This window comes from Tribolium castaneum, chromosome 6, assembly GCF_031307605.1.
Source record: "Tribolium castaneum strain GA2 chromosome 6, icTriCast1.1, whole genome shotgun sequence".
NCBI classification, from domain to species: Eukaryota; Metazoa; Arthropoda; class Insecta; order Coleoptera; family Tenebrionidae; genus Tribolium; species Tribolium castaneum.
Window position 1 is genome coordinate 13991914 of NC_087399.1, and position 72089 is coordinate 14064002.

Below are 72089 nucleotides of genomic sequence, written 5' to 3' on the forward strand. Positions count from 1 at the left end.
GTTATAGAGTTGGATATAAATAATATTTAACAAAAATTTGCTTTAAAATAAAATGTTTGAAAAACTGAAATTAAACTAATTTAATTGTGTCTAACACTTTAGTAGAGGAACACTTTAGTAGAGGAAAAAGAAGAAGACATAAAAGTCACTAAAGGTTTCAAAGTTGTCTTTAATCATCATATTAATAACAATAACATTAATAATAATAATACTAATTGTACTAAATTTGCTTATATGCAAACGCTTAATTAAGGTAACAGTGTTTTGGTTTCTTGCTCATATCTCGAAAACAGTTACTCCTATCAATTTTTATCTTTTTACTAAAATTCAAGCTGATAAAATTTCCTACAAAATAGTTATTTGCATTTTTTATGTAGGACTAACCATAAGCGAGATATAAGATTGAAAATAATTAATATTTAAAAAAGAAGTGCTTTAACGGAAAATGTCTTGTGATTTAAAATACACTTAATTTATTAGGTCCAATACTTTATTAGAAAAAAAAGGGAGTGACATATAAGTCACTGAAGTCTTCAGAGTCGATTTTAAATGCTGCATTTTCGTCTTCGTCTCAAACATTGAATACTGAATTACATTTTAGTTCTGAAACGGTAACAGTTTTTACTTTGGTTTTTTGCTTATATCTCGAAAACAGTTACTCCTATCAATTTTTATCTTTCTTTCAAAATTAAAGCTGATAACATTTCCTACAAAATAGTTATTTGCATTTTTCTTGTAGGACCAACCATAAGCGAGTTATAAAGTTGGATATAAATAATATTTAACAAAAACTTGCTTAAAAATAAAATGTTTGAAATACTGAAATTAAACTAAATTAATTGTGTCAATCACTTTAGTAGAGAAAAAAGAAAAAGACATAAAAGTCACCAAAGTCTTCAAAATCGTTTTTAGTCGTCATATTAATAACAATAACATTAATAATAATAATACTAATAGTACTAAATCTGCTTATATGCAAGCGCTTTATTAAGGTAACAGTTTTTTGGTTTCTTGCTTATATCTCGAAAACAGTTACTCCTATGAATTTTTGTCTTTCTTTCAAAATTAAAGCTGATAAAATATTCTACAAAATAGTTATTTGCATTTTTCTTGTAGGACCAACCATAAGCGAGTTATAGAGTTGGATATAAATAATATATAACAAAAATTTGCTTTAAAATAAAATGTTTGAAAAACTGAAATTAAACTAATTTAACTGTGTCTAACACTTTAGTAGAGGAAAAAGGAAAAGACATAAAAGTCACTAAAGGTTTCGGAGTTGTCTTTAGTTTCATATTAATAACAATAACATTAATAATAATAATACTAATAGTACTAAATTTGCTTATATGCAAACGCTCAATTAAGGTAACAGTGTTTTGGTTTCTTGCTTATATCTCGAAAACAGTTACTCCTATCAATTTTTATCTTTTTACTAAAATTCAAGCTGATAAAATTTCCTACAAAATAGTTATTTGCATTTTTCATGTAGGACTAACCATAAGCGAGATATAAGTTTGAAAATAATTAATATTTAAAAAAAAGTGCTTTAACAGAAAATGTCTTGTGATTTAAAATACACTTAATTTATTAGGTCCAATACTTTATTAGAAGAAAAAGGGGGTGACATATAAGTCACTGAAGTCTTCAGAGTCGATTGTAAATGCTGCATTTTCGTCTTCGTCTCAAACATTGAAAACTGAATTACATTTTTGTTCTGAAACGGTAACAGTTTTCACTTTGGTTTTTTGCTTATATCTCGAAAACAATTACTCCTATCAGTTTTTATTTTTTTTTTCAAAATAAAGCTGATAAAATTTCCTACAAAATAGTTATTTGCATTTTTCTTGTAGGACCAACCATAAGCGAGTTATAAAGTTGGATATAAATAATATTTAACAAAAACTTGCTTAAAAATTAAATGTTTGAAATACTGAAATTAAACTAAATTAATTGTGTCTAACACTTTAGTAGAGAAAAAAGAAAAAGACATAAAAGTCACCAAAGTCTTCAGAATCGTTTTTAGTCGTCATATTAATAACAATAACATTAATAATAATAATACTAATAGTACTAAATTTGCTTACATGCAAACGCTTAATTCAGGTAACAATTTTTTGGTTTCTTGCTTATATCTCGAAAAAATTTTAGTAAAAAGATAAAAATTGATAGGAGTAACTGTTTTCGAGATATAAGCAAGAAACCAAAACACTGTTACCTTAATTAAGCGTTTGCATATAAGCAAATTTAGTACTATTAGTATTATTATTATTAATGTTATTGTTATTAATATGACAACTAAAGACAACTCTGAAACCTTTAGTGACTTTTATGTCTTTTCCTTTTTCCTCTACTAAAGTGTTAGACACAATTAAATTAGTTTAATTTCAGTTTTTCAAACATTTTATTTTAAAGCAAATTTTTGTTAAATATTATTTATATCCAACTCTATAACTCGTTTATGGTTGGTCCTACAAGAAAAATGCAAATAACTATTTTGTAGGAAATTTTATCAGCTTTAATTTTGAAAAAAAGACAAAAATTCATAGGAGTAACTGTTTTCGAGATATAAGCAAGAAACCAAAAAACTGTTACCTTAATAAAGCGCTTGCATATAAGCAGATTTAGTACTATTAGTATTATTATTATTAATGTTATTGTTATTAATATGACGACTAAAAACGATTCTGAAGACTTTGGTGACTTTTATGTCTTTTTCTTTTTTCTCTACTAAAGTGTTAGACACAATTAATTTAGTTTAATTTCAGTATTTCAAACATTTTATTTTTAAGCAAGTTTTTGTTAAATATTATTTATATCCAACTTTATAACTCGCTTATGGTTGGTCCTACAAGAAAAATGCAAATAACTATTTTGTAGGAAATGTTATCAGCTTTAATTTTGAAAGAAAGATAAAAATTGATAGGAGTAACTGTTTTCGAGATATAAGCAAAAAACCAAAGTAAAAACTGTTACCGTTTTAGAACAAAAATGTAATTCAGTTTTCAATGTTTGAGACGAAGACGAAAATGCAGCATTTAAAATCGACTCTGAAGACTTCAGTGACTTATATGTCACCCCCCTTTTTTCTAATAAAGTATTGGACCTAATAAATTAAGTGTATTTTAAATCACAAGACATTTTCTGTTAAAGGACTTCTTTTTTAAATATTAATTATTTTCAATCTTATATCTCGCTTATGGTTAGTCCTACATAAAAAATGTAAATAACTATTTTGTAGGAAATATTATCAGCTTGAATTTTAGTAAAAAGATAAAAATTGATAGGAGTAACTGTTTTCGAGATATAAGCAAGAAACCAAAAAACTGTTACCTTAATAAAGCGCTTGCATATAAGCAGATTTAGTACTATTAGTATTATTATTATTAATGTTATTGTTATTAATATGACGACTAAAAACGATTCTGAAGACTTTGGTGACTTTTATGTCTTTTTCTTTTTTCTCTACTAAAGTGTTAGACTCAATTAATTTAGTTTAATTTCGGTTTTTCAAACATTTTATTTAAAGCAAATTTTTGTTAAATATTATTTATATCCAACTCTATAACTCGCTTATGGTTGGTCCTACAAGAAAAATGTAAATAACTATTTTGTAGGAAGCTTTATCAGCTTTAATTTTAAAAGAAAGATAAAAATTGATAGGAGTAACTGTTTTCGAGATATAAGCAAAAAACCAATAAGAAAACTGTAACAGTTACTGAACAAAAATGTAATTCAGTTTTCAATGTTTGAGACGAAGACGAAAATGCAGCATTTACAAACGACTCTAAAGACTTCAGTGACCTTTCTGTCACCTCTTTTTTCTTCTAATAAAGTATTGGACCCAATAAATTAAGTGTATTTTAAATCACAAGACATTTTCTGTTGAAGCACTTTTTTTTAAATTTTAATTATTTTCAAACTTATATCTCGCTTATGGTTAGTCATACATAAAAAATGCAATTAACTATTTTGTAGGAAATTTTATCAGCTTTAATTTTAGTAAAAAGATAAAAATTGATAGGAGTAACTGTTTTCGAGATATAAGCAAGAAACCAAAAAATTGTTACCTGAATTAAGCGTTTGCATGTAAGCAAATTTAGTACTATTAGTATTATTATTATTAATGTTATTGTTATTAATATGACGACTAAAAACGATTCTGAAGACTTTGGTGACTTTTATGTCTTTTTCTTTTTTCTCTACTAAAGTGCTAGACACAATTAATTTAGTTTAATTTCAGTATTTCAAACATTTAATTTTTAAGCAAGTTTTTGTTAAATATTATTTATATCCAACTTTATAACTCGCTTATGGTTGGCCCTACAAGAAAAATGCAAATAACTATTTTGTAAGAAATTTTATCAGCTTTATTTTGAAAAAAAAATAAAAACTGATAGGAGTAATTGTTTTCGAGATATAAGCAAAAAACCAAATTGAAAACTGTTACCGTTTCAGAACAAAAATGTAATTCAGTTTTCAATGTTTGAGACGAAGACGAAAATGCAGCATTTACAATCGACTCTGAAGACTTCAGTGACTTATATGTCACCCCCTTTTTCTTCTAATAAAGTATTGGACCTAATAAATTAAGTGTATTTTAAATCACAAGACATTTTCTGTTAAAGCACTTTTTTTTAAATATTAATTATTTTCAAACTTATATCTCGCTTATGGTTAGTCCTACATGAAAAATGCAAATAACTATTTTGTAGGAAATTTTATCAGCTTGAATTTTAGTAAAAAGATAAAAATTGATAGGAGTAACTGTTTTCGAGATATAAGCAAGAAACCAAAACACTGTTACCTTAATTGAGCGTTTGCATATAAGCAAATTTAGTACTATTAGTATTATTATTATTAATGTTATTGTTATTAATATGACAACTAAAGACAACTCCGAAACCTTTAGTGACTTTTATGTCTTCTTCTTTTTCCTCTACTAAAGTGTTAGACACAATTAAATTAGTTTAATTTCAGTTTTTCAAACATTTTATTTTAAAGCAAATTTTTGTTAAATATTATTTATATCCAACTCTATAACTCGCTTATGGTTGGTCCTACAAGAAAAATGCTAATAACTATTTTGTAGAATATTTTATCAGCTTTAATTTTGAAAAAAAGACAAAAATTCATAGGAGTAACTGTTTTCGAGATATAAGCAAGAAACCAAAAAACTGTTACCTTAATAAAGCGCTTGCATATAAGCAGATTTAGTACTATTAGTATTATTATTATTAATGTTATTGTTATTAATATGACGACTAAAAACGATTTTGAATACTTTGGTGACTTTTATGTCTTTTTCTTTTTTCTCTACTAAAGTGTTAGACACAATTAATTTAGTTTAATTTCAGTATTTCAAACATTTTATTTTTAAGCAAGTTTTTGTTAAATATTATTTATATCCAACTTTATAGCTCGCTTATGGTTGGTCCTACAAGAAAAATGCAAATAACTATTTTGTAGAAAATGTTATCAGCTTTAATTTTGAAAGAAAGATAAAAATTGATAGGAGTAACTGTTTTCGAGATATAAGCAAAAAACTAAAGTAAAAACTGTTACCGTTTCAGAACAAAAATGTAATTCAGTATTCAATGTTTGAGACGAAGACGAAAATGCAGCATTCAAAATCGACTCTGAAGACTTCAGTGACTTATATATCACTCCCTTTTTTTTCTAATAAAGTATTGGACCTAATAAATTAAGTGTATTTTAAATCACAAGACATTTTCTGTTAAAGCACTTCTTTTTTAAATATTAATTATTTTCAATCTTATATCTCGCTTATGGTTAGTCCTACATAAAAAATGCAAATAACTATTTTGTAGGAAATTTTATCAGCTTGAATTTTAGTAAAAAGATAAAAATTGATAGGAGTAACTGTTTTCGAGATATGAGCAAGAAACCAAAACACTGTTACCTTAATTAAGCGTTTGCATATAAGCAAATTTAGTACTATTAGTATTATTATTATTAATGTTATTGTTAATAATATGACGATTAAAGACAACTTTGAAACCTTTATTGACTTTTATGTCTTCTTCTTTTTCCTCTACTAAAGTGTTAGACACAATTAAATTAGTTTAATTTCAGTTTTTCAAACATTTTATTTTAAAGCAAATTTTTGTTAAATATTATTTATATCCAACTCTATAACTCGCTTATGGTTGGTCCTACAAGAAAAATGCAAATAACTATTTTGTAGAAAATTTTATCAGCTTTAATTTTGAAAAAATGATAAAAATTGATAGGAGTAACTGTTTTCGAGATATAAGCAACAAACCAGTAAAAAAACTGTGACTGTTACTGAACAAAAATGTAATTCGGTTTTCAATGTTTGAGACGAAGACGAAACTGCAGCATTTAAAAACGACTCTGAAGACTTCAGTGACTTTTATGTCACTTCCTTTTTCTTCTAATAAAGTATTGGACCCAATAAATTAAGTGTATTTTAAATCACAAGACATTTTCTGTTAAAGCACTTTTTTTTTAAATATTAATTATTTTCAATCATATATCTCGCTTATGGTTAGTCCTACATGAAAAATGCAAATAACTATTTTGTAGGAAATTTTATCAGCTTGAATTTTAGTAAAAAGATAAAAATTGATAGGAGTAACTGTTTTCGAGATATAAGCAAGAAACCAAAACACTGTTACCTTAATTAAGCGTTTGCATATAAGCAAATTTAGTACTATTAGTATTATTATTATTAATATTATTGTTATTAATATGACAACTAAAGACAACTCTGAAACCTTTAGTGACTTTTATGTTTTTTCCTTTTTTCTCTACTAAAGTGTTAGACACAGTTAAATTAGTTTAATTTCAGTTTTTCAAACATTTTATTTTAAAGCAAATTTTTGTTAAATATTATTTATATCCAACTCTATAACTCGCTTATGGTTGGTCCTACAAGAAAAATGCAAATAACTATTTTGTAGAATATTTTATCAGCTTTAATTTTGAAAGAAAGGCAAAAATTCATAGGAGTAGCTGTTTTCGAGATATAAGCAAGAAACCAAAAAACTGTTACCTTAATAAAGCGCTTGCATATAAGCAGATTTAGTACTATTAGTATTATTATTATTAATGTTATTGTTATTAATATGGCGACTAAAAACGATTCTGAAGACTTTGGTGACTTTTATGTCTTTTTCTTTTTTCTCTACTAAAGTGTTAGACACAATTAATTTAGTTTAATTTCAGTATTTCAAACATTTTATTTTTAAGCAAGTTTTTGTTAAATATTATTTATATCCAACTTTATAACTCGCTTATGGTTGGTCCTACAAGAAAAATGCAAATAACTATTTTGTAGGAAATGTTATCAGCTTTAATTTTGAAAGAAAGATAAAAATTGATAGGAGTAACTGTTTTCGAGATATAAGCAAAAAACCAAAGTAAAAACTGTTACCGTTTCAGAATAAAAATGTAATTCAGTTTTCAATGTTTGAGACGAAGACGAAAATGCAGCATTTAAAATCGACTCTGAAGACTTCAGTGACTTATATGTCACCCCCTTTTTTTTTTAATAAAATATTGGACCTAATAAATTAAGTGTATTTTAAATCACAAGACATTTTCTGTTAAAGCACTTCTTTTTTAAATATTAATTATTTTCAATCTTATATCTCGCTTATGGTTAGTCCTACATAAAAAATGCAAATAACTATTTTGTAGGAAATTTTATCAGCTTGAATTTTAGTAAAAAGATAAAAATTGATAGGAGTAACTGTTTTCGAGATATGAGCAAGAAACCAAAACACTGTTACCTTAATTAAGCGTTTGCATATAAGCAAATTTAGTACTATTAGTATTATTATTATTAATGTTATTGTTATTAATATGACGATTAAAGACAACTTTGAAACCTTTAGTGACTTTTATGTCTTCTTCTTTTTCCTCTACTAAAGTGTTAGACACAATTAAATTAGTTTAATTTCAGTTTTTCAAACATTTTATTTTAAAGCAAATTTTTGTTAAATATTATTTATATCCAACTCTATAACTCGCTTATGGTTGGTCCTACAAGAAAAATGCAAATAACTATTTTGTAGGAAATTTTATCAGCTTTAATTTTGATAGAAAGATAAAAATTGATAGGAGTAACTGTTTTCGAGATATAAGCAAAAAACCAATAAGAAAACTGTGACTGTTACTGAACAAAAATGTAATTCAGTTTTCAATGTTTGAGACGAAGACGAAACTGCAGCATTTAAAAACGACTCTGAAGACTTCAGTGACTTTTATGTCACTTCCTTTTTCTTCTAATAAAGTATTGGACCTAATAAATTAAGTGTATTTTAAATCACAAGACATTTTCTGTTAAAGCACTTTTTTTTAAATATTAATTATTTTCAATCATATATCTCGCTTATGGTTAGTCCGACATGAAAAATGCAAATAACTATTTTGTAGGAAATTTTATCAGCTTGAATTTTAGTAAAAAGATAAAAATTGATAGGAGTAACTGTTTTCGAGATATAAGCAAGAAACCAAAACACTGTTACCTTAATTAAGCGTTTGCATATAAGCAAATTTAGTACTATTAAGTATTTAGTACTTTAAGACTTTAGTGACTTTTATGTCTCTCCTTTTTCCTCTACTAAAGTGTTAGACACAATTAATTTAGTTTAATTTCGGTTTTTCAAACATTTTATTTTAAAGCAAATTTTTGTTAAATATTAAAAACTATAAAATGACTTAGATTGCCTAAAAACACAGATCACACATGATCTTTTGCATAAAAATGAGAAAACGCTCATGTAACACACAAAATAAGCTCCATTTTTCCTTTTTAAAAGTATTATTATTATTATTACTTTTGTTACTATTACTATTATTATTATTATTATTATTATTATTGTTATTATTATTATTATTATTATTATTATTATTATTATTATTATTATTATTATTATTATTATTATTATTATTATTATTATTATTATTATTATTATTATTATTATTATTAAAAACTTATATTAAACAGACAGAAAACGTCGTATTCTGACACAACTTAAAACACAGATCACACATGATCTTTTGCATAGAAATGAGAAAACGCTCATATAACACAAAATAGGCTTCATTTTGGCTTAGAAAACTAAGCTTACTTTTACTACTACTATTATTTTTATTTTTATTAATATTATTATTATTACTATTATTTTTATCATTATTATTACTATTATTATTATTATTATTATTATTATTATTATTATTATTAATATTATTATTATTAAAGACCGATTATAACTTTTGTATAGTAAATGTTTTTATACCAGTTTTAAAATGAGTTATTAATTTTAGACAATTTCTTGCCTAAAAACACAGATCACAGATGATCTCTTGCATAGAAATGAGAAAACGCTCAGATAACACAAAATAAGCATCATTTTTGCTTAGAAAAACTAAGCTTTAATTTAGAAAGAAATTTATTATTATAAGTATTATTATCATTATTATTATTATTATTATTATTATTATTATTGTTTCTTTTATTACTATTATTATTATTATTATTATTATTATTATTATTATTATTATTATTATTATTATTATTATTATTATTATTATTATTATTATTATTATTATTATTATTATTATTATTATTATTAACTTTTGTATAGTAAATGTTTTTATACCAGTTTTAAAATGAGTTATTAATTTTATTCAATTTCTTGCCTAAAAACACAGATCACAGATGATCTCTTGCATAGAAATGAGAAAACGCTCATATAACACACAAAATAAGCATCATTTTTGCTTAGAAAAACTAAGCTTTAATTTAGAAAGAAATTCATTATTATAAGTATTATTATCATTATTATTATTATTATTATTATTATTATTATTATTATTATTATTATTATTATTATTACTATTATTATTATTATTATTATTATTATTACTATTATTATTATTATTATTATTATTATTATTATTATTATTATTATTAACTTTTGTATAGTAAATGTTTTTATACCAGTTTTAAAATGAGTTATTAATTTTAGACAATTTCTTGCCTAAAAATACAGATCACAGATGATTTCTTGCATAGAAATGAGAAAGCGCTCATATAACACACAAAATAAGCTTCATTTTTGCTTAGAAAAACTAAGCTTTAATTTAGAAAGAAATTTATTATTATAAGTATTATTATCATTATTATTATTATTATTATTATTATTATTATTGTTTCTTTTATTACTATTATTATTATTATTATTATTATTATTATTATTATTATTATTACTATTATTATTATTATTATTATTACTATTATTATTATTATTATTATTATTATTATTATTAACTTTTGTATAGTAAATGTTTTAATACCAGTTTTAAAATGAGTTATTAATTTTAGACAATTTCTTGCCTAAAAATACCGATCACAGATGATTTCTTGCATAGAAATGAGAAAGCGCTCATATAACACACAAAATAAGGTTCATTTTTGCTTAGAAAACTAAGCTTACTTTTATTTCTATTATTATTTTTATTATTATTATTATTATTATTATTATTATTATTATTATTATTATTATTATTATTATTATTATTATTATTATTATTATTATTATTAACTTTTGTATAGTAAATGTTTTTATACCAGTTTTAAAATGAGTTATTAATTTTAGAAAATTTCTTGCCTAAAAATACAGATCACAGATGATTTCTTGCATAGAAATGAGAAAGCGCTCATATAACACACAAAATAAGGTTCATTTTTGCTTAGAAAACTAAGCTTACTTTTATTTCTATTATTATTTTTATTATTATTATTATTATTATTATTATTATTATTATTATTATTATTATTATTATTATTATTATTATTATTATTATTATTATTATTATTATTATTATTATTATTATTATTATTATTATTATTATTATTATTATTATTATTATTATTATTATTATTATTATTATTATTATTATTATTATTAACTTTTGTATAGTAAATGTTTTTATACCAGTTTTAAAATGAGTTATTAATTTTAGACAATTTCTTGCCTAAAAATACAGATCACAGATGATTTCTTGCATAGAAATGAGAAAGCGCTCATATAACACACAAAATAAGCATCATTTTTGCTTAGAAAAACTAAGCTTTAATTTAGAAAGAAATTCATTATTATAAGTATTATTATCATTATTACTATTATTATTATTATTATTACTATTATTATTATTATTATTATTATTATTATTATTATTATTATTATTATTATTATTATTATTATTATTATTATTATTATTTTTATTATTATTATTATTATTATTATTATTATTATTATTATTAACTTTTGTATAGTAAATGTTTTTATACCAGTTTTAAAATGAGTTATTAATTTTATTCAATTTCTTGCCTAAAAACACAGCTCACAGATGATCTCTTGCATAGAAATGAGAAAACGCTCATATAACACACAAAATAAGCATCATTTTTGCTTAGAAAAACTAAGCTTTAATTTAGAAAGAAATTCATTATTATAAGTATTATTATCATTATTATTATTATTATTATTATTATTATTATTATTATTATTATTATTATTATTATTATTATTATTATTATTATTATTATTATTATTAACTTTTGTATAGTAAATGTTTTTATACCAGTTTTAAAATGAGTTATTAATTTTAGACAATTTCTTGCCTAAAAATACAGATCACAGATGATTTCTTGCATAGAAATGAGAAAGCGCTCATATAACACACAAAATAAGCTTCATTTTTGCATTGTTATTATTATTATTATTATTATTGTTATTATTATTATTATTATTAAAAACTTATATTAAACTGACAGAAAACGTCGTATTCTGACACAAAAAAACGAATTACGTTATAGACTTGACGAGAACGGCGTATCTCGGACTCTTATAGGGTCAAAAATTATCAGTTTGGATTAAAACAAATTATTTTTGTTGACTCTCAGTCTGAACTGTTCATCAGTTCAAACAAAAACGGCTTACTTTAGACGATCTTTTGCTTTGAACAAGAAAACTTACATCGAACAGACTAAAAACGTATTAATCTGGCATAAAAGAGCAATTTATGTATCACTTTGGATAAAGGCAGCTAATCCTATTCGTTTCATTGCTTAAAATAGACAAAATTGTTAATAAATCTAACAAAAACGCTGTATTCTAGCACAAAATACTAATTACATTATAGTTTCGACGAGAATAGCTTATTTGGAATGATTCTATGCTTCCAAACGAGTAAATTTTTAATAAACAGATGCCAAACATCATGTTTTGTCCTATAAAGACATTTTATATTGCAGTTTGTATTAAAACAAAATATTTTCGTTGATTCTTTGTTAGAAGCAGCAAACCTAACATTAAAGAATCTGAAAACTTTGTATTCGGACACAAACCACCGAATTTTGTTTCAGTTTAGACAAAAACGGTTGATTTTTGACAATATTTTGCTTTGAACAAGAAAGCTTATATCAAACTGACTAAAAACGTCTTATTTTAGCACAAAACAAAAGATTTGCGTTATAGTCTTAAAGCTGATTCATGCCACAGTTTGGATAAAAACCCATTATTTTTGTTAATTCATTGTTTCAAACAAGAAACCTTACATCAAAGAAACTGAAAACCCCTTATTTAGGCACAGAAATTCGAATTACGTTTCAGTCTGGACAAAAACTGCTTATTTTAGACGATCCTTTGTTTTGAACACGAAAACTTACATTAAAAAGATTAAAAACGTCTTATTCTGGCTGAAAACTGCAAATTATATATTACTCTAGATAAAAGCAATTTATCCTGATTACTCCTTTACTTAGAATAGAGTAAACTTGTATAAAACTTAATGAAAACTTTAAATTTCGTCTCAAAGAAATAATTTACGTTATAGTTTTGACCAGCACTGTTTATTTCAAACGAAATTATGATTCGAAACTAATGAACTTTTATGGGGCAGATGCAAAACCACATATTACCATATAAAGCGTTGTTTTAAAGCAAAGTATTACCTTTTGCAACAAGAAATTTCACGTCAAAGAAACTGAAAACTTCGTATCCATACATAAATATCTAATTACGTATTAGTTTAGGCAAATACAGCTTATTTTAAACGATTCCTTGCTATAAACAAGAAAAATTTACTCGAGTAAAACTTTTATAGGACAGATGCAAAATACCATATTACCACATAAATCGTTATTTTAAAGCAAAGTATTAGCTTTTGCACTTGTTCAATTAAAGTTTGCTTACTTCGAAATATGTAGTCGTCCGAAATAATTTTTTTTTGTCAAAACTATAACGTAATTTGTTCTTTTGAGCTTGAATATAGAGTTTTCATTACGTTTTATAGTAGTTTACTCTACTCTAAGCATAGAATCAAACAGAGTAATCCGCTTTTGTTAAAACTGATACATAATTTGCTCTTATTTTCGAGAATAAGACATTTACAATATGTTTGATAAAATTTTTCTTGTTTATAGCAAGGAATCGTCTAAAATAAGCTGTATTTACCTAAATACGTAATTCGATATTTGTGCATGGATACGATGTTTTCAGTTTCTTTGACGTGAAATTTCTTGTTGCAAAAGGTAATAATTTGCTTTAAAACAACGCTTTATATTGTAATATGTGGTTTTGCATCTGCCCCATAAAAGTTCATTAGTTTCGAATCATAAAATCGTTTGAAATAAACAGTGCTGGTCAAAACTATAACGTAAATTATTTCTTTGAGACGAAATTTAAAGTTTTTATTAAGTTTTATACAAGTTTACTCTATTCTAAGTAAAGGAGTAATCAGGATAAATTGCTTTTATCTAGAGTAATATATAATTTGCAGTTTTCAGCCAGAATAAGACGTTTTTAATCTTTTTAATGTAAGTTTTTGTATTCAAAACAAAGGATCGTCTAAAGTAAGCAGTTTTTGTTCAGACTGAAACGTAATTCGAATTTCTGTGCCTGAATAAGGGGTTTTCAGTTACTTTGATGTAAGGTTTCATGTTTGTAACAATGAATTAACGAAAATAATTGGTTTTTATCCAAACTGTGGCATGAATCGTTTTTAAAAGGCGAAATAAGATGTTTTTCCTCTGTACAGTGAAAGTTTACTCGTTTCAAAGCATAGAACCGTTTGAAATTAACAGCTCTCGTTAAGACTATAACGCAAATCTTTTGTTTTGTGCTAAAATAAGACGTTTTTAGTCAGTTTGATATGTTTTCTTGTTCAAAGCAAAATATTGTCGAAAATCAACCGTTTTTGTCTAAACTGATACAAAATTCGGTGGTTTGTGTCCGAATACAAAGTTTTCAGATTCTTTAATGTTAGGTTTGCTGCTTCTAACAAAGAATCAACGAAAATATTTTGTTTTAATACAAACTGCAATATAAAATGTCTTTATAGGACAAAACATGATGTTTGGCATCTGTTTAATAAAAATTTACTCGTTTGGAAGCATAGAATCATTCCAAATAAGCTATTCTCGTCGAAACTATAATGTAATTAGTATTTTGTGCTAGAATACAGCGTTTTTGTTAGATTTATTAACAATTTTGTCTATTTTAAGCAATAAAACGAATAGGATTAGCTGCCTATATCCGAAGTGATACATAAATTGCTCTTTTATGCCAGATTAATACGTTTTTAATCTGTTCTATGTAAGTTTTCTTGTTCAAAGCAAAAGATCGTCTAAAATAAGCCGTTTTTGTTTGAACTGATAAACAATTCAGACTGAGACTTAACAAAAATAATTTGTTTTAATCCAAACTGATACTTTTTGACCCTATAAGAGTCCTATAAGAGTCCGAGATACGCCGATCTCGTCAAGTCTATAACGTAATTCGATTTTTTGTGTCAGAATACGACGTTTTCTGTCTGTTTAATATAAGTTTTTAATAATAATAATAATAATAATAATAATAATAATAATAATAATAATAATAATAGTAATAATAATAATGAAAATAATAATAGTAATAAAAGTAAGCTTAGTTTTCTAAGCAAAAATGAAGCTTATTTTGTGTGTTATATGAGCGTTTTCTCATTTCTATGCAAGAAATCATCTGTGATCTGTGTTTTTAGGCAACTAATTGTCTAAAATTAATATCTCATTTTAAAACTGGTATAAAAACATTTACTATACAAAAGTTATAATCAGTTTTTAATAATAATAAAATTAATAATAATAATAATAATAATAATAATAGCAATAATAATAATAATAATAATAATAATAATAATAATAATAATAATAATAATAATAGTAATAGTAACATAAGTAATAATAATAATAATACTTTTAATAAGGAAAAATGGAGCTTATTTTGTGTGTTACATGAGCGTTTTTTCATTTCTATGCAAAAGATCATGTGTGATCTGTGTTTTTAGGCAATCTAACCCATTTTATAGTTTTTAATATTTAACAAAAATTTGCTTTAAAATAAAATGTTTGAAAAACTGAAATTAAACTAAATTAATTGTGTCTAACACTTTAGTAGAGGAAAAAGGAGGAGACATAAAAGTCACTAAAGTCTTAGAGTTGTCTTTAGTCGCCATATTAATAACAATAACATTTATAATAACAATACTAGTAGTACTAAATTTGCTTATATGCAAGCGCTTACTTAAGGTAACAGTTTTTTTGTTTTTTGCTTATATCTCGAAAACAGTTACTCCTAACAATTTCTACTTTTTCACCAAAATTAAAGGTGATAAAATTTCCTACAAAATAGTTATTTGCATTTTTCATGTAGAACTAACCATAAGCGAGATATAAGTTTGAAAATAATTAATAATTTAAAAAAAGTGTTTTAACAGAAAATGTCTTGAGATTTAAAATACACTTAATTTATTGGGACCAATACTTTATTAGAAGAAAAAGGAGGTAACATAAAAGTCACTGAAGTCTTCAGAGTCGTTTTTAAATGCTGCATTTTTGTCTTCGTCTCAAACATTGAAAACTGAATTACATTTTTGTTCAGTAACAGTTACAGTTTTCTTATTGGTTTTTTGCTTATATCTCGAAAACAGTTACTCCTATCAATTTTTATCTTTCTTTCAAAATTAAAGCTGATAAAATTTCCTACAAAATAGTTATTTGCATTTTTCTTCTAGGACCAACCATAAGCGAGTTATAGAGTTGGATATAAATAATATTTAACAAAAATTTGCTTTAAAATAAAATGTTTGAAAAACTGAAATTAAACTAAATTAATTGTGTCTAACACTTTAGTAGAGAAAAAAGAAAAAGACATAAAAGTCACCAAAGTCTTCAGAATCGTTTTTAGTCGTCATATTAATAACAATAACATTAATAATAATAATACTAATAGTACTAAATCTGCTTATATGCAAGCGCTTTATTAAGGTAACAGTTTTTTGGTTTCTTGCTTATATCTCGAAAACAGTTACTCCTATGAATTTTTGTCTTTCTTTCAAAATTAAAGCTGATAAAATATTCTACAAAATAGTTATTTGCATTTTTCTTGTAGGACTAACCATAAGCGAGATATATGATTGAAAATAATTAATATTTAAAAAAGAAGTTCTTTAACAGAAAATGTATTGTGATTTAAAATACACTTAATTTATTGGGTCCAATACTTTATTAGAAGAAAAAGGAAGTGACATAAAAGTCACTGAAGTCTTCAGAGTCGTTTTTAAATGCTGCAGTTTCGTCTTCGTCTCAAACATTGAAAACTGAATTACATTTTTGTTCAGTAACAGTCACAGTTTTCTTATTGGTTTTTTGCTTATATCTCGAAAACAGTTACTCCTATCAATTTTTATCTTTCTGTCAAAATTAAAGCTGATAAAATTTCCTACAAAATAGTTATTTGCATTTTTCTTGTAGGACCAACCATAAGCGAGTTATAGAGTTGGATATAAATAATATTTAACAAAAATTTGCTTTAAAATAAAATGTTTGAAAAACTGAAATTAAACTAATTTAATTGTGTCTAACACTTTAATAGAGGAAAAAGAAGAAGACATAAAAGTCACTAAAGGTTTTAAAGTTGTCTTTAATCGTCATATTAATAACAATAACATTAATAATAATAATACTAATAGTACTAAATTTGCTTATATGCAAACGCTTAATTAAGGTAACAGTGTTTTGGTTTCTTGCTCATATCTCGAAAACAGTTACTCCTATCAATTTTTATCTTTTTACTAAAATTCAAGCTGATAAAATTTCCTACAAAATAGTTATTTGCATTTTTTATGTAGGACTAACCATAAGCGAGATATAAGATTGAAAATAATTAATATTTAAAAAAGAAGTGCTTTAACAGAAAATGTCTTGTGATTTAAAATACACTTAATTTATTAGGTCCAATACTTTATTAAAAAAAAAAGGGGGTGACATATAAGTCACTGAAGTCTTCAGAGTCGATTTTAAATACTGCATTTTCGTCTTCGTCTCAAACATTGAAAACTGAATTACATTTTTGTTCTGAAACGGTAACAGTTTTTACATTGGTTTTTTGCTTATATCTCAAAAACAGTTACTCCTATCAATTTTTATCTCTCTTTCAAAATTAAAGCTGATAACATTTCCTACAAAATAGTTATTTGCATTTTTCTTGTAGGACCAACCATAAGCGAGTTATAAAGTTGGATATAACTAATATTTAACAAAAACTTGCTTAAAAATAAAATGTTTGAAATACTGAAATTAAACTAAATTAATTGTGTCTAACACTTTAGTAGAGAAAAAAGAAAAAAACATAAAAGTCACCAAAGTCTTCATAATCGTTTTTAGTCGTCATATTAATAACAATAACATTAATAATAATAATACTAATAGTACTAAATCTGCTTATATGCAAGCGCTTTATTAAGGTAACAGTTTTTTGGTTTCTTGCTTATATTAATAATAATACTAATAGTACTAAATTTGCTTATATGCAAACGCTTAATTAAGGTAACAGTGTTTTGGTTTCTTGCTCATATCTCGAAAACAGTTACTCCTATCAACTTTTATCTTTTTACTAAAATTCAAGCTGATAAAATTTCCTACAAAATAATTATTTGCATTTTTTATGTAGGACTAACCATAAGCGAGATATAAGATTGAAAATAATTAATATTTAAAAAAGAAGTGCTTTAACAGAAAATGTCTTGTGATTTAAAATACACTTAATTTATTAGGTCCAATACTTTATTAGAAAAAAAGGGGGTGACATATAAGTCACTGAAGTCTTCAGAGTCGATTTTAATGCTGCATTTTCGTCTTCGTCTCAAACATTGAAAACTGAATTACATTTTTGTTCTGAAACGGTAACAGTTTTTACATTGGTTTTTTGCTTATATCTCGAAAACAGTTACTCCTATCAATTTTTATCTTTCTTTCAAAATTAAAGCTGATAACATTTCCTACAAAATAGTTATTTGCATTTTTCTTGTAGGACCAACCATAAGCGAGTTATAAAGTTGGATATAAATAATATTTAACAAAAACTTGCTTAAAAATAAAATGTTTGAAATACTGAAATTAAACTAAATTAATTGTGTCTTACACTTTAGTAGAGAAAAAAGAAAAAGACATAAAAGTCACCAGTCTTCAGAATCGTTTTTAGTCGTCATATTAATAACAATAACATTAATAATAATAATACTAATAGTACTAAATCTGCTTATATGCAAGCGCTTTATTAAGGTAACAGTTTTTTGGTTTCTTGCTTATATTAATAATAATACTAATAGTACTAAATTTGCTTATATGCAAACGCTTAATTAAGGTAACAGTGTTTTGGTTTCTTGCTCATATCTCGAAAACAGTTACTCCTATCAACTTTTATCTTTTTACTAAAATTCAAGCTGATAAAATTTCCTACAAAATAATTATTTGCATTTTTTATGTAGGACTAACCATAAGCGAGATATAAGATTGAAAATAATTAATATTTAAAAAAGAAGTGCTTTAACAGAAAATGTCTTGTGATTTAAAATACACTTAATTTATTAGGTCCAATACTTTATTAGAAAAAAAGGGGGTGACATATAAGTCACTGAAGTCTTCAGAGTCGATTTTAAATGCTGCATTTTCGTCTTCGTCTCAAACATTGAAAACTGAATTACATTTTTGTTCTGAAACGGTAACAGTTTTTACATTGGTTTTTTGCTTATATCTCGAAAACAGTTACTCCTATCAATTTTTATCTTTCTTTCAAAATTAAAGCTGATAACATTTCCTACAAAATAGTTATTTGCATTTTTCTTGTAGGACCAACCATAAGCGAGTTATAAAGTTGGATATAAATAATATTTAACAAAAACTTGCTTAAAAATAAAATGTTTGAAATACTGAAATTAAACTAAATTAATTGTGTCTTACACTTTAGTAGAGAAAAAAGAAAAAGACATAAAAGTCACCAGTCTTCAGAATCGTTTTTAGTCGTCATATTAATAACAATAACATTAATAATAATAATACTAATAGTACTAAATCTGCTTATATGCAAGCGCTTTATTAAGGTAACAGTTTTTTGGTTTCTTGCTTATATCTCGAAAACAGTTACTCCTATGAATTTTTGTCTTTTTTTCAAAATTAAAGCTGATAAAATTTCCTACAAAATAGTTATTTGCATTTTTCTTGTAGGACCAACCATAAGCGAGTTATAGAGTTGGATATAAATAATTTTTAACAAAAATTTGCTTTAAAATAAAATGTTTGAAAAACTGAAATTAAACTAATTTAATTGTGTCTAACACTTTAGTAGAGGAAAAAGGAAAAGACATAAAAGTCACTAAAGGTTTCAGAGTTGTCTTTAGTTGTCATATTAATAACAATAACATTAATAATAATAATACTAATAGTACTAAATTTGCTTATATGCAAACGCTTAATTAAGGTAACAGTGTTTTGGTTTCTTGCTTATATCTCGAAAACAGTTACTCCTATCAATTTTTATCTTTTTACTAAAATTCAAGCTGATAAAATTTCCTACAAAATAGTTATTTGCATTTTTCATGTAGGACTAACCATAAGCGAGATATATGATTGAAAATAATTAATATTTAAAAAAAAAGTGCTTTAACAGAAAATGTCTTGTGATTTAAAATACACTTAATTTATTGGGTCCAATACTTTATTAGAAGAAAAAGGAAGTGACATAAAAGTCACTGAAGTCTTCAGAGTCGTTTTTAAATGCTGCAGTTTCGTCTTCGTCTCAAACATTGAAAACCGAATTACATTTTTGTTCAGTAACAGTCACAGTTTTCTTATTGGTTTTTTGCTTATATCTCGAAAACAGTTACTCTTATCAATTTTTATCTTTCTTTCAAAATTAAAGCTGATAAAATTTCCTACAAAATAGTTATTTGCATTTTTCTTGTAGGACCAACCATAAGCGAGTTATAGAGTTGGATATAAATAATAATTAACAAAAATTTGCTTTAAAATAAAATGTTTGAAAAACTGAAATTAAACTAATTTAATTGTGTCTAACACTTTAATAGAGGAAAAAGAAGAAGACATAAAAGTCACTAAAGGTTTTAAAGTTGTCTTTAATCGTCATATTAATAACAATAACATTAATAATAATAATACTAATAGTACTAAATTTGCTTATATGCAAACGCTTAATTAAGGTAACAGTGTTTTGGTTTCTTGCTCATATCTCGAAAACAGTTACTCCTATCAATTTTTATCTTTTTACTAAAATTCAAGCTGATAAAATTTCCTACAAAATAGTTATTTGCATTTTTTATGTAGGACTAACCATAAGCGAGATATAAGATTGAAAATAATTAATATTTAAAAAAGAAGTGCTTTAACAGAAAATGTCTTGTGATTTAAAATACCCTTAATTTATTAGGTCCAATACTTTATTAAAAAAAAAAGGGGGTGACATATAAGTCACTGAAGTCTTCAGAGTCGATTTTAAATGCTGCCTTTTCGTCTTCGTCTCAAACATTGAAAACTGAATTACATTTTTGTTCTGAAACGGTAACAGTTTTTACATTGGTTTTTTGCTTATATCTCAAAAACAGTTACTCCTATCAATTTTTATCTCTCTTTCAAAATTAAAGCTGATAACATTTCCTACAAAATAGTTATTTGCATTTTTCTTGTAGGACCAACCATAAGCGAGTTATAAAGTTGGATATAACTAATATTTAACAAAAACTTGCTTAAAAATAAAATGTTTGAAATACTGAAATTAAACTAAATTAATTGTGTCTAACACTTTAGTAGAGAAAAAAGAAAAAAACATAAAAGTCACCAAAGTCTTCATAATCGTTTTTAGTCGTCATATTAATAACAATAACATTAATAATAATAATACTAATAGTACTAAATCTGCTTATATGCAAGCGCTTTATTAAGGTAACAGTTTTTTGGTTTCTTGCTTATATTAATAATAATACTAATAGTACTAAATTTGCTTATATGCAAACGCTTAATTAAGGTAACAGTGTTTTGGTTTCTTGCTCATATCTCGAAAACAGTTACTCCTATCAACTTTTATCTTTTTACTAAAATTCAAGCTGATAAAATTTCCTACAAAATAATTATTTACATTTTTTATGTAGGACTAACCATAAGCGAGATATAAGATTGAAAATAATTAATATTTAAAAAAGAAGTGCTTTAACAGAAAATGTCTTGTGATTTAAAATACACTTAATTTATTAGGTCCAATACTTTATTAGAAAAAAAGGGGGTGACATATAAGTCACTGAAGTCTTCAGAGTCGATTTTAAATGCTGCATTTTCGTCTTCGTCTCAAACATTGAAAACTGAATTACATTTTTGTTCTGAAACGGTAACAGTTTTTACATTGGTTTTTTGCTTATATCTCGAAAACAGTTACTCCTATCAATTTTTATCTTTCTTTCAAAATTAAAGCTGATAACATTTCCTACAAAATAGTTATTTGCATTTTTCTTGTGGGACCAACAATAAGCGAGTTATAAAGTTGGATATAAATAATATTTAACAAAAACTTGCTTAAAAATAAAATGTTTGAAATACTGAAATTAAACTAAATTAATTGTGTCTAACACTTTAGTAGAGAAAAAAGATAAAGACATAAAAGTCACCACAGTCTTCAGAATCGTTTTTAGTCGTCATATTAATAACAATAACATTAATAATAATAATACTAATAGTACTAAATCTGCTTATATGCAAGCGCTTTATTAAGGTAACAGTTTTTTGGTTTCTTGCTTATATCTCGAAAACAGTTACTCCTATGAATTTTTGTCTTTTTCTCAAAATTAAAGCTGATAAAATTTCCTACAAAATAGTTATTTGCATTTTTCTTGTAGGACCAACCATAAGCGAGTTATAGAGTTGGATATAAATAATTTTTAACAAAAATTTGCTTTAAAATAAAATGTTTGAAAAACTGAAATTAAACTAATTTAATTGTGTCTAACACTTTAGTAGAGGAAAAAGGAAAAGACATAAAAGTCACTAAAGGTTTCAGAGTTGTCTTTAGCTGTCATATTAATAACAATAACATTAATAATAATAATACTAATAGTACTAAATTTGCTTATATGCAAACGCTTAATTAAGGTAACAGTGTTTTGGTTTCTTGCTTATATCTCGAAAACAGTTACTCCTATCAATTTTTATCTTTTTACTAAAATTCAAGCTGATAAAATTTCCTATAAAATAGTTATTTGCATTTTTCATGTAGGACTAACCATAAGCGAGATATATGATTGAAAATAATTAATATTTAAAAAAAAAGTGCTTTAACAGAAAATGTCTTGTGATTTAAAATACACTTAATTTATTGGGTCCAATACTTTATTAGAAGAAAAAGGAAGTGACATAAAAGTCACTGAAGTCTTCAGAGTCGTTTTTAAATGCTGCAGTTTCGTCTTCGTCTCAAACATTGAAAACTGAATTACATTTTTGTTCAGTAACAGTCACAGTTTTCTTATTGGTTTTTTGCTTATATCTCGAAAACAGTTACTTCTATCAATTTTTATCTTTCTGTCAAAATTAAAGCTGATAAAATTTCCTACAAAATAGATATTTGCATTTTTCTTGTAGGATCAACCATAAGCGAGTTATAGAGTTGGATATAAATAATATTTAACAAAAATTTGCTTTAAAATAAAATGTTTGAAAAACTGAAATTAAACTAATTTAATTGTGTCTAACACTTTAGTAGAGGAAAAAGAAGAAGACATAAAAGTCACTAAAGGTTTCAAAGTTGTCTTTAATCGTCATATTAATAACAATAACATTAATAATAATAATACTAATAGTACTAAATTTGCTTCTATGCAAACGCTTAATTAAGGTAACAGTGTTTTGGTTTCTTGCTCATATCTCGAAAACAGTTACTCCTATCAATTTTTATCTTTCTTTCAAAATTAAAGCTGATAACATTTCCTACAAAATAGTTATTTGCATTTTTCTTGTGGGACCAACCATAAGCGAGTTATAAAGTTGGATATAAATAATATTTAACAAAAACTTGCTTAAAAATAAAATGTTTGAAATACTGAAATTAAACTGAATTAATTGTGTCTAACACTTTAGTAGAGAAAAAAGAAAAAGACATAAAAGTCACCAAAGTCTTCAGAATCGTTTTTAGTCGTCATATTAATAACAATAACATTAATAATAATAATACTAATAGTACTAAATCTGCTTATATGCAAGCGCTTTATTAAGGTAACAGTTTTTTGGTTTCTTGCTTATATCTCGAAAACAGTTACTCCTATGAATTTTTGTCTTTTTTTCAAAATTAAAGCTGATAAAATTTCCTACAAAATAGTTATTTGCATTTTTCTTGTAGGACCAACCATAAGCGAGTTATAGAGTTGGATATAAATAATTTTTAACAAAAATTTGCTTTAAAATAAAATGTTTGAAAAACTGAAATTAAACTAATTTAATTGTGTCTAACACTTTAGTAGAGGAAAAAGGAAAAGACATAAAAGTCACTAAAGGTTTCAGAGTTGTCTTTAGTTGTCATATTAATAACAATAACATTAATAATAATAATACTAATAGTACTAAATTTGCTTATATGCAAACGCTTAATTAAGGTAACAGTGTTTTGGTTTCTTGCTTATATCTCGAAAACAGTTACTCCTATCAATTTTTATCTTTTTACTAAAATTCAAGCTGATAAAATTTCCTATAAAATAGTTATTTGCATTTTTCATGTAGGACTAACCATAAGCGAGATATATGATTGAAAATAATTAATATTTAAAAAAAAAGTGCTTTAACAGAAAATGTCTTGTGATTTAAAATACACTTAATTTATTGGGTCCAATACTTTATTAGAAGAAAAAGGAAGTGACATAAAAGTCACTGAAGTCTTCAGAGTCGTTTTTAAATGCTGCAGTTTCGTCTTCGTCTCAAACATTGAAAACTGAATTACATTTTTGTTCAGTAACAGTCACAGTTTTCTTATTGGTTTTTTGCTTATATCTCGAAAACAGTTACTCCTATCAATTTTTATCTTTCTGTCAAAATTAAAGCTGATAAAATTTCCTACAAAATAGTTATTTGCATTTTTCTTGTAGGACCAACCATAAGCGAGTTATAGAGTTGGATATAAATAATATTTAACAAAAATTTGCTTTAAAATAAAATGTTTGAAAAACTGAAATTAAACTAATTTAATTGTGTCTAACACTTTAGTAGAGGAAAAAGAAGAAGACATAAAAGTCACTAAAGGTTTCAAAGTTGTCTTTAATCGTCATATTAATAACAATAACATTAATAATAATAATACTAATAGTACTAAATTTGCTTATATGCAAACGCTTAATTAAGGTAACAGTGTTTTGGTTTCTTGCTCATATCTCGAAAACAGTTACTCCTATCAATTTTTATCTTTCTTTCAAAATTAAAGCTGATAACATTTCCTACAAAATAGTTATTTGCATTTTTCTTGTAGGACCAACCATAAGCGAGTTATAAAGTTGGATATAAATAATATTTAACAAAAACTTGCTTAAAAACAAAATGTTTGAAATACTGAAATTAAACTAAATTAATTGTGTCTAACACTTTAGTAGAGAAAAAAGAAAAAGACATAAAAGTCACCAAAGTCTTCAGAACCGTTTTTAGTCGTCATATTAATAACAATAACATTAATAATAATAATACTAATAGTACTAAATCTGCTTATATGCAAGCGCTTTATTAAGGTAACAGTTTTTTGGTTTCTTGCTTATATCTCGAAAACAGTTACTCCTATGAATTTTTGTCTTTCTTTCAAAATTAAAGCTGATAAAATATTCTACAAAATAGTTATTTGCATTTTTCTTGTAGGACCAACCATAAGCGAGTTATAGAGTTGGATATAAATAATTTTTAACAAAAATTTGCTTTAAAATAAAATGTTTGAAAAACTGAAATTAAACTAATTTAATTGTGTCTAACACTTTAGTAGAGGAAAAAGGAAAAGACATAAAAGTCACTAAAGGTTTCAGAGTTGTCTTTAGTTGTCATATTAATAACAATAACATTAATAATAATAATACTAATAGTACTAAATTTGCTTATATGCAAACGCTTAATTAAGGTAACAGTGTTTTGGTTTCTTGCTTATATCTCGAAAACAGTTACTCCTATCAATTTTTATCTTTTTACTAAAATTCAAGCTGATAAAATTTCCTATAAAATAGTTATTTGCATTTTTCATGTAGGACTAACCATAAGCGAGATATATGATTGAAAATAATTAATATTTAAAAAAAAAGTGCTTTAACAGAAAATGTCTTGTGATTTAAAATACACTTAATTTATTGGGTCCAATACTTTATTAGAAGAAAAAGGAAGTGACATAAAAGTCACTGAAGTCTTCAGAGTCGTTTTTAAATGCTGCAGTTTCGTCTTCGTCTCAAACATTGAAAACTGAATTACATTTTTGTTCAGTAACAGTCACAGTTTTCTTATTGGTTTTTTGCTTATATCTCGAAAACAGTTACTCCTATCAATTTTTATCTTTCTGTCAAAATTAAAGCTGATAAAATTTCCTACAAAATAGTTATTTGCATTTTTCTTGTAGGACCAACCATAAGCGAGTTATAGAGTTGGATATAAATAATATTTAACAAAAATTTGCTTTAAAATAAAATGTTTGAAAAACTGAAATTAAACTAATTTAATTGTGTCTAACACTTTAGTAGAGGAAAAAGAAGAAGACATAAAAGTCACTAAAGGTTTCAAAGTTGTCTTTAATCGTCATATTAATAACAATAACATTAATAATAATAATACTAATAGTACTAAATTTGCTTATATGCAAACGCTTAATTAAGGTAACAGTGTTTTGGTTTCTTGCTCATATCTCGAAAACAGTTACTCCTATCAATTTTTATCTTTCTTTCAAAATTAAAGCTGATAACATTTCCTACAAAATAGTTATTTGCATTTTTCTTGTAGGACCAACCATAAGCGAGTTATAAAGTTGGATATAAATAATATTTAACAAAAACTTGCTTAAAAACAAAATGTTTGAAATACTGAAATTAAACTAAATTAATTGTGTCTAACACTTTAGTAGAGAAAAAAGAAAAAGACATAAAAGTCACCAAAGTCTTCAGAACCGTTTTTAGTCGTCATATTAATAACAATAACATTAATAATAATAATACTAATAGTACTAAATCTGCTTATATGCAAGCGCTTTATTAAGGTAACAGTTTTTTGGTTTCTTGCTTATATCTCGAAAACAGTTACTCCTATGAATTTTTGTCTTTCTTTCAAAATTAAAGCTGATAAAATATTCTACAAAATAGTTATTTGCATTTTTCTTGTAGGACCAAACATAAGCGAGTTATAGAGTTGGATATAAATAATATTTAACAAAAATTTGCTTTAAAATAAAATGTTTGAAAAACTGAAATTAAACTAATTTAACTGTGTCTAACACTTTAGTAGAGAAAAATGGAAAAGACATAAAAGTCACTAAAGGTTTCAGAGTTGTCTTTAGTTGTCATATTAATAACAATAACATTAATAATAATAATACTAATAGTACTAAATTTGCTTATATGCAAACGCTTAATTAAGGTAACAGTGTTTTGGTTTCTTGCTTATATCTCGAAAACAGTTACTCCTATCAATTTTTATCTTTTTACTAAAATTCAAGCTGATAAAATTTCCTACAAAATAGTTATTTGCATTTTTTATGTAGGACTAACCATAAGCGAGATATAAGATTGAAAATAATTAATATTTAAAAAAGAAGTGCTTTAACAGAAAATGTCTTGTGATTTAAAATACACTTAATTTATTAGGTCCAATACTTTATTAGAAGAAAAAGGAAGTGACATAAAAGTCACTGAAGTCTTCAGAGTCGTTTTTAAATGCTGCAGTTTCGACTTCGTCTCAAACATTGAAAACCGAATTACATTTTTGTTCAGTAACAGTCACAGTTTTCTTATTGGTTTTTTGCTTATATCTCGAAAACAGTTACTCCTATCAATTTTTATCTCTTTTTCAAAATTAAAGCTGATAAAATTTCCTACAAAATAGTTATTTGCATTTTTCTTGTAGGACCAACCATAAGCGAGTTATAGAGTTGGATATAAATAATATTTAACAAAAATTTGCTTTAAAATAAAATGTTTGAAAAACTGAAATTAAACTAACTTAATTGTGTCTAACACTTTAGTAGAGGAAAAAGAAGACGACATAAAAGTCACTAAAGGTTTCAAAGTTGTCTTTAATCGTCATATTAATAACAATAACATTAATAATAATAATACTAATAGAACTAAATTTGCTTATATGCAAACGCTTAATTAAGGTAACAGTGTTTTGGTTTCTTGCTCATATCTCGAAAACAGTTACTCCTATCAATTTTTATCTTTTTACTAAAATTCAAGCTGATAAAATTTCCTACAAAATAGTTATTTGCATTTTTTATGTAGGACTAACCATAAGCGAGATATAAGATTGAAAATAATTAATATTTAAAAAAGAAGTGCTTTAACAGAAAATGTCTTGTGATTTAAAATACACTTAATTTATTAGGTCCAATACTTTATTAGAAAAAAAGGGGGTGACATATAAGTCACTGAAGTCTTCAGAGTCGATTTTAAATGCTGCATTTTCGTCTTCGTCTCAAACATTGAAAAGTAAATTACATTTTTGTTCTGAAACGGTAACAGTTTTTACTTTGGTTTTTTGCTTATATCTCGAAAACAGTTACTCCTATCAATTTTTATCTTTCTTTCAAAATTAAAGCTGATAATATTTCCTACAAAATAGTTATTTGCATTTTTCTTGTAGGACCAACCATAAGCGAGTTATAAAGTTGGATATAAATAATATTTAACAAAAACTTGCTTAAAAATAAAATGTTTGAAATACTGAAATTAAACTAAATTAATTGTGTCTAACACTTTAGTAGAGAAAAAAGAAAAAGACATAAAAGTCACCAAAGTCTTCAGAATCGTTTTTAGTCGTCATATTAATAACAATAACATTAATAATAATAATACTAACAGTACTAAATCTGCTTATACGCAAGCGCTTTATTAAGGTAACAGTTTTTTGGTTTCTTGCTTATATCTCGAAAACAGTTACTCCTATGAATTTTTGTCTTTCTTTCAAAATTAAAGCTGATAAAATATTCTACAAAATAGTTATTTGCATTTTTCTTGTAGGACCAACCATAAGCGAGTTATAGAGTTGGATATAAATAATATATACCAAAAATTTGCTTTAAAATAAAATGTTTGATAAACTGAAATTAAACTAATTTAACTGTGTCTAACACTTTAGTAGAGGAAAAAGGAAAAGACATAAAAGTCACTAAAGGTTTCAGAGTTGTCTTTAGTTGTCATATTAATAACAATAACATTAATAATAATAATACTAATAGTACTAAATTTGCTTATATGCAAACGCTTAATTAAGGTAACAGTGTTTTGGTTTCTTGCTTATATCTCGAAAACAGTTACTCCTATCAATTTTTATCTTTTTACTAAAATTCAAGCTGATAAAATTTCCTACAAAATAGTTATTTGCATTTTTCATGTAGGACTAACCATAAGCGAGATATAAGTTTGAAAATAATTAATATTTAAAAAAAAAGTGCTTTAACAGAAAATGTCTTGTGATTTAAAATACACTTAATTTATTAGGTCCAATACTTTATTAGAAGAAAAAGGGGGTGACATATAAGTCACTGAAGTCTTCAGAGTCGATTGTAAATGCTGCATTTTCGTCTTCGTCTCAAACATTGAAAACTGAATTACATTTTTGTTCTGAAACGGTAACAGTTTTCACTTTGGTTTTTTGCTTATATCTCGAAAACTATTACTCCTATCAGTTTTTATCTTTTTTTCAAAATAAAGCTGATAAAATTTCCTACAAAATAGTTATTTGCATTTTTCTTGTAGGACCAACCATCAGCGAGTTATAAAGTTGGATATAAATAATATTTAACAAAAACTTGCTTAAAAATTAAATGTTTGAAATACTGAAATTAAACTAAATTAATTGTGTCTAACACTTTAGTAGAGAAAAAAGAAATAGACATAAAAGTTACCAAAGTCTTCAGAATCGTTTTTAGTCGTCATATTAATAACAATTATTATTATTATTATAATATTATTAGTATTATTATTATTAATGTTATTGTTATTAATATGACGACTAAAAACGATTCTGAAGACTTTGGTAACTTTTATGTCTTTTTCTTTTTTCTCTACTAAAGTGTTAGACACAATTAATTTAGTTTAATTTCAGTATTTCAAACATTTAATTTTTAAGCAAGTTTTTGTTAAATATTATTTATATCCAACTTTATAACTCGCTGATGGTTGGTCCTACAAGAAAAATGCAAATAACTATTTTGTAGGAAATTTTATCAGCTTTATTTTAAAAAAAAAAATAAAAACTGATAGGAGTAATTGTTTTCGAGATATAAGCAAAAAACCAAAGTGAAAACTGTTACCGTTTCAGAACAAAAATGTAATTCAGTTTTCAATGTTTGAGACGAAGACGAAAATGCAGCATTTACAGTCGACTCTGAAGACTTCAGTGACTTATATGTCACCCCCTTTTTCTTCTAATAAAGTATTGGACCTAATAAATTAAGTGTATTTTAAATCACAAGACATTTTCTGTTAAAGCACTTTTTTTTTAAATATTAATTATTTTTAAACTTATATCTCGCTTATGGTTAGTCCTACATGAAAAATGCAAATAACTATTTTGTAGGAAATTTTATCAGCTTGAATTTTAGTAAAAAGATAAAAATTGATAGGAGTAACTGTTTTCGAGATATAAGCAAGAAACCAAAACACTGTTACCTTAATTAAGCGTTTGCATATAAGCAAATTTAGTACTATTAGTATTATTATTAATGTTATTGTTATTAATATGACAACTAAAGAAACTCTGAAACCTTTAGTGATTTTTATGTCTTTTCCTTTTTCCTCTACTAAAGTGTTAGACACAGTTAAATTAGTTTAATTTCAGTTTTTCAAACATTTTATTTTAAAGCAAATTTTTGTTATATATTATTTATATCCAACTCTATAACTCGCTTATGGTTGGTCCTACAAGAAAAATGCAAATAACTATTTTGTAGAATATTTTATCAGCTTTAATTTTGAAAGAAAGACAAAAATTCATAGGAGTAACTGTTTTCGAGATATAAGCAAGAAACCAAAAAACTGTTACTTTAATAAAGCGCTTGCATATAAGCAGATTTAGTACTGTTAGTATTATTATTATTAATGTTATTGTTATTAATATGACGACTAAAAACGATTCTGAAGACTTTGGTGACTTTTATGTCTTTTTCTTTTTTCTCTACTAAAGTGTTAGACACAATTAATTTAGTTTAATTTCAGTATTTCAAACATTTTATTTTTAAGCAAGTTTTTGTTAAATATTATTTATATCCAACTTTATAACTCGCTTATGGTTGGTCCTACAAGAAAAATGCAAATAACTATTTTGTAGGAAATGTTATCAGCTTTAATTTTGAAAGAAAGATAAAAATTGATAGGAGTAACTGTTTTCGAGATATAAGCAAAAAACCAAAGTAAAAACTGTTACCGTTTCAGAACAAAAATGTAATTCAGTTTTCAATGTTTGAGACGAAGACGAAAATGCAGCATTTAAAATCGACTCTGAAGACTTCAGTGACTTATATGTCACCCCCTTTTTTTTCTAATAAAGTATTGGACCTAATAAATTAAGTGTATTTTAAATCACAAGACATTTTCTGTTAAAGCACTTCTTTTTTAAATATTAATTATTTTCAATCTTATATCTCGCTTATGGTTAGTCCTACATAAAAAATGCAAATAACTATTTTGTAGGAAATATTATCAGCTTGAATTTTAGTAAAAAGATAAAAATTGATAGGAGTAACTGTTTTCGAGATATGAGCAAGAAACCAAAACACTGTTACCTTAATTAAGCGTTTGCATATAAGCAAATTTAGTACTATTAGTATTATTATTATTAATGTTATTGTTATTAATATGACGATTAAAGACAACTTTGAAACCTTTAGTGACTTTTATGTCTTCTTCTTTTTCCTCTACTAAAGTGTTAGACACAATTAAATTAGTTTAATTTCAGTTTTTCAAACATTTTATTTTAAAGCAAATTTTTGTTAAATATTATTTATATCCAACTCTATAACTCGCTTATGGTTGGTCCTACAAGAAAAATGCAAATAACTATTTTGTAGGAAATTTTATCAGCTTTAATTTTGAAAGAAAGATAAAAATTGATAGGAGTAACTGTTTTCGAGAAATAAGCAAAAAACCAATAAAAAAACTGTGACTGTTACTGAACAAAAATGTAATTCGGTTTTCAATGTTTGAGACGAAGACGAAACTGCAGCATTTAAAAACGACTCTGAAGACTTCAGTGACTTTTATGTCACTTCCTTTTTCTTCTAATAAAGTATTGGACCCAATAAATTAAGTGTATTTTAAATCACAAGACATTTTCTGTTAAAGCACTTTTTTTTTTAATATTAATTATTTTCAATCATATATCTCGCTTATGGTTAGTCCTACATGAAAAATGCAAATAACTATTTTGTAGGAAATTTTATCAGCTTGAATTTTAGTAAAAAGATAAAAATTGATAGGAGTAACTGTTTTCGAGATATAAGCAAGAAACCAAAACACTGTTACCTTAATTAAGCGTTTGCATATAAGCAAATTTAGTACTATTAGTATTATTATTATTAATGTTATTGTTATTAATATGACAACTAAAGACAACTCTGAAACCTTTAGTGACTTTTATATAAGTCTTCTCCTTTTTTCTCTACTAAAGTGTTAGACACAGTTAAATTAGTTTAATTTCAGTTTTTCAAACATTTTATTTTAAAGCAAATTTTTGTTAAATATTATTTATATCCAACTCTATAACTCGCTTATGGTTGGTCCTACAAGAAAAATGCAAATAACTATTCTGTAGAATATTTTATCAGCTTTAATTTTGAAAGAAAGACAAAAATTCATAGGAGTAACTGTTTTCGAGATATAAGCAAGAAACCAAAAAACTGTTACCTTAATAAAGCGCTTGCATATAAGCAGATTTAGTACTATTAGTATTATTATTATTAATGTTATTGTTATTAATATGACGACTAAAAACGATTCTGAAGACTTTGGTGACTTTTATGTCCTTTTCTTTTTTCTCTACTAAAGTGTTAGACACAATTAATTTAGTTTAATTTCAGTATTTCAAACATTTTATTTTTAAGCAAGTTTTTGTTACATATTATTTATATCCAACTTTATAACTCGCTTATGGTTGGTTCTACAAGAAAAATGCAAATAACTATTTTGTAGGAAATGTTATCAGCTTTAATTTTGAAGAAAGATAAGAATTGATAGGAGTAACTGTTTTCGAGATATAAGCAAGAAACCAAAGTAAAAACTGTTACCGTTTCAGAACAAAAATGTAATTCAGTTTTCAATGTTTCAGACGAAGACGAAAATGCAGCATTTAAAATCGACTCTGAAGACTTCAGTGACTTATATGTCACCCCCTTTTTTTTCTAATAAAGTATTGGACCTAATAAATTAAGTGTATGTTAAATCACAAGACATTTTCTGTTAAAGCACTTCTTTTTTAAATATTAATTATTTTCAATCTTATATCTCGCTTATGGTTAGTCCTACATAAAAAATGCAAATAACTATTTTGTAGGAAATTTTATCAGCTTGAATTTTAGTAAAAAGATAAAAATTGATAGAAGTAACTGTTTTCGAGATATGAGCAAGAAACCAAAACACTGTTACCTTAATTAAGCGTTTGCATATAAGCAAATTTAGTACTATTAGTATTATTATTATTAATGTTATTGTTATTAATATGACGATTAAAGACAACTTTGAAACCTTTAGTGACTTTTATGTCTTCTTCTTTTTCCTCTACTAAAGTGTTAGACACAATTAAATTAGTTTAATTTCAGTTTTTCAAACATTTTATTTTAAAGCAAGTTTTTGTTAAATATTATTTATATCCAACTTTATAACTCGCTTATGGTTGGTCCTACAAGAAAAATGCAAATAACTATTCTGTAGAATATTTTATCAGCTTTAATTTTGAAAGAAAGACAAAAATTCATAGGAGTAACTGTTTTCGAGATATAAGCAAGAAACCAAAAAACTGTTACCTTAATAAAGCGCTTGCATATAAGCAGATTTAGTACTATTAGTATTATTATTATTAATGTTATTGTTATTAATATGACGACTAAAAACGATTCTGAAGACTTTGGTGACATTTATGTCCTTTTCTTTTTTCTCTCCTAAAGTGTTAGACACAATTAATTTAGTTTAATTTCAGTATTTCAAACATTTTATTTTTAAGCAAGTTTTTGTTAAATATTATTTATATCCAACTCTATAACTCGCTTATGGTTGGTCCTACAAGAAAAATGCAAATAACTATTTTGTAGGAAATTTTATCAGCTTTAATTTTGACAAAAAGATAAAAATTGATAGGAGTAACTGTTTTCGAGATATAAGCAAAAAACCAATAAGAAAACTGTGACTGTTACTGAACAAAAATGTAATTCAGTTTTCAATGTTTGAGACGAAGACGAAACTGCAGCATTTAAAAACGACTCTGAAGACTTCAGTGACTTTTATGTCACTTCCTTTTTCTTCTAATAAAGTATTGGACCCAATAAATTAAGTGTATTTTAAATCACAAGACATTTTCTGTTAAAGCACTTTTTTTTTAAATTTTAATTATTTTCAATCATATATCTCGCTTATGGTTAGTCCTACATGAAAAATGGAAATAACTATTTTGTAGGAAATTTTATCAGCTTGAATTTCAGTAAAAAGATAAAAATTGATAGGAGTAACTGTTTTCGACATATAAGCAAGAAACCAAAACACTGTTACCTTAATTAAGCGTTTGCATATAAGCAAATTTAGTACTATTAGTATTATTATTATTAATGTTATTGTTATTAATATGACAACTAAAGACAACTCTGAAACCTTTAGTGACTTTTATGTCTTTTCCTTTTTCCTCTACTAAAGTGTTAGACACAATTAAATTAGTTTAATTTCAGTTTTTCAAACATTTTATTTTAAAGCAAATTTTTGTTAAAAATTATTTATATCCAACTCTATAACTCGCTTATGGTTGGTCCTACAAGAAAAATGCAAATAACTATTTTGTAGGAAATTTTATCAGCTTTAATTTTGAAAAAAAGACAAAAATTCATAGGAGTAACTGTTTTCGAGATATAAGCAAGAAACCAAAAAACTGTTACCTTAATAAAGCGCTTGCATATAAGCAGATTTAGTACTATTAGTATTATTATTATTAATGTTATTGTTATTAATATGACGACTAAAAACGATTCAGAAGACTTTGGTGACTTTTATGTCTTTTTCTTTTTTCTCTACTAAAGTGTTAGACACAATTAATTTAGTTTAATTTCAGTATTTCAAACATTTTATTTTTAAGCAAGTTTTTGTTAAATATTATTTATATCCAACTTTATAACTCGCTTATGGTTGGTCCTACAAGAAAAATGCAAATAACTATTTTGTAGGAAATGTTATCAGCTTTAATTTTGAAAGAAAGATAAAAATTGATAGGAGTAACTGTTTTCGAGATATAAGCAAAAAACGAAAGTAAAAACTGTTACCGTTTCAGAACAAAAATGTAATTCAGTTTTCAATGTTTGAGACGAAGACGAAAATGCAGCATTTAAAATCGACTCTGAAGACTTCAGTGACTTATATGTCACCCCCTTTTTTTTTTAATAAAGTATTGGACCTAATAAATTAAATGTATTTTAAATCACAAGACATTTTCTGTTAAAGCACTTCTTTTTTAAATATTAATTATTTTCAATCATATATCTCGCTTATGGTTAGTCCTACATGAAAAATGCAAATAACTATTTTGTAGGAAATTTTATCAGCTTGAATTTTAGTAAAAAGATAAAAATTGATAGGAGTAACTGTTTTCGAGATATAAGCAAGAAACCAAAAAACTGTTACCTTAATAAAGCGCTTGCATATAAGCAGATTTAGTACTATTAGTATTATTATTATTAATGTTATTGTTATTAATATGACGACTAAAAACGATTCTGAAGACTTTGGTGACTTTTATGTCTTTTTCTTTTTTCTCTACTAAAGTGTTAGACTCAATTAATTTAGTTTAATTTCGGTTTTTCAAACATTTTATTTTAAAGCAAATTTTTGTTAAATATTATTTATATCCAACTCTATAACTCGCTTATGGTTGGTCCTACAAAAAAATGCAAATAACTATTTTGTAGGAAATTTTATCAGCTTTAATTTTGAAAAAAAGATAAAAATTGATAGAAGTAACTGTTTTCGAGATATAAGCAAAAAACCAAAAAAATGTTACGTTAATTAAGCGTTTGCATATAAGCAAATTTTGTACTATTAGTATTATTATTATTAATGTTATTGTTATTAATATGACGACTAAAGACGACTCTGAAACATTTAGTGACTTTTATGTCTTCTCCTTTTTCCTCTACTAAAGTGTTAGACACAATTAATTTAGTTTAATTCCGGTTTTTCAAGCATTTTATTTTAAAGCAAATTTTTGTTAAATATTATTTATATCCAACTCTATAACTCGTTTATGCTTGGTCATACAAGAAAAATGTAAATAACTATTTTGTTGGAAATTTTATCAGCTTTAATTTTGAAAGAAAGATAAAATTTGATAGGAGTAACTGTTTTCGAGATATAAGCAAAAAACCAATAAGAAAACTGTAACTGTTACTGAACAAAAATGTAATTCAGTTTTCAATGTTTGAGACGAAGTCAAAAATGCAGCATTTAAAAACGACTCTGAAGTCTTCAGTGACTTTTATGTCACCTCCTTTTTCTTCTAATAAAGTATTGGACCCAACAAATTTAGTGTATTTTAAATCACAAGACATTTTCTGTTAAAACACTTTTTTTTAATTAATAATTATTTTCAAACTTATATCTCGCTTATGGTTAGTTCTACATGAAAAATGCAAATAACTATTTTGTAGAAAATTTTATCACCTTTAATTTTGGTGAAAAAGTAAAAATTGATAGGAGTAACTGTTTTCGAGATATAGGCAGAAAACAAAAAAACTGTTACCTTAATTAAGCGCTTGCATATAAGCAAATTTAGTACTACTAGTATTGTTATTATAAATGTTATTGTTATTAATATGACGACTAAAGACAACTTTAAGACTTTAGTGACTTTTATGTCTCTCCTTTTTCCTCTACTAAAGTGTTAGACACAATTAATTTAGTTTAATTTCGGTTTTTCAAACATTTTATTTTAAAGCAAATTTTTGTTAAATATTAAAAACTATAAAATGGCTTAGATTGCCTAAAAACACAGATCACACATGATCTTTTGCATAAAAATGAGAAAACGCTCATGTAACACACAAAATAAACTCCATTTTTCCTTTTTAAAAGTATTATTATTATTATTACTTTTGTTACTATTACTATTATTATTATTATTATTATTATTATTGTTGTTATTATTATTATTATTATTATTATTATTATTATTATTATTATTATTATTATTATTATTATTATTATTATTATTATTATTATTAAAAACTTATATTAAAGAGACAGAAAACGTCGTATTCTGACACAACTTAAAACACAGATCACACATGATCTTTTGCATAGAAATGAGAAAACGCTCATATAACACAAAATAAGCTTCATTTTGGCTTAGAAAACTAAGCTTACTTATACTACTACTATTATTTTTATTTTTATTATTATTATTATTATTACTATTATTTTTATCATTATTATTACTATTATTATTATTATTATTATTAATATTATTATTATTATTATTATTATTATTATTAATATTATTATTATTAAAGACCGATTATAACTTTTGTATAGTAAATGTTTTTATACCAGTTTTAAAATGAGTTATTAATTTTAGACAATTTCTTGCCTAAAAACACAGATCACAGATGATCTCTTGCATAGAAATGAGAAAACGCTCAGATAACACAAAATAAGCATCATTTTTGCTTAGAAAAACTAAGCTTTAATTTAGAAAGAAATTTATTATTATAAGTATTATTATCATTATTATTATTATTATTATTATTATTATTATTGTTTTTTTTATTACTATTATTATTATTATTATTATTATTATTATTATTATTATTATTATTATTATTATTATTATTTCTTTTATTACTATTATTATTATTATTAGTATTATTACTATTATTATTATTATTATTATTATTATTATTATTATTAACTTTTGTATAGTAAATGTTTTTATACCAGTTTTAAAATGAGTTATTAATTTTAGACAATTTCTTGCCTAAAAATACAGATCACAGATGATTTCTTGCATAGAAATGAGAAAGCGCTCATATAACACACAAAATAAGCTTCATTTTTGCTTAGAAAACTAAGCTTACTTTTATTTCTATTATTATTTTTATTATTAGTATTATTATTATTATTATTATTATTATTATTATTATTATTATTGTTATTATTATTATTATTAACTTTTGTATAGTAAATGTTTTTATACCAGTTTTAAAATGAGTTATTAATTTTAGACAATTTCTTGCCTAAAAATACAGATCACAGATGATTTCTTGCATAGAAATGAGAAAGCGCTCATATAACACACAAAATAAGCATCATTTTTGCTTAGAAAAACTAAGCTTTAATTTAGAAAGAAATTCATTATTATAAGTATTATTATCATTATTACTATTATTATTATTATTATTACTATTTTTTTTTTTTTTTTTTTTTTTTATTTTTTTTTTTTTTTTTTTTAAAGGGTGGAAATCCTTTATGGACACCATACGCTTAGTTTCTATCGCGCTCTGGTAGTGTCAGACTCTGCTTTTTTTTCCTTAGCCCTACTGACTAAAACCACCCTCCTGTCTCGCACCTGAGACATCCCGGAATCCATCTAGTTCAGATATTCATCAGGATATCAGTGCTGGTCTCATTTTGTTCTTCTGTTTTCTTCTATCTACTTTTCATTTCGTCCTGTCTGTTAAGTTCAGCCTTTTCCTTTCTACTCATTATATGTTTGATCATGTTGTAAATTGTATCCCAGTTTGTTTTGTTGTCAATCATCTTCTGCACAAGATTTCCAGGTTCTAGTGTGCATCCCAGTTGGTTGTAAGTGCTCTCTCTAATATTATTCCATTTTTCACATTCAAAAATAGTATGTTCAACAGTGTCATTTCTACAGCAGAAAATGCATTCTTCCACGGTGTCTTTCGCAAATCTTTTTGCGTAGCTTCTAAAAACACCATGTCCTGTAAGAACTTGCGTAAGATAGTAGTCCGTCTGCCGATGTTTGCAATTAAGCCAGATCCTCAAATTTGGAATTAACCTCTTTGTCCATTGTGCCTTATTCGTTTCTCTCATCCACCTATTTTCCCATTGCTTTAGAGATCTTTCTCTAGCGGAGATCTCAGTTTGTTTTTTATTCTCTAGCCTATGTTGATACATATATGTCCGTTCTTGTACCATAATATCTATAGGGAGAATGCCCGTGACGGTTTGTAGCGCCAGCCCAGATACGGTTTTGAAGGCTGAGGCAACTCGCAATAGCATCTTTCTTTGTAGCTTGTGTATGGCTGTGTAATGCTTTTTGGTTTCTAGTGCTTTCTCCCAAACTGGCGCACCATACAATACAATGTTATGGACGGCACTGCACAATACTTTTCTTTTGCTATCTCTTGGACCTCCTATGTTTGGTAAGATTCTAGTTAGACTAGATATGTTTTTTTCCGCTTTTAAAATAGCTGTCTCGACATGACTTCCAAAGGTAAGCCTCTCATCAATTATAATTCCAAGGTATTTTAACGTTTTGCTCGGTGTAATGTTGACTCCTTCAAGCGTAAACATAATGCGTTCCCTCTTTTGCATACCTCTAAGTAAAACTGCCTCGGTTTTATTAGGAGCTAACTGCAACTTGTGAGATTTTATCCACTTGTTAATTCTTGCTAGACACTCATTTGTATTGTTTACAAAAGTCCTCTCTTTGGATGCTCCAACAATTAGTGCAAGGTCATCAGCAAACCCTATAGTTTTAGCATCACTAGTAAGTTCAATGCTTAAGATTTCATCATATAGAATATTCCATAGTGTTGGTCCAAGGACCGAACCCTGTGGAACTCCAGCCGTCACCTTTATCATACTTCCCGGTTTAATCATAATCTTTCTATTTTTTAGGTAGCTTGAGATGAAATTTATCAAGTATTTTGATATTCTTTTTTCCTGCAGTTTTTCAATAATAATTTTATGACTAGCAGAGTTAAAAGCGTTCTTCACATCAATTGTTATAAGTGCGCAATATTTTCTGTTAAAATCTCTTGCAATCGCTAGTGCCTTTTCTACTGCTTGAATAGTGGATTTTCCTTTTTGAAAACCGTACTGTCGTGGATGTAATCCACCTCTATTAACTAATTCACTTTGTAGTCTGTTTTTAATGAGAGTTTCCAGCAGCTTGCTTAGAGAGTTTAGCATACAGAGTGGTCTATATGAACTTGCTATTTCTGTTGGTTTGCCAGGTTTTAAGATTAATACAATTTTAGCTATTTTCCATTCATCAGGAAAGTTTTGAACTTGAAGTAGGCCATTCATTATCGACAACAGCCAGTTTGGGGCACATGTTGCTACTATTTTAACTGCATCTGGTGGTATTTTGTCTACTCCTGGTGCCTTCCCGCATTTTATGCCAACGGCTGCAGTTCTCAGCTCCTCTAGTGTGAATGGAGTTGGTTTGTCATCTATTTGTAAGGTCGCCCACTCTTCCTTTTCTGTTGGGAAAAGATCTGTTACTACCTGCTTTTTCTTTTCAATATCTAATTCGTATGGTCTTAAGGCATTTGCATTTTTTGCTACTATCTGAAAGGCTTTTCCCCATATATCGTTGTCAAGCTCTTGAATCAAGTTCTTCCAGTGTCTGTTTTTAGAATCCCTAATTAGTTTGCTAAGTTCTTTCTTACATTTTTTATAGTCGATTTTTAGTCTCTCTATTTCTTCCCTGGTTACTGTCTTGTTTTTTGCGGCTCGTATCTGTTTTCTCCTGATCTTGTTACATTGCTCCCTTTTTACAGCAATGTCTCTATTCCACCAATAAGGCGTTTTCCATTCTAGGTTACGTAATTGTATACAATTTTTGTATGCTTGTTTTATCAGCCTGGTGCTTGCTCTATAGTCAGTATCATATCTGTCTCTTGTTAACAACTCTATAGCTGTTTTGTATGCGTCCCAGTCTGCTCGTTTGTTGCCCACATCCCTTATTATTTTTTCCGAATTTGTCCTAATTTCAAAGTAGATGTATTTATGCTCTGTCAGTGTCTCGATGTCCAGAACCTCCCAATTAGTTACATCTCCTGCGATTTTATTAGTGGCCACTGTTACGTCGATATATGATTCGCTTTCTCCCCGTACAAAAGTAGGTCTTAGTCCAGTATTCAGAACAACCATGTCGCGCACCGAGATCCACTGCACCCAGTAGTCGCCCTTTTCATCTTTTTTAGGTGATCCCCATAGCGGAGATTTGCCGTTAAAATCTCCCAATACTATGGTTTCTCCATATTTAACTTCCTTCATTATGCTATCTACCTTTTTTTGGTAATCTTGTATTCCTATATTGGGTGATATATAGCATCCAATTATACTAAGTTTTTTTGTTTGAATCATTAAGTAACCGTCAAAAATAGTATGGCTTACGATACCAACATTCTTTGTTAGGACTAACATTGCCACGTCTCTCCTTTTGTCTTTAATCCAGTTTGATTTTTCTATTCTTTTTTTATTTGGTTCGCTGATAACTAGCAAATCAGCTTTTAGCTGGTTTGCTGTGGCACAGACTAGATCTTGAGCTGCATATGCTCGTCCAACGTTGGCTTGTAGTATTTTTAGAGTCATTTAGGGTATTTAACGCGTCGGGCATGCAGCACTTGCATGCCTTCGTCTATTATCATTTGTTGCTTTAGCTTGGTCTTTTAATAACTTACGATAGTATGGGCACTTGGCTTGTTCCGCTCTGTGGCCTTCTTGTTTACACTTAAGGCAGTAGCTTGTGTTTTGGCATTCTTTAGCTCGATGACTATCTTTGCCACATTTAAGGCATATATTTGTGTTATCGTTTCCAGTGCAGTCCTTGGTGTGATGTCCAAAGTCTAAGCATCTGTAGCACCGTAGGAGGTTTGTGCGTGCTCTTACTTTGCACGGCACCCATCCTATCTTGATAACTCCTTTATTCACCAGTGCATTTGCTTTGCCTTTTTTAACAGCAACAGTAGCAGTTTGATTACCTCTCTGGTTTGTTCTACATGACACAACTCTAACTTCGTTATCTTCTGCGTTTCCTACGCTTTTTTTAACAGCATCTTCAATCTGCTGGCTACTAAGGTCTGCATCTATATCCAGTATGTGTATGATATCTTCGTTGTTTTTAATGACTACTTGGGTGTTTTCGTTTTTATTTATTATTGCTTGTTTAAGGATGGTTGCCTCATTTTTTCCTCCTTGTATTTCTAGAAACACGTCACCATTATTTGTTTTCTTTATTGTTTTGATTTTGACTCCAATTTCGTCTATGTTTACACTACTTTTGATTGTGCGCAGGATATCAGCGTACTGTCTGCCCTCCGCTTTTACTATAACTTTTTCCGTCTGCACATTGTTTCTATTGCTTGTAGATTTGAGCCTACTCTTTTTATTCGTTTTGGGAATGATTATTTGTAATTCTTTATCAGAGCCCCGAAATACATACTCCGTACATTTACGTATATACATATTATCTAGGTTTCCAAAAGCGGCTATTTTAATTTGTTTTGTATCTTGTATTATTGTCTCTTCTTTCAGTTTTTGTATGCTTTCATATAGCTTAGCAATATCGTTTACGCCGTCTTCGTTTATCTGGTACGGTATCACGTATAAAATTCTGGAAGTCGTTTCTTTTCCTCCATTCTTTAGAATAGTCTCCATGTTTGTTTTAATATACTCAACACTACTTTCTCTAAGCTCTTCTTTTATTACCGCTTCAATTTCTGGGTAGTTATATTTTAGGTTTTCCTCCACTGTTTTAGTCAGTGTCTTATCTGGATTTATGATGATAGCAGCATCTCCTCTTAGTTCTTTTAGCGTCTGTAGTTCTAATAAATCAGTGTTTTTGAAGCATTTTGGTGGCCACTCCTCATCTATTACTTTTTCTAAGCCTGTCCATCCTGTTTCCTCTTCAATTGCAGTTTCCACTTTCCTGTATATTTCTTCATTTCGTAGCCAGACTTCTTGCTTTATTTCATTTTCATCAGCTTGCACCCCGACATCTTGGGTGTTTACATTTCTTGAGTACACTTCTTTATCTTTTTCCTCTGTTTCATTGTTTTGTTTATCCAGTTCTACAGTTTTAGTTTTTAAGTCACTATAGCTTACTTGCAAAACAGCCATATTATTATTACTATTATTATTATTATTATTATTATTATTATTATTATTATTATTATTATTATTATTATTATTATTATTATTATTATTATTATTATTATTATTATTATTATTATTATTATTATTATTATTATTATTATTATTAACTTTTGTATAGTAAATGTTTTTATACCAGATTTAAAATGAGTTATTAATTTTATTCAATTTCTTGCCTAAAAACACAGCTCACAGATGATCTCTTGCATAGAAATGAGAAAACGCTCATATAACACACAAAATAAGCATCATTTTTGCTTAGAAAAACTAAGCTTTAATTTAGAAAGAAATTCATTATTATAAGTATTATTATCATTATTATTATTATTATTATTATTATTATTATTATTATTATTATTATTTCTTTTATTACTATTATTATTATTATTATTATTATTATTATTATTACTATTATTATTATTATTATTATTATTATTATTAACTTTTGTATAGTAAATGTTTTTATACCAGTTTTAAAATGAGTTATTAATTTTATTCAATTTCTTGCCTAAAAACACAGATCACAGATGATCTCTTGCATAGAAATGAGAAAACGCTCATATAACACACAAAATAAGCATCATTTTTGCTTAGAAAAACTAAGCTTTAATTTAGAAAGAAATTCATTATTATAAGTATTATTATCATTATTATTATTATTATTATTATTATTATTATTATTATTATTATTATTATTATTATTATTATTATTATTATTATTATTATTATTATTATTATTATTATTATTATTATTATTATTATTATTATTATTATTATTATTATTAACTTTTGTATAGTAAATGTTTTTATACCAGTTTTAAAATGAGTTATTAATTTTAGACAATTTCTTGCCTAAAAATACAGATCACAGATGATTTCTTGCATAGAAATGAGAAAGCGCTCATATAACACACAAAATAAGCTTCATTTTTGCTTAGAAAACTAAGCTTACTTTTATTTCTATTATTATTTTTATTATTATTATTATTATTATTATTATTATTATTATTATTATTATTATTATTATTATTATTATTATTATTATTATTATTATTATTATTATTATTGTTATTATTATTATTATTATTATTGTTATTATTATTATTATTATTAAAAACTTATATTAAACAGACAGAAAACGTCGTATTCTGACACAAAAAAACGAATTACGTTATAGACTTGACGAGAACGGCGTATCTCGGACTCTTATAGGACTCTTATAGGGTCAAAAATTATCAGTTTGGATTAAAACAAATTATTTTTGTTGACTCTCAGTCTGAATTGTTCATCAGTTCAAACAAAAACGGCTTACTTTAGACGATCTTTTGCTTTGAACAAGAAAACTTACATCGAACAGACTAAAAACGTATTAATCTGGCATAAAAGAGCAATTTATGTATCACTTTGGATAAAGGCAGCTAATCCTATTCGTTTCATTGCTTAAAATAGACAAAATTGTTAATAAATCTAACAAAAACGCTGTATTCTAGCACAAAATACTAATTACATTATAGTTTCGACGAGAATAGCTTATTTGGAATGATTCTATGCTTCCAAACGAGTAAATTTTTAATAAACAGATGCCAAACATCATGTTTTGTCCTATAAAGACATTTTATATTGCAGTTTGTATTAAAACAAAATATTTTCGTTGATTCTTTGTTAGAAGCAGCAAACCTAACATTAAAGAATCTGAAAACTTTGTATTCGGACACAAACCACCGAATTTTGTTTCAGTTTAGACAAAAACGGTTGATTTTCGACAATATTTTGCTTTGAACAAGAAAGCTTATATCAAACTGACTAAAAACGTCTTATTTTAGCACAAAACAAAAGATTTGCGTTATAGTCTTAAAGCTGATTCATGCCACAGTTTGGATAAAAACCAATTATTTTTGTTAATTCATTGTTACAAACAAGAAACCTTACATCAAAGAAAATGAAAACCCCTTATTTAGGCACAGAAATTCGAATTACGTTTCAGTCTGGACAAAAACTGCTTATTTTAGACGATCCTTTGTTTTGAACACGAAAACTTACATTAAAAAGATTAAAAACGTCTTATTCTGGCTGAAAACTGCAAATTATATATTACTCTAGATAAAAGCAATTTATCCTGATTACTCCTTTACTTAGAATAGAGTAAACTTGTATAAAACTTAATGAAAACTTTAAATTTCGTCTCAAAGAAATAATTTACGTTATAGTTTTGACCAGCACTGTTTATTTCAAACGAAATTATGATTCGAAACTAATGAACTTTTATGGGGCAGATGCAAAACCACATATTACCATATAAAGCGTTGTTTTAAAGCAAAGTATTACCTTTTGCAACAAGAAATTTCACGTCAAAGAAACTGAAAACTTCGTATCCATACATAAATATCTAATTACGTATCAGTTTAGGCAAATACAGCTTATTTTAAACGATTCCTTGCTATAAACAAGAAAAATTTTATCAAGCATATTGAAAACGTCTTATTCTCGAAAATAAGAGCAAATTATGTATCAGTTTTAACAAAAGCGGATTACTTTGTTTGATTCTATGCTTAGAGTAGAGTAAACTACTATAAAACGTAATGAAAACTCTATATTCAAGCTCAAAAGAACAAATTACGTTATAGTTTTGACAAAAAAAAATATTTCGGACGATTACATACTTCGAAGTAAGCAAACTTTAATTGAACATGTGCAAAAAGCTAATACTTTGCTTTAAAATAATGATTTATGTGGTAATATGGTATTTTGCATCTGTCCTATAAAAGTTTACCCGTTTCGCTCCATTGAATCATTAGAAATAAATTATTTTGACACAACAACAACACAAATAATTTGTTTTTGTTTAAACTGTAACATAAGTCGCTTTTATAAAACGAACTAAGACGTTTGGCATCTGCTTAGTGAAAGTTTTCTCGTTTGGGGGCATAAAATCGTTTGAAATTAACAGTTCTGGTCAAAACTATTACGTAAATTATTTCTTTGTATCACTTTAAAGATTTGCGTTATAGTCTTGACGAGAACTGTTAATTTCAAACGATTCTATGCTTTGAAACCAGTATACTTTCACTGAACAGAGGCAAAACGTCTGATTTCGCCTTTAAAAAACGATTTATGTCACAGTTTGGATTAAAACCAATGATTTTCGTTTATTTATTGTTACAAACAAGAAACCTTACATCAAAGAAACTGAAAACCTCTTATTCAGGCCCAGAAAATCAAATTACGTTTCAGTCTGAACACAAATTGCTTATTTTAGACGATTCTTTCTTTTGAACACGAAAACTTACATTAAAAAGATTAAAAACGTTTTATTCTGGCTCAAAACTGCAAATTATGTATTACTTTGGATAAAAGCAGTTTATCCTGATTACTCCTTTGCTTAGAATAGAGCAAACTTGTATAAAACTTAATGAAAACTTTAAATTTCGTCTCAAAGAAATAATTTACGTTATAGTTTTGACCAGAACTGTTAATTTCAAACGATTTTATGCCCCCAAACGAGAAAACTTTCACTAAACAGATGCCAAACGTCTTAGTTCGTTTTATAAAAACGACATGTTACAGTTTAAACAAAAAAATTATTTTCGTTGTTGTGTCAAAATAATTTATTTCGAATGATTCAATGGAGCGAAACGAGTAAACTTTTATAGGACAGATGCAAAATACCATATTACCACATAAATCGTTATTTTAAAGCAAAGTATTAGCTTTTGCACTTGTTCAATTAAAGTTTGCTTACTTCGAAATATGTAGTCGTCCGAAATAATTTTTTTTTGTCAAAACTATAACGTAATTTGTTCTTTTGAGCTTGAATATAGAGTTTTCATTACGTTTTATAGTAGTTTACTCTACTCTAAGCATAGAATCAAACAGAGTAATCCGCTTTTGTTAAAACTGATACATAATTTGCTCTTATTTTTGAGAATAAGACATTTTCAATATGTTTGATAAAATTTTTCTTGTTTATAGCAAGGAATCGTTTAAAATAAGCTGTATTTGCCTAAACTGATACGTAATTCGATATTTGTGTATGGATACGATGTTTTCAGTTTCTTTGACGTGAAATTTCTTGTTGCAAAAGGTAATAATTTGCTTTAAAACAACGCTTTATATTGTAATATGTGGTTTTGCATCTGCCCCATAAAAGTTCATTAGTTTCGAATCATAAAATCGTTTGAAATAAACAGTGCTGGTCAAAACTATAACGTAAATTATTTCTTTGAGACGAAATTTAAAGTTTTTATTAAGTTTTATACAAGTTTACTCTATTCTAAGTAAAGGAGTAATCAGGATAAATTGCTTTTATCTAGAGTAATATATAATTTGCAGTTTTCAGCCAGAATAAGACGTTTTTAATCTTTTTAATGTAAGTTTTTGTATTCAAAACAAAGGATCGTCTAAAGTAAGCAGTTTTTGTTCAGACTGAAACGTAATTCGAATTTCTGTGCCTGAATAAGGGGTTTTCAGTTACTTTGATGTAAGGTTTCATGTTTGTAACAATGAATTAACGAAAATAATTGGTTTTTATCCAAACTGTGGCATGAATCGTTTTTAAAAGGCGAAATAAGATGTTTTTCCTCGGTACAGTGAAAGTTTACTCGTTTCAAAGCATAGAACCGTTTGAAATTAACAGCTCTCGTTAAGACTATAACGCAAATCTTTTGTTTTGTGCTAAAATAAGACGTTTTTAGTCAGTTTGATATAAGTTTTTTTGTTCAAAGCAAAATATTGTCGAAAATCAACCGTTTTTGTCTAAACTGATACAAAATTCGGTGGTTTGTGTCCGAATACAAAGTTTTCAGATTCTTTAATGTTAGGTTTGCTGCTTCTAACAAAGAATCAACGAAAATATTTTGTTTTAATACAAACTGCAATATAAAATGTCTTTATAGGACAAAACATGATGTTTGGCATCTGTTTAATAAAAATTTACTCGTTTGGAAGCATAGAATCATTCCAAATAAGCTATTCTCGTCGAAACTATAATGTAATTAGTATTTTGTGCTAGAATACAGCGTTTTTGTTAGATTTATTAACAATTTTGTCTATTTTAAGCAATAAAACGAATAGGATTAGCTGCCTTTATCCGAAGTGATACATAGATTGCTCTTTTATGCCAGATTAATACGTTTTTAATCTGTTCTATGTAAGTTTTCTTGTTCAAAGCATAAGATCGTCTAAAATAAGCCGTTTTTGTTTGAACTGATAAACAATTCAGACTGAGACTCAACAAAAATAATTTGTTTTAATCCAAACTGATACTTTTTGACCCTATAAGAGTCCTATAAGAGTCCGAGATACGCCGATCTCGTCAAGTCTATAACGTAATTCGTTTTTTTGTGTCAGAATACGACGTTTTCTGTCTGTTTAATATAAATTTTTAATAATAATAATAATAACAATAATAATAATAATAATAATAATAATAATAATAATAATAATAATAATAATAATAATAGTAATAATAATAATAATATTAATAATAATAATAATGAAAATAATAATAGTAATAAAAGTAAGCTTAGTTTTCTAAGCAAAAATGAAGCTTATTTTGTGTGTTATATGAGCGTTTTCTCATTTCTATGCAAGAAATCATCTGTGATCTGTGTTTTTAGGCAACAAATTGTTTAAAATTAATATCTCATTTTAAAACTGGTATAAAAACATTTACTATACAAAAGTTATAATCAGTTTTTAATAATAATAAAATTAATAATAATAATAATAATAATAATAATAATAATAATAATAGTAATAATAATAATAATAATAATAATAATAATAATAATAATAATAGTAATAGTAACATAAGTAATAATAATAATAATACTTTTAATAAGGAAAAATGGAGCTTATTTTGTGTGTTACATGAGCGTTTTTTCATTTCTATGCAAAAGATCATGTGTGATCTGTGTTTTTAGGCAATCTAACCCATTTTATAGTTTTTAATATTTAACAAAAATTTGCTTTAAAATAAAATGTTTGAAAAACTGAAATTAAACTAAATTAATTGTGTCTAACACTTTAGTAGAGGAAAAAGGAGGAGACATAAAAGTCACTAAAGTCTTAGAGTTGTCTTTAGTCGTCATATTTATAACAATAACATTTATAATAACAATACTAGTAGTACTAAATTTGCTTATATGCAAGCGCTTACTTAAGGTAACAGTTTTTTTGTTTTTTGCTTATATCTCGAAAACAGTTATTTCTAACAATTTTTACTTTTTCACCAAAATTAAAGGTGATAAAATTTCCTACAAAATAGTTATTTGCATTTTTCATGTAGAACTAACCATAAGCGAGATATAAGTTTGAAAATAATTAATAATTAAAAAAAAATGTTTTAACAGAAAATGTCTTGTGATTTAAAATACACTTAATTTATTGGGACCAATACTTTATTAGAAGAAAAAGGAGGTAACATAAAAGTCACTGAAGTCTTCAGAGTCGTTTTTAAATGCTACATTTTTGTCTTCGTCTCAAACATTGAAAACTGAATTACATTTTTGTTCAGTAACAGTTACAGTTTTCTTATTGGTTTTTTGCTTATATCTCGAAAACAGTTACTCCTATCAATTTTTATCTTTCTTTCAAAATTAAAGCTGATAAAATTTCCTACAAAATAGTTATTTGCATTTTTCTTGTAGGACCAACCATAAGCGAGTTATAGAGTTGGATATAAATAATATTTAACAAAAATTTGCTTTAATTAATAATTTTAAATGTTTGAAAAACTGAAATTAAACTAAATTAATTGTGTCTAACACTTTAGTAGAGAAAAAAGAAAAAGACATAAAAGTCACCAAAGTCTTCAGAATCGTTTTTAGTCGTCATATTAATAACAATAACATTAATAATAATACTAATAGTACTAAATCTGCTTATATGCAAGCGCTTTATTAAGGTAACAGTTTTTTGGTTTCTTGCTTATATCTCGAAAACAGTTACTCCTATGAATTTTTGTCTTTCTTTCAAAATTAAAGCTGATAAAATATTCTACAAAATAGTTTTTTGCATTTTTCTTGTAGGACCAACCATAAGCGAGTTATAGAGTTGGATATAAATAATATTTAACAAAAATTTGCTTTAAAATAAAATGTTTGAAAAACGGAAATTAAACTAATTTAACTGTGTCTAACACTTTAGTAGAGAAAAAAGGAAAAGACATAAAAGTCACCAAAGTCTTCAAAATCGTTTTTAGTCGTCATATTAATAACAATAACATTAATAATAATAATACTAATAGTACTAAATTTGCTTATACGCAAACGCTTAATTAAGGTAACAGTGTTTTGGTTTCTTGCTTATATCTCGGAAACAGTTACTCCTATCAATTTTTATCTTTTTACTAAAATTCAAGCTGATAAAATTTCCTACAAAACAGTTATTTGCATTTTTCATGTAGGACTAACCATAAGCGAGATATATGATTGAAAATAATTAATATTTAAAAAAGAAGTGCTTTAACAGAAAATGTCTTGTGATTTAAAATACACTTAATTTATTGGGTCCAATACTTTATTAGAAGAAAAAGGTAGTGACATAAAAGTCACTGAAGTCTTCAGAGTCGTTTTTAAATGCTGCAGTTTCGTCTTCGTCTCAAACATTGAAAACTGAATTACATTTTTGTTCAGTAACAGTCACAGTTTTCTTATTGGTTTTTTGCTTATATCTCGAAAACAGTTACTCCTACCAATTTTTATCTTTCTGTCAAAATTAAAGCTGATAAAATTTTCTACAAAGTAGTTATTTGCATTTTTCTTGTAGGACCAACCATAAGCGAGTTATAGAGTTGGATATAAATAATATTTAACAAAAATTTGCTTTAAAATAAAATGTTTGAAATACTGAAATTAAACTAAATTAATTGTGTCTAACACTTTAGTAGAGGAAAAAGAAGAAGACATAAAAGTCACTAAAGGTTTCAGAGTCGTCTTTAGTCGTCATATTATTAACAATAACATTAATAATAATAATACTATTAGTACTAAATTAGCTTATATGCAAACGCCTAATTAAGGTAACAGTTTTTTGGTTTCTTGCTTATATCTCGAAAACAGTTACTCCTATCAATTTTTATCTTTTTTTATTTTTATATCAAATTTTTGTTAAAGATTATTTATATCCAACTCTATAACTCGCTTATAGTTGGTCCTACAAAAAAATGCAAAAAACTATTTTGTAAAAAATTTTATCCGCTTTAATTTTGAAGGAAAGATAAAAATTGATAGGAGTAACAGTTTTCGAGATATAAGCAAAAAACCAAAGTGAAAACTGTAACAGTTACTAAACAAAAATGTAATTCAGTATTTAATGTTTGAGACGAAGACGAAAATGTAGCATTTACTGTCACCTCCTTTTTCTTCTAATTAAGTATTGGACCCAATAAATTAAGTGTATTTTAAATCACAAGATAGAATCATTCCAAATAAGCTATTCTCGTCGAAACTATAATGTAATTAGTATTTTGTGCTAGAATACAGCGTTTTTGTTAGATTTATTAACAATTTTGTCTATTTTAAGCAATGAAACGAATAGGATTAGCTGCCTTTATCCAAAGTGATACATAAATTGCACTTTTATGCCAGATTAATACGTTTTTAGTCTGTTCGATGTAAGTTTTCTTGTTCAAAGCAAAAGATCGTCTAAAGTAAGCCGTTTTTGTTTGAACTGATGAACAATTCAGACTGAGAGTCAACAAAAATAATTTGTTTTAATCCAAACTGATAATTTTTGACCCTATAAGAGTCCTATAAGAGTCCGAGATACGCCGTTCTCGTCAAGTCTATAACGTAATTCGTTTTTTTGTGTCAGAATACGACGTTTTCTGTCTGTTTAATATAAGTTTTTAATAATAATAATAATAATAACAATAATAATAATAATAATAATAATAATAACAATAATAATAATAAAAATAATAATAGAAATAAAAGTAAGCTTAGTTTTCTAAGCAAAAATGAAGCTTATTTTGTGTGTTATATGAGCGCTTTCTTATTTCTATGCAAGAAATCATCTGTGATCTGTATTTTTAGGCAAGAAATTGTCTAAAATTAATAACTCATTTTAAAACTGGTATAAAAACATTTACTATACAAAAGTTAATAATAATAATAATAATAATAATAATAATAATAACAATAATAATAATAATAATAATAATAATAATAATAATAATAATAATAATAATAATAATAATAATAATAATAATAATAATAATAATAATAATAATAAAAATAATAATAGAAATAAAAGTAAGCTTAGTTTTCTAAGCAAAAATGAAGCTTATTTTGTGTGTTATATGAGCGCTTTCTCATTTCTATGCAAGAAATCATCTGTGATCTGTATTTTTAGGCAAGAAATTGTCTAAAATTAATAACTCATTTTAAAACTGGTATAAAAACATTTACTATACAAAAGTTAATAATAATAATAATAATAATAGTAATAATAATAATAATAATAATAGTAATAATAATAATAATAATAATAATAGTAATAAAAGAAATAATAATAATAATAATAATAATAATAATAATGATAATAATACTTATAATAATGAATTTCTTTCTAAATTAAAGCTTAGTTTTTCTAAGCAAAAATGATGCTTATTTTGTGTGTTATATGAGCGTTTTCTCATTTCTATGCAAGAGATCATCTGTGATCTGTGTTTTTAGGCAAGAAATTGAATAAAATTAATAACTCATTTTAAAACTGGTATAAAAACATTTACTATACAAAAGTTAATAATAATAATAATAATAATAATAATAATAATAATAATAATAATAGTAATAATAATAATAATAATAATAATAATAATAGTAATAAAAGAAACAATAATAATAATAATAATAATAATAATAATAATAATAATAATAATAATAATGATAATAATACTTATAATAATAAATTTCTTTCTAAATTAAAGCTTAGTTTTTCTAAGCAAAAATGATGCTTATTTTGTGTTATCTGAGCGTTTTCTCATTTCTATGCAAGAGATCATCTGTGATCTGTGTTTTTAGGCAAGAAATTGTCTAAAATTAATAACTCATTTTAAAACTGGTATAAAAACATTTACTATACAAAAGTTATAATCGGTCTTTAATAATAATAATATTAATAATAATAATAATAATAATAATAATAATAATAATAATAATAATAGTAATAATAATAATAAAAATAATAGTAATAATAATAATAATAATAATAATAATAATAATAATAATAATAATAATAATAATAACAATAATAATAATAATAATAATAATAATAATAGTAATAGTAACAAAAGTAATAATAATAATAATACTTTTAAAAAGGAAAAATGGAGCTTATTTTGTGTGTTACATGAGCGTTTTCTCATTTTTATGCAAAAGATCATGTGTGATCTGTGTTTTTAGGCAATCTAAGCCATTTTATAGTTTTTAATATTTAACAAAAATTTGCTTTAAAATAAAATGTTTGAAAAACCGAAATTAAACTAAATTAATTGTGTCTAACACTTTAGTAGAGGAAAAAGGAGAGACATAAAAGTCACTTAAGTCTTAAAGTTGTCTTTAGTCGTCATATTAATAACAATAACATTTATAATAACAATACTAGTAGTACTAAATTTGCTTATATGCAAGCGCTTAATTAAGGTAACAGTTTTTTTGTTTTCTGCCTATATCTCGAAAACAGTTACTCCTATCAATTTTTACTTTTCCACCAAAATTAAAGGTGATAAAATTTCCTACAAAATAGTTATTTGCATTTTTCATGTAGAACTAACCATAAGCGAGATATAAGTTTAAAAATAATTATTAATTAAAAAAAAGTGTTTTAACAGAAAATGTCTTGTGATTTAAAATACACTTAATTTGTTGGGTCCAATACTTTATTAGAAGAAAAAGGAGGTGACATAAAAGTTATTGAAGTCTTCAGAGTCGTTTTTAAATGCAGCATTTTTGACTTCGTCTCAAACATTGAAAACTGAATTACATTTTTGTTCAGTAACAGTTACAGTTTTCTTATTGGTTTTTGCTTATATCTCGAAAACAGTTACTCCTATCAAATTTTATCTTTCTTTCAAAATTAAAGCTGATAAAATTTCCAACAAAATACTTATTTACATTTTTCTTGTAGGACCAAGCATAAACGAGTTATAGAGTTGGATATAAATAATATTTAACAAAAATTTGCTTTAAAATAAAATGCTTGAAAAACCGGAATTAAACTAAATTAATTGTGTCTAACACTTTAGTAGAGGAAAAAGGAGAAGACATAAAAGTCACTAAATGTTTCAGAGTCGTCTTTAGTCGTCATATTAATAACAATAAGTTAGTAGTAATAGTACTAAATTTGCTTATATGCAAACGCTTAATTAACGTAACATTTTTTTGGTTTCTTGCTTATATCTCGAAAACAGTTACTCCTATCAATTTTTATCTTTTTTTCAAAATTAAAGCTGATAAAATTTCCTACAAAATAGTTATTTGCATTTTTCTTGTAGGACCAACCATAAGCGAGTTATAGAGTTGGATATAAATAATATTTAACAAAAATTTGCTTTAAAATAAAATGTTTGAAAAACTGAAATTAAACTAATTTAATTGTGTCTAACACTTTAGTAGAGGAAAAAGAAGAAGACATAAAAGTCACTAGAGGTTTCAAAGTTGTCTTTAATCGTCATATTAATAACAATAACATTAATAATAATAATACTAATAGTACTAAATTTGCTTATATGCAAACGCTTAATTAAGGTAACAGTGTTTTGGTTTCTTGCTCATATTTGGAAAACAGTTACTCCTATCAATTTTTATTTTTTTACTAAAATTCAAGCTGATAAAATTTCCTACAAAATAGTTATTTGCATTTTTTATGTAGGACTAACCATAAGCGAGATATAAGATTGAAAATAATTAATATTTAAAAAAGAAGTGCTTTAACAGAAAATGTCTTGTGATTTAAAATACACTTAATTTATTAGGTCCAATACTTTATTAAAAAAAAAAGGGGGTGACATATAAGTCACTGAAGTCTTCAGAGTCGATTTTAAATGCTGCATTTTCGTCTTCGTCTCAAACATTGAAAACTGAATTACATTTTTGTTCTGAAACGGTAACAGTTTTTACTTTGGTTTTTTGCTTATATCTCGAAAACAGTTACTCCTATCAATTTTTATCTTTCTTTCAAAATTAAAGCTGATAACATTTCCTACAAAATAGTTATTTGCATTTTTCTTGTAGGACCAACCATAAGCGAGTTATAAAGTTGGATATAAATAATATTTAACAAAAACTTGCTTAAAAATAAAATGTTTGAAATACTGAAATTAAACTAAATTAATTGTGTCTAACACTTTAGTAGAGGAAAAAGAAGAAGACATAAAAGTCACTAAAGGTTTCAGAGTCGTCTTTAGTCGTCATATTATTAACAATAACATTAATAATAATAATACTATTAGTACTAAATTAGCTTATATGCAAACGCCTAATTAAGGTAACAGTTTTTTGGTTTCTTGCTTATATCTCGAAAACAGTTACTCCTATCAATTTTTATCTTTTTTTATTTTTATATCAAATTTTTGTTAAAGATTATTTATATCCAACTCTATAACTCGCTTATAGTTGGTCCTACAAAAAAATGCAAAAAACTATTTTGTAAAAAATTTTATCCGCTTTAATTTTGAAGGAAAGATAAAAATTGATAGGAGTAACTGTTTTCGAGATATAAGCAAAAAACCAAAGTGAAAACTGTAACAGTTACTAAACAAAAATGTAATTCAGTATTTAATGTTTGAGACGAAGACGAAAATGTAGCATTTACTGTCACCTCCTTTTTCTTCTAATTAAGTATTGGACCCAATAAATTAAGTGTATTTTAAATCACAAGATAGAATCATTCCAAATAAGCTATTCTCGTCGAAACTATAATGTAATTAGTATTTTGTGCTAGAATACAACGTTTTTGTTAGATTTATTAACAATTTTGTCTATTTTAAGCAATGAAACGAATAGGATTAGCTGCCTTTATCCAAAGTGATACATAAATTGCTCTTTTATGCCAGATTAATACGTTTTTAGTCTGTTCGATGTAAGTTTTCTTGTTCAAAGCAAAAGATCGTCTAAAGTAAGCCGTTTTTGTTTGAACTGATGAACAATTCAGACTGAGAGTCAACAAAAATAATTTGTTTTAATCCAAACTGATAATTTTTGACCCTATAAGAGTCCTATAAGAGTCCGAGATACGCCGTTCTCGTCAAGTCTATAACGTAATTCGTTTTTTTGTGTCAGAATACGACGTTTTCTGTCTGTTTAATATAAGTTTTTAATAATAATAATAATAATAACAATAATAATAATAATAATAATAATAATAACAATAATAATAATAAAAATAATAATAGAAATAAAAGTAAGCTTAGTTTTCTAAGCAAAAATGAAGCTTATTTTGTGTGTTATATGAGCGCTTTCTTATTTCTATGCAAGAAATCATCTGTGATCTGTATTTTTAGGCAAGAAATTGTCTAAAATTAATAACTCATTTTAAAACTGGTATAAAAACATTTACTATACAAAAGTTAATAATAATAATAATAATAATAATAACAATAATAATAATAATAATAATAATAATAATAATAATAATAATAATAATAATAATAATAATAATAATAATAATAATAATAATAATAATAATAATAATAATAATAATAATAATAATAATAATAATAATAATAAAAATAATAATAGAAATAAAAGTAAGCTTAGTTTTCTAAGCAAAAATGAAGCTTATTTTGTGTGTTATATGAGCGCTTTCTCATTTCTATGCAAGAAATCATCTGTGATCTGTATTTTTAGGCAAGAAATTGTCTAAAATTAATAACTCATTTTAAAACTGGTATAAAAACATTTACTATACAAAAGTTAATAATAATAATAATAATAATAGTAATAATAATAATAATAATAATAGTAATAATAATAATAATAATAATAATAATGATAATAATACTTATAATAATGAATTTCTTTCTAAATTAAAGCTTAGTTTTTCTAAGCAAAAATGATGCTTATTTTGTGTGTTATATGAGCGTTTTCTCATTTCTATGCAAGAGATCATCTGTGATCTGTGTTTTTAGGCAAGAAATTGAATAAAATTAATAACTCATTTTAAAACTGGTATAAAAACATTTACTATACAAAAGTTAATAATAATAATAATAATAATAATAATAATAATAATAATAATAATAATAATAATAATAATAGTAATAAAAGAAACAATAATAATAATAATAATAATAATAATAATAATAATAATAATAATGATAATAATACTTATAATAATAAATTTCTTTCTAAATTAAAGCTTAGTTTTTCTAAGCAAAAATGATGCTTATTTTGTGTTATCTGAGCGTTTTCTCATTTCTATGCAAGAGATCATCTGTGATCTGTGTTTTTAGGCAAGAAATTGTCTAAAATTAATAACTCATTTTAAAACTGGTATAAAAACATTTACTATACAAAAGTTATAATCGGTCTTTAATAATAATAATATTAATAATAATAATAATAATAATAATAATAATAATAATAATAATAATAATAATAGTAATAATAATAATAAAAATAATAGTAATAATAATAATAATAATAAAAATAAGAATAATAGTAGTAGTAAAAGTAAGCTTAGTTTTCTAAGCCAAAATGAAGCTTATTTTGTGTTATATGAGCGTTTTCTCATTTCTATGCAAAAGATCATGTGTGATCTGTGTTTTAAGTTGTGTCAGAATACGACGTTTTCTGTCTGTTTAATATAAGTTTTTAATAATAATAATAATAATAATAATAATAATAATAATAATAATAATAATAATAATAATAATAATAATAATAATAATAATAATAATAATAATAGTAATAGTAACAAAAGTAATAATAATAATAATACTTTTAAAAAGGAAAAATGGAGCTTATTTTGTGTGTTACATGAGCGTTTTCTCATTTTTATGCAAAAGATCATGTGTGATCTGTGTTTTTAGGCAATCTAAGCCATTTTATAGTTTTTAATATTTAACAAAAATTTGCTTTAAAATAAAATGTTTGAAAAACCGAAATTAAACTAAATTAATTGTGTCTAACACTTTAGTAGAGGAAAAAGGAGAGACATAAAAGTCACTTAAGTCTTAAAGTTGTCTTTAGTCTTCATATTAATAACAATAACATTTATAATAACAATACTAGTAGTACTAAATTTGCTTATATGCAAGCGCTTAATTAAGGTAACAGTTTTTTTGTTTTCTGCCTATATCTCGAAAACAGTTACTCCTATCAATTTTTACTTTTCCACCAAAATTAAAGGTGATAAAATTTCCTACAAAATAGTTATTTGCATTTTTCATGTAGAACTAACCATAAGCGAGATATAAGTTTAAAAATAATTATTAATTAAAAAAAAGTGTTTTAACAGAAAATGTCTTGTGATTTAAAATACACTTAATTTGTTGGGTCCAATACTTTATTAGAAGAAAAAGGAGGTGACATAAAAGTTATTGAAGTCTTCAGAGTCGTTTTTAAATGCAGCATTTTTGACTTCGTCTCAAACATTGAAAACTGAATTACATTTTTGTTCAGTAACAGTTACAGTTTTCTTATTGGTTTTTGCTTATATCTCGAAAACAGTTACTCCTATCAAATTTTATCTTTCTTTCAAAATTAAAGCTGATAAAATTTCCAACAAAATACTTATTTACATTTTTCTTGTAGGACCAAGCATAAACGAGTTATAGAGTTGGATATAAATAATATTTAACAAAAATTTGCTTTAAAATAAAATGCTTGAAAAACCGGAATTAAACTAAATTAATTGTGTCTAACACTTTAGTAGAGGAAAAAGGAGAAGACATAAAAGTCACTAAATGTTTCAGAGTCGTCTTTAGTCGTCATATTAATAACAATAAGTTAGTAGTAATAGTACTAAATTTGCTTATATGCAAACGCTTAATTAACGTAACATTTTTTTGGTTTCTTGCTTATATCTCGAAAACAGTTACTCCTATCAATTTTTATCTTTTTTTCAAAATTAAAGCTGATAAAATTTCCTACAAAATAGTTATTTGCATTTTTCTTGTAGGACCAACCATAAGCGAGTTATTGAGTTGGATATAAATAATATTTAACAAAAATTTGCTTTAAAATAAAATGTTTGAAAAACTGAAATTAAACTAATTTAATTGTGTCTAACACTTTAGTAGAGGAAAAAGAAGAAGACATAAAAGTCACTAGAGGTTTCAAAGTTGTCTTTAATCGTCATATTAATAACAATAACATTAATAATAATAATACTAATAGTACTAAATTTGCTTATATGCAAACGCTTAATTAAGGTAACAGTGTTTTGGTTTCTTGCACATATTTCGAAAACAGTTACTCCTATCAATTTTTATTTTTTTACTAAAATTCAAGCTGATAAAATTTCCTACAAAATAGTTATTTGCATTTTTTATGTAGGACTAACCATAAGCGAGATATAAGATTGAAAATAATTAATATTTAAAAAAGAAGTGCTTTAACAGAAAATGTCTTGTGATTTAAAATACACTTAATTTATTAGGTCCAATACTTTATTAAAAAAAAAAGGGGGTGACATATAAGTCACTGAAGTCTTCAGAGTCGATTTTAAATGCTGCATTTTCGTCTTCGTCTCAAACATTGAAAACTGAATTACATTTTTGTTCTGAAACGGTAACAGTTTTTACTTTGGTTTTTTGCTTATATCTCGAAAACAGTTACTCCTATCAATTTTTATCTTTCTTTCAAAATTAAAGCTGATAACATTTCCTACAAAATAGTTATTTGCATTTTTCTTGTAGGACCAACCATAAGCGAGTTATAAAGTTGGATATAAATAATATTTAACAAAAACTTGCTTAAAAATAAAATGTTTGAAATACTGAAATTAAACTAAATTAATTGTGTCTAACACTTTAGTAGAGAAAAAAGAAAAAGACATAAAAGTCACCAAAGTCTTCAGAATCGTTTTTAGTCGTCATATTAATAACAATAACATTAATAATAATAATACTAATAGTACTAAATCTGCTTATATGCAAGCGCTTTATTAAGGTAACAGTTTTTTGGTTTCTTGCTTATATCTCGAAAACAGTTACTCCTATGAATTTTTGTCATTCTTTCAAAATTAAAGCTGATAAAATATTCTACAAAATAGTTATTTGCATTTTTCTTGTAGGACCAACCATAAGCGAGTTATAGAGTTGGATATAAATAATATTTAACAAAAATTTGCTTTAAAATAAAATGTTTGAAAAACTGAAATTAAACTAATTTAACTGTGTCTAACACTTTAGTAGAGAAAAAAGGAAAAGACATAAAAGTCACTAAAGGTTTCAGAGTTGTCTTTAGTTGTCATATTAATAACAATAACATTAATAATAATAATACTAATAGTACTAAATTTGCTTATATGCAAACGCTTAATTAAGGTAACAGTGTTTTGGTTTCTTGCTTATATCTCGAAAACAGTTACTCCTATCAATTTTTATCTTTTTACTAAAATTCAAGATGATAAAATTTCCTACAAAATAGTTATTTGCATTTTTCATGTAGGACTAACCATAAGCGAGATATATGATTGAAAATAATTAATATTTAAAAAAAAAGTGCTTTAACAGAAAATGTTTTGTGATTTAAAATACACTTAATTTATTGGGTCCAATACTTTATTAGAAGAAAAAGGAAGTGACATAAAAGTCACTGAAGTCTTCAGAGTCGTTTTTAAATGCTGCAGTTTCGTCTTCGTCTCAAACATTGAAAACCGAATTACATTTTTGTTCAGTAACAGTCACAGTTTTCTTATTGGTTTTTTGCTTATATCTCGAAAACAGTTACTCCTATCAATTTTTATCTTTTTTTCAAAATTAAAGCTGATAAAATTTCCTACAAAATAGTTATTTGCATTTTTCTTGTAGGACCAACCATAAGCGAGTTATAGAGTTGGATATAAATAATATTTAACAAAAATTTGCTTTAAAATAAAATCTTTGAAAAACTGAAATTAAACTAATTTAACTGTGTCTAACACTTTAGTAGAGGAAAAAGGAAAAGACATAAAAGTCACTAAAGGTTTCGGAGTTGTCTTTAGTTGTCATATTAATAACAATAACATTAATAATAATAATACTAATAGTACTAAATTTGCTTATATGCAAACGCTCAATTAAGGTAAGAGTGTTTTGGTTTCTTGCTTATATCTCGAAAACAGTTACTCCTATCAATTTTTATCTTTTTACTAAAATTCAAGCTGATAAAATTTCCTACAAAATAGTTATTTGCATTTTTCATGTAGGACTAACCATAAGCGAGATATAAGTTTGAAAATAATTAATATTTAAAAAAAAGTGCTTTAACAAAAAATGTCTTGTGATTTAAAATACACTTAATTTATTAGGTCCAATACTTTATTAGAAAAAAAAGGGAGTGACATATAAGTCACTGAAGTCTTCAGAGTCGATTTTAAATGCTGCATTTTCGTCTTCGTCTCAAACATTGAATACTGAATTACATTTTTGTTCTGAGACGGTAACAGTTTTTACTTTGGTTTTTTGCTTATATCTCGAAAACAGTTACTTCTATCAATTTTTATCTTTCTTTCAAAATTAAAGCTGATAACATTTCCTACAAAATAGTTATTTGCATTTTTCTTGTAGGACCAACCATAAGCGAGTTATAAAGTTGGATATAAATAATATTTAACAAAAACTTGCTTAAAAATAAAATGTTTGAAATACTGAAATTAAACTAAATTAATTGTGTCTAACACTTTAGTAGAGAAAAAAGAAAAAGACATATAAGTCACCAAAGTCTTCAAAATCGTTTTTAGTCGTCATATTAATAAAAATAACATTAATAATAATAATACTAATAGTACTAAATCTGCTTATATGCAAGCGCTTTATTAAGGTAACAGTTTTTTGGTTTCTTGCTTATATCTCGAAAACAGTTACTCCTATGAATTTTTGTCTTTCTTTCAAAATTAAAGCTGATAAAATATTCTACAAAATAGTTATTTGCATTTTTCTTGTAGGACCAACCATAAGCGAGTTATAGAGTTGGATATAAATAATATATAACAAAAATTTGCTTTAAAATAAAATGTTTGAAAAACTGAAATTAAACTAATTTAACTGTGTCTAACACTTTAGTAGAGGAAAAAGGAAAAGACATAAAAGTCACTAAAGGTTTCGGAGTTGTCTTTAGTTGTCATATTAATAACAATAACATTAATAATAATAATACTAATAGTACTAAATTTGCTTATATGCAAACGCTCAATTAAGGTAACAGTGTTTTGGTTTCTTGCTTATATCTCGAAAACAGTTACTCCTATCAATTTTTATCTTTTTACTAAAATTCAAGCTGATAAAATTTCCTACAAAATAGTTATTTGCATTTTTCATGTAGGACTAACCATAAGCGAGATATATGTTTGAAAATAATTAATATTTAAAAAAAAAGTGCTTTAACAGAAAATGTCTTGTGATTTAAAATACACTTAATTTATTAGGTCCAATACTTTATTAGAAGAAAAAGGGGGTGACATATAAGTCACTGAAGTCTTCAGAGTCGATTGTAAATGCTGCATTTTCGTCTTCGTCTCAAACATTGAAAACTGAATTACATTTTTGTTCTGAAACGGTAACAGTTTTCACTTTGGTTTTTTGCTTATATCTCGAAAACAATTACTCCTATCAGTTTTTATTTTTTCTTCAAAATAAAGCTGATAAAATTTCCTACAAAATAGTTATTTGCATTTTTCTTGTAGGACCAACCATAAGCGAGTTATAAAGTTGGATATAAATAATATTTAACAAAAACTTGCTTAAAAATTAAATGTTTGAAATACTGAAATTAAACTAAATTAATTGTGTCTAACACTTTAGTAGAGAAAAAAGAAATAGACATAAAAGTCACCAAAGTCTTCAGAATCGTTTTTAGTCGTCATATTAATAACAATAACATTAATAATAATAATACTAATAGTACTAAATTTGCTTACATGCAAACGCTTAATTCAGGTAACAATTTTTTGGTTTCTTGCTTATATCTCAAAAACAGTTACTCCTATCAATTTTTATCTTTTTACTAAAATTAAAGCTGATAAAATTTCCTACAAAATAGTTAATTGCATTTTTAATGTAGGACTAACCATAAGCGAGATATAAGTTTGAAAATAATTAAAATTTAAAAAAAGTGCTTCAACAGAAAATGTCTTGTGATTTAAAATACACTTAATTTATTGGGTCCAATACTTTATTAGAAGAAAATAGAGGTGACAGAAAGGTCACTGAAGTCTTTAGAGTCGTTTGTAAATGCTGCATTTTCGTCTTCGTCTCAAACATTGAAAACTGAATTACATTTTTGTTCAGTAACTGTTATAGTTTTCTTATTTGTTTTTTGCTTATATCTCGAAAACAATTACTCCTATCAATTTTTATCTTTCTTTTAAAATTAAAGCTGATAAAGCTTCCTACAAAATAGTTATTTACATTTTTCTTGTAGGACCAACCATAAGCGAGTTATAGAGTTGGATATAAATAATATTTAACAAAAATTTGCTTTAAATAAAATGTTTGAAAAACCGAAATTAAACTAAATTAATTGAGTCTAACACTTTAGTAGAGAAAAAAGAAAAAGACATAAAAGTCACCAAAGTCTTCAGAATCGTTTTTAGTCGTCATATTAATAACAATAACATTAATAATAATAATACTAATAGTACTAAATCTGCTAATATGCAAGCGCTTTATTAAGGTAACAGTTTTTTGGTTTCTTGCTTATATCTCGAAAACAGTTACTCCTATCAATTTTTATCTTTTTTCAAAATTAAAGCTGATAAAATTTCCAACAAAATAGTTATTTGCATTTTTCTTGTAGGACCAACCATAAGCGAGTTATAGAGTTGGATATAAATAATATTTAACAAAAATTTGCTTTAAAATAAAATGTTTGAAAAACTGAAATTAAACTAATTTAATTGTGTCTAACACTTTAGTAGAGGAAAAAGAAGAAGACATAAAAGTCACTAAAGGTTTCAAGGTTGTCTTTAATCGTCATATTAATAACAATAACATTAATAATAATAATACTAATAGTACTAAATTTGCTTATATGCAAACGCTTAATTAAGGTAACAGTGTTTTGGTTTCTTGCTCATATCTCGAAAACAGTTACTCCTATCAATTTTTATCTTTTTACTAAAATTCAAGCTGATAAAATTTCCTACAAAATAGTTATTTGCATTTTTCATGTAGGACTAACCATAAGCGAGATATAAGTTTGAAAATAATTAATATTTAAAAAAAAGGGCTTTAACAGAAAATGTCTTGTGATTTAAAATACACTTAATTTATTAGGTCCAATACTTTATTAGAAGAAAAAGGGGGTGACATATAAGTCACTGAAGTCTTCAGAGTCGATTGTAAATGTTGCATTTTCGTCTTCGTCTCAAACATTGAAAACTGAATTACATTTTTGTTCTGAAACGGTAACAGTTTTCACTTTGGTTTTTTGCTTATATCTCGAAGACAATTACTCCTATCAGTTTTTATTTTTTTTTCAAAATAAAGCTGATAAAATTTCCTACAAAATAGTTATTTGCATTTTTCTTGTAGGACCAACCATAAGCGAGTTATAAAGTTGGATATAAATAATATTTAACAAAAACTTGCTTAAAAATTAAATGTTTGAAATACTGAAATTAAACAAAATTAATTGTGTCTAACACTTTAGTAGAGAAAAAAGAAAAAGACATAAAAGTCACCAAAGTCTTCAGAATCGTTTTTAGTCGTCATATTAATAACAATAACATTAATAATAATAATACTAATAGTACTAAATTTGCTTACATGCAAACGCTTAATTCAGGTAACAATTTTTTGGTTTCTTGCTTATATCTCGAAAACAGTTACTCCTATCAATTTTTATCTTTTTTCTAAAATTAAAGCTGATAAAATTTCCTACAAAATAGTTAATTGCATTTTTAATGTAGGACTAACCATAAGCGAGATATAAGTTTGAAAATAATTAAAATTTAAAAAAAAGTGCTTCAACAGAAAATGTCTTGTGATTTAAAATACACTTAATTTATTGGGTCCAATACTTTATTAGAAGAAAAAAGAGGTGACAGAAAGGTCACTGAAGTCTTTAGAGTCGTTTTTAAATGCTGCAGTTTCGTCTTCGTCTCAAACATTGAAAACTGAATTACATTTTTGTTCAGTAACAGTCACAGTTTTCTTATTGGTTTTTTGCTTATATCTCGAAAACAGTTACTCCTATCAATTTTTATCTTTCTGTCAAAATTAAAGCTGATAAAATTTCCTACAAAATAGTTATTTGCATTTTTCTTGTAGGACCAACCATAAGCGAGTTATAGAGTTGGATATAAATAATATTTAACAAAAATTTGCTTTAAAATAAAATGTTTGAAAAACTGAAATTAAACTAATTTATATGTGTCTAACACTTTAGTAGAGGAAAAAGAAGAAGACATAAAAGTCACTAAAGGTTTCAAAGTTGTCTTTAATTGTCATATTAATAACAATAACATTAATAATAATAATACTAATTGTACTAAATTTGCTTATATGCAAACGCTTAATTAAGGTAACAGTGTTTTGGTTTCTTGCTCATATCTCGAAAACAGTTACTCCTATCAATTTTTATTTTGTTACTAAAATTCAAGCTGATAAAATTTCCTACAAAATAGTTATTTGCATTTTTTACGTAGGACTAACCATAAGCGAGATATAAGATTGAAAATAATTAATATTTAAAAAAGAAGTGCTTTAACAGAAAATGTCTTGTGATTTAAAATACACTTAATTTATTAGGTCCAATACTTTATTAAAAAAAAAAGGGGGTGACATATAAGTCACTGAAGTCTTCAGAGTCGATTTTAAATGCTGCATTTTTGTCTTCGTCTCAAACATTGAAAACTGAATTACATTTTTGTTCTGAAACGGTAACAGTTTTTACTTTGGTTTTTTGCTTATATCTCGAAAACAGTTACTCCTATCAATTTTTATCTTTCTTTCAAAATTAAAGCTGATAACATTTCCTACAAAATAGTTATTTGCATTTTTCTTGTAGGACCAACCATAAGCGAGTTATAAAGTTGGATATAAATAATATTTAACAAAAACTTGCTTAAAAATAAAATGTTTGAAATACTGAAATTAAACTAAATTAATTGTGTCTAACACTTTAGTAGAGAAAAAAGAAAAAGACATAAAAGTCACCAAAGTCTTCAGAATTGTTTTTAGTCGTCATATTAATAACAATAACATTAATAATAATAATACTAATAGTACTAAATCTGCTTATATGCAAGCGTTTTATTAAGGTAACAGTTTTTTGGTTTCTTGCTTATATCTCGAAAACAGTTACTCCTATGAATTTTTGTCTTTTTTTTAAAATTAAAGCTGATAAAATTTCCTACAAAATAGTTATTTGCATTTTTCTTGTAGGACTAACCATAAGCGAGATATATGATTGAAAATAATTAATATTTAAAAAAAAAGTGTTTTAACAGAAAATGTCTTGTGATTTAAAATACACTTAATTTATTGGGTCCAATACTTTATTAGAAGAAAAAGGAAGTGACATAAAAGTCACTGAAGTCTTCAGAGTCGTTTTTAAATGCTGCAGTTTCGTCTTCGTCTCAAACATTGAAAACTGAATTACATTTTTGTTCAGTAACAGTCACAGTTTTCTTATTGGTTTTTTGCTTATATCTCGAAAACAGTTACTCCTATCAATTTTTATCTTTCTGTCAAAATTAAAGCTGATAAAATTTCCTACAAAATAGTTATTTGCATTTTTCTTGTAGGACCAACCATAAGCGAGTTATAGAGTTGGATATAAATAATATTTAACAAAAATTTGCTTTAAAATAAAATGTTTGAAAAACTGAAATTAAACTAATTTAATTGTGTCTAACACTTTAGTAGAGGAAAAAGAAGAAGACATAAAAGTCACTAAAGGTTTCAAAGTTGTCTTTAATCGTCATATTAATAACAATAACATTAATAATAATAATACTAATTGTACTAAATTTGCTTATATGCAAACGCTTAATTAAGGTAACAGTGTTTTGGTTTCTTGCTCATATCTCGAAAACAGTTACTCCTATCAATTTTTATTTTTTTACTAAAATTCAAGCTGATAAAATTTCCTACAAAATAGTTATTTGCATTTTTTATGTAGGACTAACCATAAGCGAGATATAAGATTGAAAATAATTAATATTTAAAAAAGAAGTGCTTTAACAGAAAATGTCTTGTGATTTAAAATACACTTAATTTATTAGGTCCAATACTGTATTAAAAAAAAAGGGGGTGCTATATAAGTCACTGAAGTCTTCAGAGTCGATTTTAAATGCTGCATTTTCGTCTTCGTCTCAAACATTGAAAACTGAATTACATTTTTGTTCTGAAACGGTAACAGTTTTTACTTTCGTTTTTTGCTTATATCTCGAAAACAGTTACTCCTATCAATTTTTATCTTTTTACTAAAATTCAAGCTGATAAAATTTCCTACAAAATAGTTATTTGCATTTTTCATGTAGGACTAACCATAAGCGAGATATATGATTGAAAATAATTAATATTTAAAAAAAAAAGTGCTTTAACAGAAAATGTCTTGTGATTTAAAATACACTTAATTTATTGGGTCCAATACTTTATTAGAAGAAAAAGGAAGTGACATAAAAGTCACTGAAGTCTTCAGAGTCGTTTTTAAATGCTGCAGTTTCGTCTTCGTCTCAAACATTGAAAACTGAATTACATTTTTGTTCAGTAACAGTCACAGTTTTCTTATTGGTTTTTTGCTTATATCTCGAAAACAGTTACTCCTATCAATTTTTATCTTTCTGTCAAAATTAAAGCTGATAAAATTTCCTACAAAATAGTTATTTGCATTTTTCTTGTAGGACCAACCATAAGCGAGTTATAGAGTTGGATATAAATAATATTTAACAAAAACTTGCTTAAAAATAAAATGTTTGAAATACTGAAATTAAACTAAATTAATTGTGTCTAACACTTTAGTAGAAAAAAAAGAAAAGGACATAAAAGTCACCAAAGTCTTCAGAATCGTTTTTAGTCGTCATATTAATAACAATAACATTAATAATAATAATACTAATAGTACTAAATCTGCTTATATGCAAGCGCTTTATTAAGGTAACAGTTTTTTGGTTTCTTGCTTATATCTCGAAAACAGTTACTCCAATGAATTTTTGTCTTTCTTTCAAAATTAAAGCTGATAAAATATTCTACAGAATAGTTATTTGCATTTTTCTTGTAGGACCAACCATAAGCGAGTTATAGAGTTGGATATAAATAATATTTAACAAAAATTTGCTTTAAAATAAAATGTTTGAAAAACTGAAATTAAACTAATTTAACTGTGTCTAACACTTTAGTAGAGAAAAAAGGAAAAGACATAAAAGTCACTAAAGGTTTCAGAGTTGTCTTTAGTTGTCATATTAATAACAATAACATTAATAATAATAATACTAATAGTACTAAATTTGCTTATATGCAAACGCTTAATTAAGGTAACAGTGTTTTGGTTTCTTGCTTATATCTCGAAAACAGTTACTCCTATCAATTTTTATCTTTTTACTAAAATTCAAGCTGATAAAATTTCCTACAAAATAGTTATTTGCATTTTTCATGTAGGACTAACCATAAGCGAGATATATGATTGAAAATAATTAATATTTAAAAAAAAAGTGCTTTAACAGAAAATGTCTTGTGATTTAAAATACACTTAATTTATTGGGTCCAATACTTTATTAGATGAAAAAGGAAGTGACATAAAAGTCACTGAAGTCTTCAGAGTCGTTTTTAAATGCTGCAGTTTCGTCTTCGTCTCAAACATTGAAAACCGAATTACATTTTTGTTCAGTAACAGTCACAGTTTTTTTATTGGTTTTTTGCTTATATCTCGAAAACAGTTACTCCTATCAATTTTTATCTTTATTTCAAAATTAAAGCTGATAAAATTTCCTACAAAATAGTTATTTGCATTTTTCTTGTAGGACCAACCATAAGCGAGTTATAGAGTTGGATATAAATAATATTTAACAAAAATTTGCTTTAAAATAAAATGTTTGAAAAACTGAAATTAAACTAATTTATATGTGTCTAACACTTTAGTAGAGGAAAAAGAAGAAGACATAAAAGTCACTAAAGGTTTCAAAGTTGTCTTTAATCGTCATATTAATAACAATAACATTAATAATAATAATACTAATTGTACTAAATTTGCTTATATGCAAACGCTTAATTAAGGTAACAGTGTTTTGGTTTCTTGCTCATATCTCGAAAACAGTTACTCCTATCAATTTTTATTTTGTTACTAAAATTCAAGCTGATAAAATTTCCTACAAAATAGTTATTTGCATTTTTTACGTAGGACTAACCATAAGCGAGATATAAGATTGAAAATAATTAATATTTAAAAAAGAAGTGCTTTAACAGAAAATGTCTTGTGATTTAAAATACACTTAATTTATTAGGTCCAATACTTTATTAAAAAAAAAAGGGGGTGACATATAAGTCACTGAAGTCTTCAGAGTCAATTTTAAATGCTGCATTTTCGTCTTCGTCTCAAACATTGAAAACTGAATTACATTTTTGTTCTGAAACGGTAACAGTTTTTACTTTGGTTTTTTGCTTATATCTCGAAAACAGTTACTCCTATCAATTTTTATCTTTTTTTCAAAATTAAAGCTGATAACATTTCCTACAAAATAGTTATTTGCATTTTTCTTGTAGGACCAACCATAAGCGAGTTATAAAGTTGGATATAAATAATATTTAACAAAAACTTGCTTAAAAATAAAATGTTTGAAATACTGAAATTAAACTAAATTAATTGTGTCTAACACTTTAGTAGAGAAAAAAGAAAAAGACATAAAAGTCACCAAAGTCTTCAGAATTGTTTTTAGTCGTCATATTAATAACAATAACATTAATAATAATAATACTAATAGTACTAAATCTGCTTATATGCAAGCGTTTTATTAAGGTAACAGTTTTTTGGTTACTTGCTTATATCTCGAAAACAGTTACTTCTATGAATTTTTGTCTTTTTTTCAAAATTAAAGCTGATAAAATTTCCTACAAAATAGTTATTTGCATTTTTCTTGTAGGACTAACCATAAGCGAGATATATGATTGAAAATAATTAATATTTAAAAAAAAAGTGCTTTAACAGAAAATGTCTTGTGATTTAAAATACACTTAATTTATTGGGTCCAATACTTTATTAGAAGAAAAAGGAAGTGACATAAAAGTCACTGAAGTCTTCAGAGTCGTTTTTAAATGCTGCAGTTTCGTCTTCGTCTCAAACATTGAAAACTGAATTACATTTTTGTTCAGTAACAGTCACAGTTTTCTTATTGGTTTTTTGCTTATATCTCGAAAACAGTTACTCCTATCAATTTTTATCTTTCTGTCAAAATTAAAGCTGATAAAATTTCCTACAAAATAGTTATTTGCATTTTTCTTGTAGGACCAACCATAAGCGAGTTATAGAGTTGGATATAAATAATATTTAACAAAAATTTGCTTTAAAATAAAATGTTTGAAAAACTGAAATTAAACTAATTTAATTGTGTCTAACACTTTAGTAGAGGAAAAAGAAGAAGACATAAAAGTCACTAAAGGTTTCAAAGTTGTCTTTAATCGTCATATTAATAACAATAACATTAATAATAATAATACTAATTGTACTAAATTTGCTTATATGCAAACGCTTAATTAAGGTAACAGTGTTTTGGTTTCTTGCTCATATCTCGAAAACAGTTACTCCTATCAATTTTTATTTTTTTACTAAAATTCAAGCTGATAAAATTTCCTACAAAATAGTTATTTGCATTTTTTATGTAGGACTAACCATAAGCGAGATATAAGATTGAAAATAATTAATATTTAAAAAAGAAGTGCTTTAACAGAAAATGTCTTGTGATTTAAAATACACTTAATTTATTAGGTCCAATACTGTATTAAAAAAAAAGGGGGTGCTATATAAGTCACTGAAGTCTTCAGAGTCGATTTAAATGCTGCATTTTCGTCTTCGTCTCAAACATTGAAAACTGAATTACATTTTTGTTCTGAAACGGTAACAGTTTTTACTTTCGTTTTTTGCTTATATCTCGAAAACAGTTACTCCTATCAATTTTTATCTTTTTACTAAAATTCAAGCTGATAAAATTTCCTACAAAATAGTTATTTGCATTTTTCTTGTAGGACCAACCATAAGCGAGTTATAAAGTTGGATATAAATAATATTTAACAAAAACTTGCTTAAAAATAAAATGTTTGAAATACTGAAATTAAACTAAATTAATTGTGTCTAACACTTTAGTAGAGAAAAAAGAAAAGGACATAAAAGTCACCAAAGTCTTCAGAATCGTTTTTAGTCGTCATATTAATAACAATAACATTAATAATAATAATACTAATAGTACTAAATCTGCTTATATGCAAGCGCTTTATTAAGGTAACAGTGTTTTGGTTTCTTGCTTATATCTCGAAAACAGTTACTCCTATCAATTTTTATCTTTTTACTAAAATTCAAGCTGATAAAATTTCCTACAAAATAGTTATTTGCATTTTTCATGTAGGACTAACCATAAGCGAGATATATGATTGAAAATAATTAATATTTAAAAAAAAAGTGCTTTAACAGAAAATGTCTTGTGATTTAAAATACACTTAATTTATTGGGTCCAATACTTTATTAGATGAAAAAGGAAGTGACATAAAAGTCACTGAAGTCTTCAGAGTCGTTTTTAAATGCTGCAGTTTCGTCTTCGTCTCAAACATTGAAAACCGAATTACATTTTTGTTCAGTAACAGTCACAGTTTTTTTATTGGTTTTTTGCTTATATCTCGAAAACAGTTACTCCTATCAATTTTTATCTTTATTTCAAAATTAAAGCTGATTAAATTTCCTACAAAATAGTTATTTGCATTTTTCTTGTAGGACCAACCATAAGCGAGTTATAGAGTTGGATATAAATAATATTTAACAAAAATTTGC